At 46.0% G+C, this 71362-nt stretch overlaps 3 protein-coding genes across 9 annotated transcripts; 1 reads left to right on the top strand and 2 right to left on the bottom strand.

Moving 5' to 3' along the window:
- Window positions 1-16955: 16955 nt before the first annotated feature.
- Window positions 16956-20348, top strand: marcksa (myristoylated alanine-rich protein kinase C substrate a). The gene is made up of 2 exons (XM_029001985.1): window positions 16956-17361; window positions 18386-20348. The coding sequence occupies exons 1-2, from the start codon at window positions 17266-17268 to the stop codon at window positions 19106-19108; spliced, it is 819 nt and encodes a 272-aa protein (XP_028857818.1). The 5' UTR covers window positions 16956-17265; the 3' UTR covers window positions 19109-20348.
- LOC114802856 (histone deacetylase 2) lies at window positions 20223-28568 on the bottom strand. 5 transcript variants are annotated; one of them, XR_003751802.1, is made up of 15 exons: window positions 28407-28568; window positions 27465-27577; window positions 26956-27073; window positions 26692-26766; window positions 26415-26553; window positions 25557-25698; window positions 25384-25476; window positions 25177-25285; window positions 24943-25083; window positions 24090-24198; window positions 22772-22902; window positions 22514-22669; window positions 22266-22323; window positions 21452-21553; window positions 20223-20999 (listed from the first exon to the last, which is right to left on the bottom strand). XR_003751802.1 is itself a non-coding variant. In XM_029001980.1 (14 exons), the coding sequence occupies exons 1-14, from the start codon at window positions 28459-28461 to the stop codon at window positions 21544-21546; spliced, it is 1449 nt and encodes a 482-aa protein (XP_028857813.1). In that variant the 5' UTR covers window positions 28462-28568; the 3' UTR covers window positions 21176-21543. The 5 variants fall into 5 exon arrangements, 2 of the variants coding, with proteins under 2 accessions (XP_028857813.1, XP_028857814.1); XR_003751801.1 differs by lacking the exon at window positions 20223-20999 and adding an exon at window positions 21176-21363; XR_003751803.1 differs by lacking the exon at window positions 20223-20999 and adding an exon at window positions 21176-21363 and having other exon boundaries at window positions 21452-21550.
- Window positions 28569-29408: 840 nt separating this feature from the next.
- LOC114802857 (heparan sulfate glucosamine 3-O-sulfotransferase 5) lies at window positions 29409-69777 on the bottom strand. 3 transcript variants are annotated; one of them, XM_029001982.1, is made up of 3 exons: window positions 69582-69777; window positions 32191-32332; window positions 29409-31276 (listed from the first exon to the last, which is right to left on the bottom strand). In XM_029001982.1, the coding sequence occupies exons 2-3, from the start codon at window positions 32295-32297 to the stop codon at window positions 30343-30345; spliced, it is 1041 nt and encodes a 346-aa protein (XP_028857815.1). In that variant the 5' UTR covers window positions 32298-32332; window positions 69582-69777; the 3' UTR covers window positions 29409-30342. The 3 variants fall into 3 exon arrangements, with proteins under 3 accessions (XP_028857815.1, XP_028857817.1, XP_028857816.1); XM_029001984.1 differs by lacking the exon at window positions 69582-69777 and adding an exon at window positions 32422-38775; XM_029001983.1 differs by lacking the exon at window positions 69582-69777 and having other exon boundaries at window positions 32191-38775.
- Window positions 69778-71362: the final 1585 nt, after the last annotated feature.

Genomic DNA, 71362 nt, shown 5'->3' with positions numbered 1-71362 from the left:
GAGGACCCCCATTGTCATGGTAAATTCGGCCCACGGGGGTGGGGCTAATTGAGTGACTTCTCCCACTGCAGGCAGTTGAAGAGTCAACATGGTTAATAACGCAGAACAGCGTGGCCCGGTTTATTAGCAGCAGGCTGAAGAGCCATTGTTTGTCACCGCATGGTGACATGGCATTTCTCAAGGGCAATTATGGTGCCAGATGAACTTTCTCTCGTGGCATACAACAGAGTCGCGAACAAATTCTCTTCCGCATGATGGGAAATTGAAGGACTGAGAAGGGAAAGTGGCGTCTGGATAGACGGTTCCCCTTCCAGTTCACTTGTAAATTCAGAAGAGGAACAGCAGAGAAAATATCCCCTGCCCACTGACACCCATTAAATAAAAAATCTGATAAAACAGCCAAATCGCAGACACGCTTTGGTCCCTCGCGATGCAAATGCCACTGTCTAATTTGACTGGACATGCAAATGAACCGCACAAACAAGCTCGATGGGGTGGGCCGTCTGTGATGAGATCAATCAGCTCAGTGTCTCATCCAGTAGAGTTCCACTTCACCGCAGGCAAATAAATAAAACTCCTGTTGGCTGAGTGCGGAACATGGTTATTATGTAAGAAAATTAAAATGAGTCAAAATGATGCCAAGTGCATCATGGCCAGACACCTCGTACTGTCATTGTCACCGCTCTGACGCACTGAGATAAGTAATACCCTCAATTACAAAGGTTAATTGTCGCCTTAAAACTCATTACCATTTGGGATATGTACTAACACAGTGGTCAGTGTTTTAAAAACGTAAAAAAAAGAAGGAAATGAACGACGCAACTTACGATGTGCCCTACAAAATGCAAGAAACGAAGGGATTTACATAAGCACAGCTTCGGTTGCCCAAAATATCTTCACCATGGAAACTCATTGTCCTGTTCCGGGAGGAGAGAAAGGGAATCAGGATGGCTGTTATTATGTGTAATGTCTGGTGATGTACTTAAGTTGCTTAGTAACCGTCAGTGCAGCTTCTTAAGGCCGACGGAGCAGAGCATCTTGGTGGAGCTGTACTTCGTAATGAAACTTACGTGCTATGGACCTGGGACTGTTCTCTTCCTGGTCCAGTTACCGCTCCCTCACGAGCCTGTTCAGCTTGGCCATTCCTCACATTGAGAAGACAACAAAGAGGATGCTATCAAGTGAAGGCCTCATAACATCATCGCACACAGAGGCTCACAGTCAATACCACCACGCCTGCAATGACATCAGAGGAAACTGCCACCCAAGACCGTTTTCTTGCAAACTTGATAGCTTTTTTTTTCTGGGTAGTTAAGAGTTAGAGCCTTCAGAACAACAGCAGGATGGTATCAGTTCCTGTCGGTTGCCTGGGTTCTTGTGCCTTCAGTGTCAGAGAGACGCCTGTTAAACCTCCACACTGCCACTTTAATATTTATTTTTTTCTCTCCAAAGTCCTTGCTGACGCACAAGCGAGAGCCTTTTGGTGGCTCTGCCAACGGTGTTGTCACTAGTGGCAGAATCCCGTGCACAAAAGGATAATTGTGCGAGCGGTGAGGTTTGCTATCACTGGAGAACACCTGTCGACCTTTTTCTTTTTTTTTTTTTATTCCGTGCAAGCGGAGAACGTCGCCACAATACTCCCTCAGAGAAAACACTGTATCCCCTGACACACAAGATGATTATCAATCACGGTGCAGAGCGCAGAACCACGTTTTACTCTGGAAATGGCGGAAGCATGTGAACTACTCGGATTTTTTTTTTTTTATTATAAGAAGCACGCCAGGCAATTTCATTTGTAAGCGGAACATCTGCACACCAAAGGCTCTGTCATAAATCCAGCGTTCACCAGCAGAGGCCACTTGAAAACTTGCCATTTTCTCGAAGAGGGACAGGCCTCTTGTAATTCCATCCTGACAAACAGGATAATCTCCCCCCTCGTCTGAAATAATACTCTCGAATGGAGACTCCTGCACAGATTCCTCCATTGTGCTTCACTTACCCCATATGACACTGTTTCCATGTCGACTGAAGTCTTTATTCCGAGTGCATTTTGGACGAGTCCTAGCCTTGGCCGAGGCGTTCTATTCACTGCGGCTCAACCTAGGCAATTAGTTGGCTGTCAGAGACAATATGGAGGGGTCTTGGGAACACTACATTCACATGCCTCGAGAGGCCTTTCAAAAGTGCCGAACAATGCCCATCTAACATTCCAGGGCAGGCATATGTACATGTGCCCTATGGCAAAATTGGAAGAGTGGTGGGGGGCGCCCGCATTCCACTTTGTCTAGCAAACTGCACAAGTGATCCTCTGAAGGTCCAACCAGGGCCTTGACAATCAGGCGTCTGAAGGGTGCTGTCCTGGGAAACATGGTTTAATGTCCAGCAGCCGCTTAATCCCAGTCCACTGGCTCCAAGTTGAGGACCAGGTCGGTCTCCACAGATCTCCAGAGAGGGAATGTGCCTTCTACGAGGCTTTATGCCTCAAGAAACTAAACTGTGTATTTCCATGCATCATATCAATACCTCTGTAAAATGGCTTGAAAAGGTCAAGTGATAAAAGGTCACGCTGAGCTATCCTGCCAAAGGCTGACAGAAGCACAGTTGACTGGATGAGAAGCCTATTAGCATGGTACACGGACAAGGAGTCATGTCCTTATTTGACTGGATGGTAGCAGCCTGCTTCACACATCTCTCACTAATGATTGATGATTGATGCTTGATGCGGTGCCTTTAATTGACACTGTGTCAGTTATTCACATCCCAGGAGTGGCCAGCCACCCAACTAGATGTTTAATTGTGCAGAGCTGCTAATAGAAGCGTATGGAATGTGGGGCACGTGTGTGTTTGTTATGCGGAAATATGGCCGGTGACATGAGCTGCCAAGTCCTAGTCACCATCAAGAAAAGCAGACTGGAACCAGCAATCTCGCCAGCATCTTCTGTTCGACTGTGGCAAGCATGGATTAACGGTCCACATGAGGCAGGGGTGAAACCTCAATTTTCCCAGCATGCCCAGCAAGTCCAGCCCTTTTACAGGTGAGCCGTTTGTGTGCCTGGAAACATCTACGCCGACATGGGGAGCCATGTCCGGCCGAAATTAGAGCCCATCTTGTGAAGGGGGGATGATTTGCATTGCTATAGTGCAAGAGGGGTTCGAGCTGCCAGCAGCAGCTGAATTATGCATCAGATGACCAGCAGCAATATTGTGTGTATGTTTGTTTTCACTAATCTCATAAAGAAGGCAACAGACACTGATCTATACGAAGAGCGTAGTATTCTGTCAGGTAAACAGATTTATATTTAAAATATACACCTCATTTCTACACATCTGTTTGAATGAACGTGTTTATACCGCCATAACATTAAAACCGGTTACAGTGGCGTGGGAGGTTTTAATGTTGACTGGTGTTCAGGGGCCCAAACTCCACAGCCTCATAAAAAAAAAGTCGGTCCTCGTCTGAAAGTTCAAGGTAATTGAAACAAATGGGCCTGCCGCTGGCCAGCGTCGCCCATCTCAAATTCGCGATCATCTGCTGCTAAGGAAGCACGTCCCTGTCATGTGGCGTGTCGAGCGAAAGCAACTAGAGTGATATTTCATGTTTGAATGCTACTTCTGGCACATGAGAGGTGCCCCTGGTGGTTACTCTTCATTGTGCTTCTAACATTCATATAATATGCACACAAAAGCTTTTACCTAACTTTAGCTGATACGTAGCTTGGCGACAGTAGCTTGAATTATTGACTGGTGCAAGACTCATTGTATTGTGCTGTGTTTTATAGAGAACCATTTGATAAAAGTCAGTCATGTTTCAAGCTGCGCCTGACATGGGCTGGTCATCACAGAATTTTCATGGTTCATTGTTACAGACGTGCAGAATTACTTTCAGTGAGAACCAGCGGATCTCCTCCACACAGCAGTGGAAACAGCCGTAATTCATCCCGCATACCAGAACACTGAGCCTTTTTTCCATGCAGCGCCAGATGACAGTGCTGGGGACCAGTTGTCTGTAATGGATGCTCGAACATAGCCCCCTCTTTCACTAGTTAACGACTCAGCAGAAAAATCACTGTTAGTCTGACGTGGCTTTTAAAAATCACCCTTAGCACACCGGGTGCCCAGAGGAAAGTGAATGGTCAGAGCCAACCGTACCTCTCTATAAAAAATATTTTCATATTCTGGTGTGAGGTGATTGCTTGAGGAAGGGGGGTGGGCAGTAAGTGATTTCCCTTCTATGTGCAGAAGGGGTCGAGTGTTAGCAGTGCAATCGCAGCAAATTATTCGGTTATGGCGACTAGGTAGAACCCCAGACCTTTCTGCTCGGAAGATATAATTCAGAGGTGACATTTAGGGCTAATGACTATTTCAGGCCTGGGCCCTTCCTTCCAGCGGAATAAGAATGGGGTTCTTTAATGCTACTGTGGCATTCAGGACCCTCTACTGGAGGATTAATAGGGCTAAGGTTCTTTTAAGGTTTGTCTGTGGAACAGTTTTATACCCGCCAGTGCCAGCTGTGATTTGAAATTCTGTTTAATCATTGCTTTTTTTTTTAAGAATTAATTATTTATGTTATCTACACGCTTGCAGCATGGGTCTGCAAAGCCAGTTGCTGCATTTGACTCATGGTGCCATGGTTTAAGGACACTTTTTTTTAAATTGAAATGTATTTATCAGAGCGACTTACAATCAGTAGTTACAGGCACTGTTCATTTAGGGGTTTATAATAATCTGACAAGTTATGATTTGTGTAGTTCGTGCTCAAAGGTGATCGGTAATCAACACTGATATAAATCCAACTTAAAGGCCCTGATTGAAGTTCTACCCAATGATTGAAGTGTCTCGTAATTCCGATCTTCATTGAGTAACAGTCTCTTCCCATTGCGGCTGTGTGGGATCATGCCTCAATAGGGCATAACTACAAGTCTGAGAATCAATACGGCAATATATCACGACACTTTCTTTGGTGGTACATAATTGATGCACTGGTGTCTGGAATCAATGTATTGAAGTGTAAGTAGAATACTAAAACCTGTGTGGAGGCCTGTCTGTTCTTGTATGGAGGAACTGAAGGCAATGATCACAAGACAGCAGTGATGTTAAGACACTCACACAACACAGTTTTTCAAATAATCCAGAAATGTGTGCTCCAATTCAGATTTATGATTTATGAATTGTAGATTGAAGGATATTTTCATGTTCAGTTATACAATTATCACGGTCGTATTGTATGAACATCAGTTCATTGGCTATAAAGTGTTGGTCTTGTAGTGCAGAGTTAACCCAGTGGAGAACAGATGAGATAGAACAGATATTCAATACTACAGTTGTACCATACTGTAGCGTTTAAAAGAAAAACATACCAACCGCACATTCCTCACTCCATATTTTTACCTCATTTGCAACACAGTACAAAACAGTACTGCACAGGGAAAACGTGATTTTTTGGTTGTAGCGAAGGTCAAGTCCATTTCAATGCACATCTACACGGCAATGTGTATGGAAATGCAGCAGAGACGACAGACTATAAAACGATGGATGGGTAATTCTGGGTAAGATTTTATTCCTCCCATATACACAGTGAAACATGATCTTACAAACCAGGGGACAAATTGGGACACATATCATACGCAGATGTATATTTCATGGCTGACAGTGTTCCCAAAGCAGATTTATTTTCCCTCTGAAATCCAAAACCTCGCGGCATTAGACACGCCATTGAGAAGTTTAACCGCCTGAGCGGCGAAAGACGCAGTCAGAGTTAAGACCTTGGTGTCTGGCGCTCACAGTTTATTCTTCACACAAGGGAGTCGAGGCCTGTTCCACCAAACTTCCTAAACAGTTGCTACTGTGAAATAAACAACAGGTGCTGAGCCAAGGACCCTTCACCTCCCAAAAAAAAAAAAAAAAAAACGTCACCAGGGTTACCATCCAGCCTCGCCCTCTTCTCTGAAGTGGGTGGTTGTGCTGGCCACCCAGTGTCTCTCCCCTGATCCCAAAATCAACATAAGGGAGATGGTGGTATGATAAACAGTGACCCGGAGGGAGTTAGGGGTCACTGGCACCTTTTTTCTTTCGATTTTTTCACAATAAAAGTAAAAGCATGACTGGTAATTGGACATTTCAGTACATTGCACAAGAGGAGTTGCTAAGCGTGAGGAATGTTAAGTAAGAAGTGAAGTAAAACCGAAAACTAAATATATTTGACTCCACCATGATGTCATTGGTTCTGCATCACTGACATTTTGACAACAGGGTTTAAGTGGGAATAAACCCTGGATTGGGGTCTCAGAGCAGTCAGACTTGGCCATGCCAGGCTTAATATCAAGGATGACTGCACCCAGAGAACTAACGCCAGGAGGCAACAAATCCCATGATCCCAAGGGGCTCTGCGCAGCGCCTAATACCGCCACGCACTCTCGGTTTTCATGGCTATTTAGCTCTCGAGCAGCAACAGTGTGGCTCTTTTGTGTCGCCCACAAATTTACCTCTGCGTATATCACATTTGAAATGAACCCGTCCGAACGTGACTTAACTTATTTGTCTGCGTTCTGTACTAGTTGATAAATTGGATATTTGCCATTAGTTATCGGTGTATGAGTTGCACAAGGCACTTCCTGTTCAAGCTGGAAGTGCGACCTGCAGCCGTGCAGAACCATCTGTCTCTGCCAAAGGCGGGCAAAATAAACCGGCTCGGCACAGAAGAGGTAAATTCACACTTGAGTTTACACAGACGCCGGTGCGGCTGATAGGACGCCAGTCATAAATTACATCCGTTTGCCATCACTGCCACGGTGAGGATCTCCTGATCTGACTAACCACCTGTTACGCTCTCCGTCTCGGGGTATAATGAAGGTTATCGCGCTATCCATTGGATCTGCCATTGAATATACATGAATCCAAAGCCTGAAGTCTCTTAAAAAATGACATAAAATGTGTTTTTAAAAGAACTCTTATGGATGTCAAAGTTTTTTACCTCTGACCAAGGTTTATTACTAATCTATTTGATGAAGATGAGCACAAAGGACATGCACATGACACGTCTTCAGGAAGTACATGCAAAGCCATATTCGAAGTTATTAAAACAGGATGGCAAAAGCTGCCATGTTGGCTTTTTAGAGAACCAGCTAAAAAAAGAAAAAGAAATGAACTGAAAATAACAAAAATGTCATTAGTTTAAACCATGAATGAAAAAAAAATGGTGCAATTTGTATTGCAATCATCCTACAGGCCACTTCACAATTCTTGTTTCTTGCAGGAGGGCGCAAAAGAAATGGCGTCAAATCTCCATCATCCAGCCAGAGGGCATTCTGTGAAACTCTGAGACTTAATGAAAGAAGAGTGCAAATGGCCCAAAGAGATGAAAATTGTCATTTCGGCCTCAGTGCTATGATTGGAGAAAGCCTAATCTCACAGTCTCTTGGGAATATGGTACTGCGGGGCATGTAGCTGTGGCGTAACGTTGTAGTTAAGCTTTGGTGCCTCTGGGACTCAGAAGCTCATAAACGGAGGGCAAAGTACATGGAGCACGTAGCAAACGTACAGAAGCTCAGATCGTGTCAAAATTCTGCGGCACTCTGGCAAAAGTGGCGAATGTGAGACTCTGTGGCAACATGAAAATGGAACTGAATGTTGTTTCTGTGCACTACGTCAACCTATTGATGTTGTTTATTTTATTTCAACCTGTTTTAGGTAGAAATATTGTCTGATTTCAAGTGTGGAAGTCTCCAAACGTACCTCTTTGGGGTCAGGATCTGGGTGCAAGTAGCCTCCTTGCATTCATGTGAAACCCCAGATAAATCTGTATATTGTTTTGTTAACACTGAACACATTTACATTTAAGGCATTTGGCAGACGCCCTTATCCAGAGCAACTTACAACGTGCTTCCATGTTACCATCCATGAAGTGAGCAGTTCTGGTTCACTGGGACCCCCAACTATGAATACAATTTTCATTCACTCTTGTTGTAGTTTCTATACAGAAGTCAGACAATAAGAAGTTTACAAGTTCATCTAAATATTCTCTAAAGAGGAAGGTCTTGAGCTGTTGTTTGAAAATACTGTTCTGACCTCGAGGGGAAGTTCATTCCACCACCGAGGGGCCAAGATGGAGAATTGTCTAGATGAATGTCTTCCTTTTACCTTCAGAGATGGAGGGACCAGGCGAGCAGTACTGGAGGCTCGGAGTATACGAGGTGTAGTGCGAGGTGTAATAAGGGCTGTGAGGTAGGATGGTGCTACTCCATGTTTGGCTTTGTAGGCCAGCATCAGTATTTTGCGTGCAGCTACTGGGAGCCGGTGGAGGGAACGTAGCAGAGGGGCGGTGTGGGACAATTTGGGAAGGTTGAAGATCAGTCGTGCTGCTGCATTTTGTATTAGTTGTAGAGGTCGGATTGTACATAGAGGTAGACCAGCTCTGAACACCATTTGAGAAACAACAGGCACATTCAGGATGTTCTTACCTGCTCGGAACAGTGCACTGTTATGCATTAAATGTTGCAGCGCGCCTGTTAAAATACTGTCAACCATGCTGTGTAGAACTTGAGTAGGTTTTATGGGGATCTTTCACTTCTTTTTGTATACAGGCAGAAGAATAAATGCATATGACTCTCTTATTGGTCCCATTCGTCGAGGTGCAGGTGCCTAACGTCCAGTCAGGTAGATGAAAAATTATTTGCTCAAGCAACAACAGAAGAAATGGGGTGGAAAGCCACAGTCACGAGGTCAACTCATGAAACACAAGTGTGGTTTCGCTCCTTCGCACCTCGATTTCAGGATCCCGTTACGTGTCAGCGAATGTGTACACATTAGAATCCTGTCATGAAAAAACACGCAACCATTTCTAAGTAGAGGCGAAATGGAGATGCATTGCATGATGCGACTGAATAGACTCACTGCCCAGTGTAGTAGGTAGTTCTACAACCAGAAACGGACAGCTAGGCAGTGTTGCTACAGAGACGCCTTGTAGCGGATGAGTTGCACTTTGACCACTTTGTTCCTTTTGCTGCTCTCAGAAATTCAGCCCTAAACACCCCGAGTCCATAGCAGGCTTGTTTGCGGAGGTCAAGGGTCCCACATTCACACGTGTTTGCCATTAAAAGTGATGGCAGAAGTAGAGGGGATGCGCAGGGTCGTCCCTGGCCGTTTGCCGGAGGCGACTGACATGGAGGTCGTGCTGGGAACAAGGCCAGGCTTAAGCAGCAGGGTGTCAGAAGAAAGGAGAAAGCCCTAAAAGACAAGAAAAAAAAACGGGTTCTGGGTTTTTGATCTCAGTCTTTGAAGTGATCAGGCCAGGCCAGGACATTTTGGCCAAATTAATTTTGTGTTTAGAGGGGAGAAATCGATTCTTTGCTCCTGGTGTTCAAAGACAGACTCGGTCACTAATTTGTAGCTGATGATGCAAGACAGCGTCAGAAATTTACGATGATCATCTCACAGTGTGTGTGCTGCCACGCCCCATGTCTACTGACTAGTCAACACAAAAACCAAACAACATGGATGCAAAATAAAGGAACACGGATAATACATGTCATTAGCAAATTGATTAAATCCATGGGGCACAGTGTGATTTGTAACGATCTTATAAGGCTTCGGTAATCTTTACAAGACGTCTTGGACAGATTAGACTCTCCAGTCATTCCTGGACTGATGGGAAGGGCATGCTTATCTGCCAGAAACGTGGCCGTGTCCAGATGCAATTCTCACAGCCCTAATTTCATTACACGACCCTCCAGAAGCACACATGTCATGTCAGCACAGGATTCCTGCTGCCGAAGTGATGAATAAAAGCATTTCGGCAAATGTTTGGCTGCTGTGCCACAGGAAGGCCCATCCAGTGGCTTCTGTTGTGCCATCACTCTGGGCGGGTGGAGCTTGGCACAAGCCTTTCCGGCGGGACAAAACGATTACTCTGCGAGACACATGCCGGCTGTGTCCCCCCGCGCATCTGTCAGCCACCGGCATTCCTATGGCTTCGCCGCATGCTGAGGCAGCAGTTTCTGCAGGCAACAATAAAAAAAAAAGTCTTATCGTAGTGCAGAGTGGCGCTCCAACCACCAAAGGACCTGCTTTTAATCAATTCTTCTCTGGGTTAAAAGTTGCCTTGGTTATGGGAAAAAAAAACCATGTGGGCGATCGCGTTCCGGCTGCAAGTGATGATTTTCTGCTTCACTCTAAGCCCCTTTGGGTAATGGTCGTGGTTTTCTTATGAAAGTTAATTTCTGCAGCCTGAGAGAGAGCAAGAGAGTGAGTGAATGGTGGGCACTGGCACTTAGACACTTAACAAAAATGCTGTGCTCCCCATTTGCCCGCTAAGACTAAGACCAAGACCTCTCATCAGTTTCGGAATGTGTGACTATTACTTCCAGCTGCACAGAAACACATAACAGTGCCGTTAATGTCACTTCATCAGCGCTCCGATGATGGAATTCAGTGCTTCCATAGCCGTTTCCATATAAACCAGCTGTCCGTGTCCCTTTTGTGCCAACTCAGTGATTCATTTAGAAGATTCCAGAACGGTTAACGACAATATTTACCCTTCGGTGTATATTCCACAACATGAACCAAAAACTGCTGGTTGCCATTGCAGTTCCTGTAATTGTAATTGAACGCCGCCTCTCCTTCTCAGATGTGGGGAGACTGCGGCTGGCTGAATGGCTGGGTATTAATTAGGGCTCTCTGTGAGAGTGGAGATGCTCTGCGTTAAACCCAGAACGGTGACTCAGCTCTATAAAACATCACCTCTCTTGCCACATGGAGAGCCAGAATGGGACTTGATGGAGCGGGATGATTCGGTACAAATGGAACGCTCATGATGTCCTTCCTACTGGATCGATGCTTTATGAGCTCAGGTGCTAAGCTGTAGTCGGTAGACAGAATCCGACCCGACTGAACAAGCTACATGCGCTACATTAATCTGCAGGGAAATCGGCAGTTTCTAGCCTCCGTTTCACCTCTCTCGCGATCATTTAAACACATCACCAGACGATGGTGGTGAAAATTGCAAGTCAAGTTAACATTCTGTTTAATAAAACATTTAATAAAACATATTTACAACATGTGAGACACTTTTACCAATCACCGAAACACATTTACAAGCAGCAAATCACACAGAAAGGATAGGTACTATAGACCGGAAGTTTGTTTTTGCCGCGCGAGCTCTACCCGACCCAACTGAAATGATAGAAACTGAGCCTGAATGTGTCGGGCTCGGGTCAGATTTACAGCATTTGCGATTAGTTTGTCTACTTATTAGAGAGCATGGTGAGGCATAACGACAACTTCTGTAAAGATCCGCCCGTTATGCGTAGATAGAAAGCTATGCAGGGTGGTAGTAGCCTAGTGGGTAACACACTCGCCTATGAACCAGAAGACACGGGTTCGAATCCCACTTACTACCATCGTGTCCCTGAGCAAGACACTTAACCCTAAGTTTCTCCAGGGAGACTGTCCCTGTAAATACTGATTGTAAGTCGCTCTGGATAAGGGCGTCTGATAAATGCTGTAAATGTAAATGTAATGAAAGCACAAATTAAATCCATGGCTTCAGACTTTAATTTCTTAAAACAACATACACCAGCGCTGTAAGATATAGTTATAGAGATACAGATGTACAACAAGATACTGTGGAAACAGATTGCGGAACCATGAAATGACAAGGCTGGTGTGTCGAGGCGCACAATTTCACCCACACCGTCTGATCAGGTCACCGCAGTGTCTGACGCAGGGGCCTGATTCGCCATCTGTGTTAGCACAGAGGCACACCCAAAAAAACAGAAGGAGATATTCCCTCAGTGCTGGAGCAGTGGGCGGGGCTGAGTGCAGAGGAAGAGACAAAGCAAGCAGAAAAGGAACCCGGGCCCTACCGAGCAGGGGAGGGCTGGAGGGGGCCTGTAATTATTTAACAGAGCGGAAGCAGATTATTTATAACGAAGATTGTATTTCTCTATCTTTTGTCCGGGGGTCACTATTGGGTTTCTACACCATTTTGTTGGTGTAAGCATATGTACAGACGTCGGCATTGTCACTAAGCCAATGCAGTGAAGGAGCTGCCACCCAAACATTTACAGCCAGGGAAGATTGAGATTTTAAATGGGGGTGCACTCATCCCCCACCCAGTCTTAACACCATTCAGGCTGTCTATTCAGCCCCTCCCTGATGTTTTGTTCACTCTCCCCCCTGCCCCTCAGACACAAACACACCCCTCATCTGTGCTACGGTTCAGCGTGATCACAAAGCACTGACCCACAACAGATGCATTCTCGCGTTGGAAAACAGTTCATGTTTTGCATTTCATAAAAGCAAACGCAGAGATCAAGATAAGCGTCGCAGATCATTCAGCCAGGCAACCGCTACAAACCCAGCAGGTCGAGTTACACAAGTGAGACCTGAAAATCCAGAATTTTAAAAATTCCCCTTAATATCAGGCTGATTGCAAGTCTAAAGCAATTTGTTGAAGAAACCAGCGACAATGGGCCAAGCCCAAGGGGTCACATTACAAATGTCAAACATGAAATTCCAGAATAAAAAATCCCCCTTATTATCAGGATAAGTATAAAGCAATTTGTTGAAAAACAAAACAAACAAAAAAAAATTTCAAGATTGAATGTCTACAATTGGCCATACCCAAGGCGTCATGTTACACACGTCATACCTGAAAATCCAGAATAAAAAAAATTCCCCTTAATATCAGGCTAATTTCAAGGCGATGCACAATGCGTTGAAGAAAACGACCAAATTCAGAAGGCTATTCTGAGAATGGCACTGTGCCTGTACCACGTGTGAAAGTGGCGGCGCTCTGCGTGTAGACCTGTAAACATTGGCTTTTATTGGTGGTGTTCAAACAGCCCTCACCAAACAGCTATAGTCTTTACAACATGGCAGCAGCAAACACGTCTCTGCACTGCCACACGGGGCTGAGGTTTACTAGTCAACGGTGCGAATGCCAAAGTTCATAGAGGACATGCATTTTCCGTCTCGTTATCTCGGCGTTTCCTAGGTTGTTTTCTTGAGATTTTGAAAAAAGTTATTTATCCTCCAAACCACTACTTAATCCATGAGCTGCATTGATCTCTCAAGAAAATGTTTGCCGCAATCTTGGTGGCAACTTTGGTGGTAGTAGCCTAGTGGGGTAACACACTCGCCTATGAGCCAGAAGACCCAGGTTCAAATCCCACTACCATTGTGTCCCTGAGCAAGACACTTAACCCTGAGTGTCTCCTGGGGGAGACTGTCCCTGTAACTACTGATTGTAAGTCGCTCTGGATAAGGGCGTCTGGTAAATGCTGTAAATGTAAATGGTTATGTTGAGTTAACGAGAAAAAAAATTAACTGCGTATTCTCTATGGACTTCTGTTGCCTATATCTGACCCACACATCAATTTGTAGTAACACCTCACATCGACATTATCCTCCTGATCCTCCACATGGTGCAGCTACATCTCTGGAAATGTCTGCATCGCACGTTATCTGGTGACAGACTATTTTCTGTAACCCTAACCAGCCAGAAACTGAGAGGTGGTGGCATTTTCCCATGCGCCGAGCACAAACAGCGGCTTTGTTGTTCCAGATAAAGGGCTTAAAAGTGCTCCTTGTCTTCAACTATAATAGCTATTGGGGGTCCAGTGCAGGATTTACCTGCTCAGCTTGGCTCTGGAGGACCCAGACCCAGATCACACAGCGAATACAAAATTGCATTTTATGGTGGAATTACGATAAATGATCAATGAGATACTGCAATGGATTAATAGTTTAGTAGATTATTGCCATCTGACAGAAAAGGTACGATTATGTCCAGCATTTCCAGCAAAAGCAGCATGGGCATTTTGCTAATGTAGGTTGGTTCACAATACTGATGCACCAAAGAGCATTCTGCTTGGTGCCGCATTCACATAAATAAAAAAGACCTCACACAGATCTATGGCCTAAGTTCCTTTTTGCATCGGACCCTACGCCCATTGATCCCTGTGCATAAATTGCCCAGGGGGGTTTGTATAACGTAATCCCAGTGTTTTCACAGACCAGAAGTCGGCACAGTAGTGAGCATTCTCTCAGGCTTAACCACCGCTACTGTCGTGAAATTCTGCAATGATGAAAAGGAAACTGAAAGCCAGTGGTAAATGTTTTGCTCTATGCATGCACCAACCCCCCACTGGAAATTTCTAGAAATAAATTCCCAGAAGCACTTGTAATCTTGCAAAAAATAGAAGTAAATCCCCCAGCAATTGCATTTCTGAGCATAAACGTTTTTTTTTGTAAGATGCTTCTGTATTATTAATTTAATTCAATGCCTGCCAGCTGTGAAGATTCATATTTGCTTTCATATAGAACCTCTGTTCCTTTTTTTTTACATATGACCTGTTGCGAACAAAGAGCGTGCACTGATATCAAGCCCTGTTAGGAAAATCCTCTTCACGTCCTTGTGTCGTAGCCTTGAGTTTATTTTCTCTATCTGGGCAAAGCGCAGCCAACTCGACGCATATTTGCATTGCAAACTTTGTACTGGACACTTTGCCCTTTGAGGGCAATCAGGGGGTCACATCAAACCGAAAAACTGTGCAGCCAGTGTCCATTTATCCACCGCCCACCTTCCCTAACCTAGTTTACCTGGCTGGGTGGCATGGGACGTGTGGTGGTGGTAGTAGTCGCATGGTTAACACACTCTCCTATCAACCATAAGACTCAGGTTCAAATCCCACTTACTACCATTGTGTCCCTGAGCAGGACACTTAACCCTAAATTGCTCCGGGGGGGGGGGACTGTCCCTGTAACTACTGATTGTAAGTTGCTCTGGATAAGGGCGTCTGATAAATGCTGTAAATGTGTGGTAGTAGCCTAGTGGGTAACACACTCTCCTATGAACCGGAAGACCCAGGTTCAAATCTCACTTACTACCATTGTCTCCCTGAGCAAGACACTTAACCCCGAGTGTCTCCAGGGGGGGACTGTCCCTATAACTACTGATTGTAAGTCGCTCTGGATAAGGGCGTCTGGTAAATTGCCATAAATGTAAATTTAAAGGTGTGGCTGGGTGCATTTAATGTCTGTTGCAGGCCAGCAGAGCCCTTGGCTGTAGACAGGAGGCTGATGACCCTCACCCTGCTGTTTTCTTTACTTTACAAGCTTGACCTTAGAAAAGAAAGTTTTGTGAACTTGTGAGAATGTTGTGACCAGCATTTTGAAAATGTGGGCGCTCTGTGCCAAGTCATAAACAGCAACTGCCTGCAATTTCCTCTGGTGATTGATAATAATGAGGCAGTGGGCAGTGGTGGCCTAGCGGTTAAGGAAGCGACCCCGTAATCAGAAGGTTGCCGGTTCGAATCCAGATCCGCCAAGGTACCACTGAGGTGCCACTGAGCAAAGCACCGTCCCCACACACTGCTCCCCGGGCGCTGGTCATGGCTGCCCACTGCTCACTCAGGGTGATGGGTTAAATGCAGAGGACAAATTTCACTGTGTGCACCGTGTGCTGTGCTGCTGTGTATCACATGTGACAATCACTTCACTTTATTATTATTATTATTATTAATGAATATCAGAGTGGTATCACCACATCGCGAGAGAAAAGTTATCTCCTGAATCATTGAATGAATCTGCAGAACCCATGGAGATTGTCCTGAGAGAAACATGAAAATGTACCATGACAGTGACTGTCATGTTCCTGCAGGCAAATTATGAAACATCTTCAGACAGTTAAAGATGGGCATCTGTGTTACATTTTTCACATAATCTGGCACTCAGAAGGTGGGAATAGGCCTTTGGCGTGTTCGGATGTGGTAATCTTCTTTTTCCTACAATCACTTATTATCAAAACAGAGAAAAATGACCAAATGACCATGTACAAGAAATGAGAATTCCTAAGAAATCCTGACATAAACGTGAACATGCATGGAGCGTTTTCCAGAAGGTCTATATAAAGTGATGTCTGGTATATCGTTCTGTCTTCTTTCAGGCGGATAAACCAACTCCCCGCCATGATCGATTGTGCTCGTGTTCCTGCATAGTCTTCACCCACTCAAAATATTCCGACTCTCCTTTGTTAACCCCTTGACGCCTCTGCGCTAAGTGATGCGCCCTTTCCGGTCGGAGCGAGCGCACGCACGCACGCACGCACGCCTTTCTCTTCCTGTCCTCCCGCTTGACTTCGACCGGCGAGATCACCATGGAAACGACATTATTCCCAACGACTCGGCGGCCAGGCAGGGAATAGTACAGAGCCCCTCTTCCCCTTCGTGCTGAACGCGTCGCGGAGCGCCCAAATGGCGCCTTTGCCATTCGGCGTGGCATTTTATACGGGGTTTGATTTAAGCCCGTCGCCCCGCCCCCCTTCCCGTCTGCTCCGGCGCGCAATAACGGGCCACTTAAATATCGCCCGCTCGGGCAATTTATAACGCGTGCACGCGCTTTACGTTCGAGGCGAGGCGCCACACGTCACCGCCACCGCTGCACTGTACGTGCGTTATTTACCGTGAAAACCACCGGGCGGTGGGAGGACCCCACGTTGTCGATTCACGGAGAATCGTCACCAAGCAGTTTGCAAAGATATATAATATAACAGGACAGTACATTTTGGGCGAATTATACTGCAACAGGTTCAAAATTGCTGTGGGAGGAATTAGTGCGAATGGAATCCGTACGTTATGAATACGTGGACAGAACTGCATGTAACAAGTGTAGTTATTATAAGGCACACCGTCGGGGCATCCATAAACCCGGTGATTTGTGCAGCCATGATCCGATTTATAAAACGCATCATAAACGAATCCATTTTTTTTCATTGCTTCAAAACGGTCTCGTAAAATGTTACCGCGACGAGTAGAATTTTTTTTTCTCCCCCAGATTCGCTACAACCCGCTCCGCTCCATTGTTCGCTCGCAGTTCCGAGCCCCGCCCCCCGTCCGGAGCGGCGGCCCGCGATTGGCCGAGCTCGGAGCAGGATGCCGTCATCGCGCGGAATGCCCATTCATCTGTGCAGTTGGGCGTTGGACTCCGCATCTTATTAGCGGCGAGGGAGATTTCTCCATTTTCCACCCTGTCTACGGCGACACTGCCACAAATCTGGGAATTTTTTTTTAATTGCTCCTCTTCGCCGGCTAGATTATTTTTTTGTTGCTTCCATTTGAGCAATTACGTTCACCGGGGCTGGATTTCCACTTCTACCACGGCAAACTTTTGAACTGAAGGCGGCCGCAGCGAGGGCGCACATCGTAAAGAGGCTCGAGGTCTTTGTTCGTGGTTTTTGGATCGGTTGAGTCTCTTTGTTGGAGCGAAAGCATGGGAGCGCAATTCTCCAAGACGGGGGCGAAAGGCGAGACCGTGGCCGAAAAGCCCGGCGAGGCGGCTGCCTCTCCCACCAAAACAAATGGACAGGTAACCATTATCGGTACTTTTCGTAAAAAAAAAATCTTTTCAATTTTTCGAGCGACGGCTTCATGCGCTCGCCGGTTGGGCATCACACACCGGATTCAAACCGGTCCCGTCGTTTTTGGCGGTTTTCTCCCTTTCGGGTGGTTTGTATGGCAGGAGGGCTGCGGTTATAAGTTATTGCGAGTTTCGTGCGTTTTTTCGGGCAAGGACCCCCGTGCGCTTTACGCGCACCGACGCCGCTTTGCACGTGCGCTCGCGCCGGATTCGGATCCGAATCCTTTTGGTTTTTAAGTGTGTCGCGTGGACTCAAGTTGGTGGAACGCCCGCAACTGTTGCCACGCGGGGCGTGGGTCTGTTTTCTTTTACGTGTCCCTTTAGGAGCAACGTTGGCGTTCGTCCGCTTCCGATTGGGTTTTTTTTTTCAGCGGCCGAAATGCCTGCGCGGTGGCAACAATGGCCCGTGGCCGCGTCGCGCACCACGCCTTTTGTTAACGATGCGCGGTGCGTGGAGATGCTTGCCGTCGCGCAGAGGGGAGCGGACCGCCGATTCGCCGAATTTCTCGACGACCAGTTAGCGGACGTGGTGGGGACGTGTGGTTCTGGGCTCTTTGGGGGTTTGTTTTAAACTCTGCCCTGCGTGATCCGAGGTATTAATGAGCATCTGCTGTTTTAATGAGCATCTGCCTTGGTTTGGTGTACCAGCGGCTGGGAGTGTGTGCGCATCGCCCCCTGGCGGCGGACTGGTGATGTGTGCATATTTGCGCGCAATATTATCACCGTAATTAAAATGACATGGTGGTTTTTATTTTTAATGATTCGGATTGTACGCATCGTTTTTATTTTTTGGAAGGTTGTTGACTAGAGATGGTTAGCAGAGCTGGGTCTGCCGAATGCGTTTGGTGTTACTGTTTTATTAAAAGAGCGGTGTTTGGCGCCCCTGCTGGCGGCGACTCGAACTGCCATGTTCAGTTTCTGGGTTTACCTGTGTGGCATGGTGTTAATGGCATGGCCTCCCTGTTTTGTTTAGGAAAATGGCCACGTGAAAGTGAACGGGGACGCGTCTCCTGCTGCTGAGGAGGGGAAAGAGGAGGTCCAGGCCAACGGCAGTGCCACAGCTGAGGAGGTCGTTAAGGAGGACGGGGAGAAGGCAGAGGCTGTGCCGGCAGAGAAGGAGGTTGCTGAGGGCGAGAAGGACAACGCGGAGGGTGCGTCACCAGCCGCGGAGGCTGATGGCGCAGTCAAGGCAGAGGATGGTGCTGCAGCGTCCTCCAGCAACGAGACGCCCAAGAAGAAGAAGAAGCGCTTTTCCTTCAAGAAGTCCTTCAAACTCAGTGGCTTCTCCTTCAAGAAGACCAAGAAGGAGACTGGAGAGGGAGCCGAGAATGAGGAGGCCGCTGCCGCATCCCCGGACGAGGCCAAGGCCGACGGCGCTGAAGCCACAGAGGCAGCCGCAGGAGAGGAGGCCAAGCCTGCTCAGGACGAGGCCGCGCCCGCCGTGGCTGGAGAGGAGGCCAAAGAGGCATCCAGCCCAGCTGAGGCAAAGTCTGAGGAGACGGCAGAGAAGTCGGCTGAGGAGGCCAAGCCGGCCCCTGCTACCGAGGAGCCAAAGGCCGAGGAGAAGCCGGCCGAGCCCGCGGCCGAAGCCAAGTCTCCAGAGCAGGAGGTCCCCAAGGCTGAGGAGGCCGCGCCCGCGTCGCAGGAGGCCGCGTCCAGTCCAGAGGCTCCAGCTGCCACTGAGGCTGCCGAGTAAAGAGGAGGAAGAACACGATTCAAAGAGCAAGATGGAAGAAACAAACAAAGAAAAAGGAGGAAAAAAAGATAATCAAAGAACATTTCCCTGTTTGTACGCTGGAGTGGTGCCGGGTCCTGTCTTTGGAGAACTTGTCTACAAACGGGGATATTTTAAAGCTTTTTTTTTTTTTTTTTTTTCTCCTTACCCTCCCCCTCCACAAAACCCATCTCAGTCCACTGTTACCATTCCGGGCAGAGAGGTGGGTGGCTTAGAAAAATTTAAAAGAGAAAACGCATCCACTCTTGGCCATATATATATTTTTTTGCATCAGTATTAAATTTTTTTTTTTTTTTTTTTTGCATTTTTATACAAATTATAAACTTGTCAAAAAGGTATGGACATGCCCATGGGATGAAGGAGGAGGGGTGGCGCTAACATGTAAATGAAGGGGGTTGGGGGAGGTGGCACCTTTCAAGGAGGTGACAGACTTTTTCTTTTTTTTTTTTTTTTTTTACTTTTAATGACCAACATCTACGTACCGCGCGGTTTACAACACTAAAGTCATACTTACCATGGGGAAATTATTGTTATAATAAAAAAAATCTTTAAAAAAAATACAACGATCGAAAGCAGCAGCAGCAACGATGACAACAGATTCAACTCCGAGCTTTAGGGTTTTAGGCCTTCGTTTGAAATCATAGGAGCTTTTCACTTCTCTCATTAGCTGTACCAGTCAGTGATTCCGTAGAAATACAGTTGTATAGGCTTTATTGTTTATTGCTGGTTTTATGACCTTAATAAAGTGTAAGTATGTATAGGCGGGGTGTTTTTAACTGTGATTATTGTACAAATGAAATCTTGGATCTCAAGAAGCACATGAAGTTTGCAGCTTTTTTTTTTTTTTTCTCCACCCTGCTCATTTTTTGTAAGATAACAACAACAAAAAGTCATCCTGGAAGACCTTTTAAGCAAATTTTGAACTCAACCAAGCTGTGATAAGTGGAATGGTTACTGTTTATATACTGTGGTATGTTTTTTTTGATTGCAGCAGAAAATGCTTTTTCTTTTTTTCCAGTGGTCTTTGACAAATTACGGAATCTCTTATCAGATGCAATGTTTGTGTAGCATCTTGTCTCTCTTTCTCTCTCGCGCTTTTTTTTTTTCCCTTTTGTAAATACTGGAAGAAGCTTTGACCAATTTGACTTAGAGATGGAATGTAACTTTGCTTACAAAATTGCTATTAAACTCCTCTGCTTAAGGTGTTCTAATTTTCTGCGAGCACACTAAAAGCAAAAAAACAATAATAATAAATGTGAAAAAAAATTTGAGCAGGCCCATGTCTTATTCTCGGTCTTACTGTGGGACTCGACGTAGCTCGACTTGTGCCAAGTGTTCGGGCTGTGTTTAATCATCCTTAGCTTTACAATTGCAATGCTAATGCGTGCAGTCTGTTTAAATACTTACCTTATGAGATGTAAAAAAAACAAAACTATGTTCTTGCCAATGGGACAGATAAGTTGGGATTTACTTGTTTTTTTTTTTCTGGAGCGACGGGCGAAAGCCATAAAACGACGTTTAAAGGACGTCCAGTGGTGTCGGTCGCAATTTCCAGAGGCTAAGCCCTCACACCAGTTACAGTTAGCTCGAATGCTAACATCACTTCACGGTGAGAGAACGTTGGGAGGACCCGGAGAAGCGAGATGGTGAGCCTGCGTCCAAGGCTTCGGGGCCACTTTACGCCCCCTCGAGGACGGGACGTGGCCCCGCAACTCCGCCGGTTACAAACGGGCGTTGCCGTGTTCGGTACCAGGACTGCGCCGGTTTTGCCTCTGGCGAATCCCGCTCTTTTCGGCGTTGCGTTCTGGATGGACGCGGCGGAGCGGGCGACCGTGGCATGTGGCAGCGCCATCTGGTGACCAGGAGCGGGATAGAGGGCTTATGTTCGGTGGAAATTAGTACCACAAGTGGGAAAATTACAGTAAACGGGGGAAAATGTGCATGTTTAACAATTATGGAGCAAAAAAAAAAAAAAAACATGTCAACGATCCTCATTTCTGTATTTTGTGACAGTAAGAAATGCACACGTAGTATCAAAACAATTTAATATGCAAATGCAAAATAGCAAATTTGAGACAAACGAAGTAATTTGCACACTTAATGTCAATGAACAGCCACATTATTTTCTGGAAAACACAGGTACAAAACACACAGATGGTTTATTAAAAAAATATAACATTGTTTCGATGAGGAGACAGACTTCTCTGGACACACGGCTGTTAGAAGGCAAAATAAATTTCACAAATTTGGAACACAGAAGTCATATTTAAAAAAAAAAAAAAACACACACACACACATACACACCTATGGCATAATAAATACAAAACTGCTGATCCTGGTGGTGGGAGATGCCGTTGACCTGTGTGAACCAGCTGCAGTGCCCCCTCGTGGTCACATCAGGCACTGCTAGAATAAATTATATTTATATTTACATTTACATTTACATTTACGGCATTTATCAGACGCCCTTATCCAGAGCGACTTACAATCAGTAGTTACAGGGGACAGTCCCCCTGGAGCAACTTAGGGTTAAGTGTCTTGCTCAGGGACACAATGGTAGTAAGCGGGATTTGAACCTGGGTCTTCTGGTTCATAGGCGAGTGTGTTATCCACTAGGCTACTACCACCCCATTACATTGTACAGATTACCACAAAACTACCAGTATTGCATTTGATAAATATAATTGAAGTAATTATATTATTTTTAAAAACATGTAGAAATCCCAAACAGATTTAACCAAGGGTTTTGCTTTATGACTAGAACTGTTCTGGCAGCAAGTTTCAGACGGTCTTTGGTAATTTGAGAAGAATTGCCCTGGCAATGCATATTTGTTGATCAGATCTTTTCTGTCTCAGCAGTCATCTTAGCAGCAACGATCATAGCCACGTCAGGCACATTTTATAATAAGGGCGCAATAATCAGCAGAAAATTGAGCACAGCAAACATCACTAAACTAGCCTGAATCCAGACACTTGATCAGCCCTGCTATAAATCTTGCCCAGTCTCATCATTACTGAGCGTGCTGCATGCACATCGTGGCTTTGGCTAAGATTAAATGACAATTCATGACCTGAACATCAACCACCTCAGATGGTAACAGCATTCAGGGTGTTTTACCTTTTTGTGTCAGCCTTCTCTGAGCTGCTCTCCTTCGACTTCTCCTCTTCTTTTACTTCTGTGTTGAAGGAAAAAAAAAAAAAAAAAGTGGATATAAAACACTTAGGATATCAAACAGAACAGAACAAACCAATGAAAAATTCAGAACACAAGGTGAGAATAATATGAACCTTCAAGTTTCTGGGGATGTTCATTTAATTGTTTGCAAAAGATGGCAGCATTTTAATATCCACAAGCATTCAACTCACCAACTTTCTTCTCCTCTCCCTCCTTCTTATCCTCCTCCACTCGTGCACGTTTTATACCCTTCTTGTGATTGACCACGTTCCTCCTTCCACCCTCCCCCTCGTCCTCGGAGTCTGAGAACTCTTCATCGCATGCAATTCTCTTATCAGACGCGCGAACTGAAAACAATGGACAGATGCAGCAGTGAGTAACGCAGACCATGGTGACTATTATGATTATTATGTACACCACACCACACGCGAAGGGGAGAATGATCTTACTGGACATGCGTTTGTCAGGATCCTCCGTGTCCTCATCCACCGTGTCGTCGGGAACGCTGTCCTCGGGGATGGCCTGCATCTGCACGCCAGGGGCGTGAGGCAGCATCCTCAGGTTCTCAAACAGGCGCTGTCTAAAGAACAAGTCAAAGGGGAAATCCGAATTATCTCCAGCCCTTTATGGTTTCCTTTCAATATTTACTAAGTTGCTTTTATGATGAATCATGATAAAAAAACATATCCCACAAGGTAACCTTACTACTAGTGCTACACGATTAATCTAATCTGTGCGATTACATGAACGCAAAAAGCAGCGATTTAAATGATTAGTACATGGATTGGAACATATCACTCATTCTCTCAAAGTTCAGTCGAATGTGACGTGTTTGGTCACATGACTTTTGGTTCAGTTCAATGGAGACCTCAGATTCGTGACTCGCATAGACATATGGGTAGACGCTGCATGACGAGGTGCCTCGTATGTCAACGTCACCGCCATATTGCGCCACCGCCAGATAGGCTCTGCTATGGACTTGTGCATCTTGGGGCTGTACAAACCGCTGAACGCTCCAAACCAGATCCCGGGGGATTACATTTCATAGGTAAGGCTGGACAATTGTTTTGAATATATTTGGCCATTATAAAATCCCGTTTTATAAGTCTTAACCTTAGCTAAGATAGGCTAAGCTAGCGAAGATATGCATTCCTGTGTTCAAGTCAGCCTCCAAACAACGTTTTGGCTAAACGTAGGCATTAACTATTTAGACTGTTCTTAGCTGTTTAGTTAACTTCTATCAAACTTTGAAGGATTCCTAAAGAAATTCGCCTCAGTTTACAAATATTAACCTTAGCTAAGCTAGCAAAGCTATGCCTCCCTGTGTTCAAGTCAGCCTCCAAACAACGTTTTGGCTAAACGTAAGAACTATAATACAGGATTTTATAATGGCCAAATATAATCAAAACAGTTGTTTAGCCTTACCAGGGTTTGTCGTTCGACAGTAATGTAAAGAATTTTTTTGTGATTATTTAATTTAGTAGAATATTGTATTTTGAAAGCACTGGGCATTTCAAGTTGTTATAAGTAGTTTGTATGTTTCACTTTGAAATTAAACATTTCACTATTAGTAATTTGTATGCGACTTTTCATTGATATACAAGCAAGTGTCCTTTATCATATCGCAATACTGATCTCAATAATTGCAATGTCTTTTTCCCCCAAATCGTGCAGCCCTACTTAATACCACCATCAAAAAGATGCTGGAAAGTAATATCTTACTAAATCTGCCACATGTTTCAGTTTTAATACAAACGAAAGTCTTACTTTATCTTGTCCATGTACTCCAGAGTGTTCTGGTTGGTCATGTTGGACGGGCTGATGTGCAATTTAAAGTCAGGCCCAAAGTACTCAAAGTAATCGTTGTACGGCAGCTCTGCAGACGAAAAAGCACGAGGAACCAAAGTTAAAGTGACTCCAGATTTTAATTAAGACATGCATCATTAATCTGAACAAACAATTTTATTTTACTGTTGTGCTGGAACTTTACAGATTTCTACGATCGTATAGCGCGCCACTAAAAATAACCAAGGACAGCATTAACACTCGATGGCACTTTGAAAGCCGAACACATAGCCGGAGGCAGAGAGAGTGTGAGTTTGTGTGTGTGTGTGTGTGTCTGCACTCTCTCAACATGCAGCATTTCATGAGGAGAGCCAATGGTCGCTCTGACAGGCAGCGCTAATGTCCCTTCTCACACACACACATTATCACTCAGTGACACACGGCTTAGTCAGTAACCCTGCTCACTGGGGAGCATTCTGAAAAACGACACCACTAACTGGCTTCATGCGCCATCCTGCTAATGTAACACCACCTGCGTTATCTGAACAAGTCATTTACATTCACAGCATTTATGAGACGCCCTTATCCACAGCAACTTATAGGGACCGTCCTCCCCTGGAGACACTCAGGGTTAAGTGTCCTGCTCAGGGACACGGTGGCAGTAAGTGGGGTTTGAACCTGGGTCTTCTGGTTAATAGGTGAGTGTGTCACCCACTAGGCTATTTTTTGAACATCCTAGTTTTACAGAAAGTGGGATTTTTTTTTTATGCGCATTAGGCCAACTTCACATCTAGTCTAAAGGGACATGGTCTTGTGGAGAACCTTGTTTACGCACCATCAGGGATGTCAGTGTCCAGGGCGATGGCAGTCTCGTAGGTCCAGCAGCGAGCCACGTTGCGGATGGTATAGCCACCACCGCCCAGCATGAGCAGCGGCAGGTTGAAGGACTTTATGTACTCCACGCACTTGGCGTGACCTGGAAGCCACCAAACGTGTGTTCATTCATGTCACCTGACGCACAGAAACAGCAGAACCTGTTGTGATGCATGGTACATATTTCCCCGCTCACCTCGGATGGTGAGATTAAAACAGCCCAGCCGGTCGCCTGAGAGAGAGTCGGCGCCACACTGCAGCACCACGGCACTGGGCTGGTACATCTCCATCACCTTCGCCATCACCTGCAGTCACCGGGGGAAATATAAATAAATAAATCGATCTGGAATCTGGTACTGCGACCGGAGCGCTCGGACGCAATCGTGCCGCAACACACACTCACCGGTTTGAATATCTGCTCGTAAGACTCGTCGTCGATGCCATCCCTGAGAGGGAAGTTGACCGCATAATATTTACCTTTCCCGGCGCCGATATCCTGAGAAGAGAACCCATGGAGCACTCATCAAATATCACGGGAAGACTGTGCGAGGAATCTGCGTCCGAGGCGGCCCTTACCCTGAGGTCCCCAGTGCCGGGGAAGTACTCGCCATACTTGTGGAAGGACACGGTCATGACCCGGTCCGTGGTGTAAAACGCCTCTTCCACGCCGTCGCCGTGGTGGATGTCGATATCGATGTAGAGGACCCTCTGGTGGTATCTGGAATAATCCGGGGCAAAGTGATGAAGGGCTAAGGAAAACTTTGCTTATATACTTCACATAAGCTCTCAAAGTCCTTATAGTGGGACGACATAAATAAATGTTTTTCTGACTATTTTCTAGGTCAACTGAATTTTTATTTGAACTTATCCAACAGTAGGTCGCTGTGGTCCTAGGACTCAAAAGACTTATGGCAAAAAAAAATATTATATATTTATGTCATTTATCAGACACCCTTACAATCAGTAGTTACAGGGACTGTCCCCCCTCTGGAGACACAATGGTTGGGCGATTTGAGCCGGTGACTTGAAAGTGAAGTGATTGTCACATGTGATACACTGCAGCACAGCACACGGTGCACACAGTGAAATTTGTCCTCTGCATTTAACCCATCACCAATGGGCAGCCATGACAGGCACCCGGGGAGCAGTGTGTGGGGACAGTGCTTTGCTCAGTGGCACCTTGGCGGACCAGGATTCGAACCGGCAACCTTCCAATTACGGGGCCGCTTCTTTAACCTCTTGGCCACTACTGCCCTGACTTTGGGGTCTTCTGGTTCATAGGCGACCATAATCAACGAGAAATAAGTAAATATGTCCATTGTTAGAAAAATTTGAAATAAGAGTCCCTGGGTTCTTTTGGGCCATCAATTGTATAAAACAGAAGATACCAAGTGTTTTCCAATGTAACCCCAGACGGGCAGGTCAGGGACTCACTTGAGCAGCTCCAGGATGCCAAGGACAATGTCGTTAACGTAGCAGAACCCGGACGCCTCCGACTTTTTGGCATGGTGAAGCCCGCCGGCCCAGTTGACTGCGATGTCTGTCTGCTGCCTGTTGAGTTTCACTGATCCGGCTGCATTGGAGGGGAGATGCTGAGCATCACACACGATTCCTCAACTTATTTAACATGGGTTGAAATTTCAGCATATTTCTAAGAAAAAAAAAAAAAAACCCGGCAGTGTTTAAAAATGTCACGTTAATTTCCACTCACCAGCAGAGCCACCCGTTGACAGCTGGCAGAACTCGAACAATCCGTCAAACACGGGACAGTCCTCTCCAACGTTAACTGAGGGTACACACACACAAATATCCCCTTTCAAACCAGTCAAAAACAGCATTTATAAAATGGGTCCTATAGTTAAGCACTGTAAGAGACTTGAGAAAATAGCAACTTAATTGCTTTTGGGGCCGTGCACAATTAGGCCCAGCAAACTAGAAAACGATGGATACTTGACTATGTAAATGCGTTACGTACATCGCTGCATCTGCTTGCTGAACTCGGACATGTTGTCCGGCCGGATGGACCGTAGGAACTTGATGTAGTCATCGCTGTGGTACTTTGTCATTTCTTCAGCAGTGGCCTTGTGTGGCCTCTGCAGTGGCATAATAGTAAAAAACATCGTCGACAAGCCCTTCATTTAAATGGTTATTTATTTAATACATTTGGATTCCAAAGCACTTCATATTTTTGTTTTCAGCACAAACCAGGCTACAATAATATTGCAAGAGTCATCACACTTTTGAACAGTTTATGCTACAGTCAAAGAATTGACTGTTGCTACAAGCTGCAAAGTTTAATAGACATCTGGTCTTTTTTTATTTTTAGTTGGTATACACTTCAAGATAATGTAAGATAATGATGTTATATAAGAGCAGTTGCATGCTGGTGCAATAAGATGTACGTTGTGATCTGATTAGTCGACTAATCGGTGACTAGTTGACCAAAATAATCGTTTGTGGGAGCCCTAGTAGTGATACACTTACATATATTTCCATTTTCCGGTAAAGGCCATAGTTTAACAACAGGTTGTGGGTCATGCGAATTCTGTGGGGTTTCATGGGATGTCCTTGGCCATAATAATAATTCCCAATGTCACCTGAAAACAAGAGAGGTCTTTCAGTCAACATGAAACACAAAATTAGTTCTTAAGGGCAGGACAGGGACTTTTTACAAGCTCAGATACAACCTGCCATATTGTTAATCCAATGAACAACTGGTTGCGAGGTTGGGTGCTTTTGAAATCTACTCCATGGTTTTAAAAAAATATATAAAAATACGGACCGCTTTGGGATTTGTGCCATACAGTCCGCAGAATAAACTATGAGCGTGTATTATTATTATTACAATAAATGTTATTGCCGTAAGGGCCATTTGTCTGATTCGATTTCACAAATTAATTTAATTTAGTTAAATTCTGCTTAGTCAATAACAGTGAATATAACTGGTGTAAATGGACACCGGCCCAGGCGCTCCCACATGTGCGCATGCGCAATGGACGCACCGTTCGGTCCCATCAGTAATTTCGGGCCTGGGTGGCAAAGCAAAAAAAAGCCGAGATTTCAGTCGACCTCGTACTTTTTATTGTTTGCTTGTCTGTCGTCTGCACACAGGCTCGTCTGTCGACCTGCACACAGGCAGGAGGAGGGCTGCGAGTTGATTGTCGCGCAGCGGAACACAATGGCCGCTGCCTGGCTAACTGGTCCCTCATTGATTCTCAACTCGCTGCCCTTCACACAAGACGCAACACGTCGAGGAAAAACGCAACCAGCAAGGTAAAAAAAAAACCCCGGCGTTTTTGTTTCCACATCGGCGGACAGGCGAGATAATAAAATCCTCGCCGGAGGGAGAACCCGTTTGTTTGCTAGCAGGCTAACGCTAGCCAGCCGGAGTGAAGTGATGATGAGACGCCGCGCCGGGCTCCGTACCGTCGTAGTAGTAGCAGACCTTCTTCTTCGTGCCCCCCTGGACGGTGTAGGCCATGTCGCGTCGCGTCGCGTCGCTGCAGAGGCGGAGGTGTGGAGGACGGCAGCCGCGGTCGGTCGGTCGGTCGGCGTTGAGAAGAAAGAACCGGGGTAGGAAGGAGGGGGGTGGGGTGGGCGGAGTCTAGACAAGCACGAGTGGGCGGGGCCTTCAGCGCTGCCCGCCATCGCGGCTTGTTCTTACCTTTAATTACAAAATCAATTATAATGTTTTACCAAGCGTCTCATGTTTCAAGAGTTTCATCCATATCCATATACATGTTTTTATTAGCATCAATTATTAAAATATAATAAATAGTGGTCAGAACTATGAACAAGTTTGACATGTATCGCTCTAAAATATAGAAAACAATCCTGCTGGCTATTTGCAGTAATCTACGCTACATATCCAATGTCATTCAGATTGCAAACATGAATCTTTTATTCAGTGAAGTACCACCAGTTACAGTTCTCAGAAGCTTATGGCAAGCAAAATGCACCTTTAAATATTCTCTATACTCTACAGGGGTGCATTAATGTTGTGGGAGTTCAGAGAAAGCGAGCATGTCAACATCATTAACCGATACACATGGTCTTCCGATTATAGCAGGTTTCTTTATTTATTTGCTCTCTCCGCAAATGAGGGAGTCGAGATCATTCTCCAGGGCCACTGTACCCCACAAAGGAAGGCGGTCTGTATTTAATGGCTTGTATCCAGCATTTATAGGTGGTCTCGTTCCAGAGCAGAGTGCACCGTGCCATCACTCAGTAAGATTACGCTGTCTCCCGCGCTTCTCCTCCAGAGATGGGTCCAAGGCCCGGTGTGGGGCGCAGTGGAACAGACTGCGGTGCTTTAAAGAGAAAGTACAAGAGCAAACAACTGGCTTCACGAAACGGCAATGGGGTTTACAGAGAACCTCCAGCTCATGAAGGCCGCTGCCTGCAAACAAAATGACTTCAACAGAAGTAAAATGTTTAAAGTTGACTTTACTTCAATTATTCTTGTCACAGAATGACATTTATTATACAGAGTGGGTGGTATCAAGTATTTGTAGGATGAGCAAGCCTCACAAACAAAAACAGGAACTCCAACAGCAGGAACCGAGTTCTTGTGCTGCGATTGAAAAACGCAAAATGTGGCTTCTCCGATATTTCTCCGGCGACACAGCACCCGCCCGAGACCTTGGGAACCGCTCGGGCAAATCTCACACAGGGAACACTCACTTTGTGGCATCTGAAGGGACACGGCGGTGCATAGGTCAAACACATGCGCTGTAGAGAGGTAAGACACCAGAAATGAACCGTACATAAACGGAAGTCCGTACCGAATAACAAGTCTTCATGTACAGATTAACGATGAGCTTTTTATTATTCCCATTTGAAATATCTGACAATGCGGGCTCATCTGTATAAAATAAAACCCCGAAGAACAAAAGATTTACCACTGGTTTCCGATGGGTTGCTGCATCAGAACACACACACAAGTCCACTTTCCTTCTCTCCACCCTTTCAACGCTGCACAAACGTGAAGTGAACACCGCCAGCGAACCACACAGAAACTGTATTTTTTTTTGTTTTTTTAATGAAAGGATGAATTGCCCATGAGTTCCAAAACTGACTGGTGAACCACTAATATTTTCAAGTATTTTCTGCAGCTACGTCTCATGGAGGTGACGCGTGGAGGAGGTTGTTGGTGGATGCACGGGCGAGCCCATCGCTGTAAAAAATAATCTCCGCCGTACAGTTAAACGCTCACAAACAAAACCGACATGGACTTAGATTTGGTCACGTTTGATTTAAATTCGATAAAGGTGCTTCTTTTTTCGACTTTTTTTTTTTTTTTTTTTTTTCAAATGATTACGGTAAAAGTCTGGAAAGGAAGAGGTGGAAGCTGGAGGCCTCTTCAGGGCCAGCTGAATGTCCTGCCCGTGATCTGGTAGAACTTCTGGTTGAACGGGTGGAAGAACCGCCTCAGTTTGGCCACCACGGCCGGGTCCACCTCGGGGTGGGTGCGGCCTTTGCTGCCTGCCAGGCACTTGCTGAAGACAATGTTAAATCGCAGGCAGTAGAAGCCGCGGGTGGCGTTGAAGTACAGGTTGTACTGGCTGATCCGAGATGGGAGGTTGAGGAAACGTTCCACCAGCTGCAGCTCGGGGAGGGGGTCCGTGATCAGGCGGTCCCCGTCCACGATGTGGAACTGCTCCACGGGGAAGTACTTCAGCCAGCGCTCCAGGTGCTTGGTGTAGATGCTGGTCCGCACTGCCTTGTACTTGGTGTTGACCTCGCAGGTATTGGCATCGATGGCCAACTTCTCGAACTTGTGGTAGGTCTTGTTCTTGCGCTCCTTGCCTTCGAGAACCTGGGTGTAGTCAGACACCGCCCTGGTGATGGGCTCGCGCACTATGATCAGCAGCTTGATGGACGAGTTCATCTTGAAGATGCGCTCGGGCACCTCCTCGGTGATGAAGTACGCTGGGCTCTTCTCGATGGTGATCTGGTGCGGGTAGGAGAAGGGCATCTTCTCCCGATACCAGTCCATGCCGCGGGCGTAGTTCTGGCCGTTGTCGAAGAAGTGGATCTCCTGCGAGGCCTTGACCACCGCCGGGTGCAGGTTGAGCATCTCCAGCAGGGCACGGGTGCCTCCCTTGCGCACCCCGATGATGATGGCCCGGGGCAGCTGCTGGACCAGGTTGTGCAGGCGGACCTGCTCCCTGCTCGCATTGCCCTTCCGCAGTTCGTGGAGCAGGCCGCGCTTGTACTGCAGCGTCCTTAAGGGGATCTGGCCGGGGAGACCAGGGGGAGCCAGCCTGCTCTCGATGTGGCAAATAGGCTGCAGCCTGAGAACAAGACCAACGTCAAAGCAAAAAGACATTAACGAACGATTCGTTTTTAGAACAGAAAATTATCACCACAGAAATCAATGCAAAGAAACAAGAAGCGACAACTACCCACCCAGCACATTTTTATTGGTGTGTAATTATTTTTTATAACACACTTTAATTATTGACATGATGGGTGGTAGAAGCCTAGCGGGTAAGACACTCGCCTGTGAAACAGAAGACCCAGGTTCAAATCCCACTTACTGTCATCTTGTCATTGAGCAAGACACTTAACCCTGAGTGTCTCCAGGGGGGGACTGTCCCTGTAACTACTGATTGTAAGTCGCTCTGGGTAAGGGCGTCTGATAAATGCTGTAAATGTAAATTGACATGATTGACAGCTCTCACACACCCTACGTCCTCATTCTGGACGTAGGGTGTTCCAGGGTGGTAGTAGCCTAGTGGGTAACACACTCGCCTATGAACCAGAAGACCCAGGTTCAAATCCCGCTTACTACCATTGTGTCTCTGAGCAAGACACTTAACCCTAAGTTGCTCCAGGGGGACTGTCCCTGTAACTTCTGATTGTAAGTCGCTCTGGATAAGGGCGTCTGCCAAATGCCGTAAATGTAAATGTAAAATGTAAATGGACAATTTAAGCCCCCTTCTGTCAATACGTGACATGCCCAGGTGTAGTGCAGCATCCATCTCCTCCCTTTCTCCTCCATTTCCCTCCTTTCTCTACATTCCTAATACCCATTGTACACGAACGAGACCACGCCCACTACCGACACAAACATGCAGGTTATCAGCAATTACTAGTGAATGTATCTCAAATGTAATTTTCTTTAATTGATATTAAGGCTTCATAAGCTGATGGACCGAAATTCGGCATGAAACGCCTCCTGGAAAGGAATGTAAAGAGCACCAACCTGTCCAAGCTCCCCACCCTGGCCACCAGATAGAGGAGACTGCCAATAGCGAGGCTGCCCAGCACGAAGAGCTTCTGTCTAAGCAACGCCTGCTGTTTGAACAGCATGGCCCTCCATCAATCTTCAGGACTGCGTCTTCAGCCTGGGGGGAAGCAGAGCACATAAACCTCTAATCACCGCCGGCAAAGAGGCGGCCTAATGTTTATTAACGCGCACTCAATCAAGTCTTACAAGTGATTAAGCCGGCTGCAGTGCCGCCGCTTTACTCCTTCGCCATGGGTATTCGTGCATCCATCTCGCTTCTTATTTAGCCATTCGCTTGATAGCTCAGACGGAACCGCGCGGCGGGCCGCCATTCCCCTCACACTGCTGAGAGGAAGCAGCAGGGCGCGGCCGGCCACACTGCTAGTGTCACGGCCTCTCCGGTCGTCACCGGAATTCATGAGGCAACTCCGGTTCGAATCCCGATCCACCACTGAGGTGCCACTGAGCAAAGCACCGTCCCCACACACTGCTCCCCGGGCACCTCTCATGGCTGCCCACTGCTCACTCAGGGTGATGGGTTAAATGCAGAGGACAAATTTCACTGTGTATCACATGTGACAATCACTTCACTTTCACAACAGCGTCTCAGGGGTCCGCGGCGTGAAATACGGGGTTTGGCGAGGACGTGCTGAAACTGTTTACTTCGGAGAGCATCTAATTCCCAAAACGGGCCATTTAGGAAATGAGAAGTTAATGGAACAATTAGACTTTCGCAATATCGTTCCTCCACATCGGCTCATGATCTGCACAGTTGTACCCGACATGAAATGGCAACTGATGCGTGCCTACATGAACCAAGTAATAAAACAAATGGAAAAAATTAGCGGCAACTCTCTCAACCTTCTTCATTTCTCTCGTTTCATCACAATACCATTCAAATGGCCCGGCGTCGCTCTGGCGTTCACTGCGCCCTTGAGCTACTCCATAAAGCCCTCGCAGCAACTCCTCACCCCGACCCAGTGCCACAGCCAGCCCAATCATTACAAATGATCTTCTTCAGCACATCTGTCTCACGGTCATTTACATGCAGAGGAACATTAGCGCATTTTTTGTCACGCGAGCGACTCTTTTGACCTTCTGTGGCAAAAATCTGATGACGCCCAGCTGTGTTTTTGGCCAACAGGGGGCAGTGTTTCCTTATCAAAGGGCCACATCCCGCATTATTAAAGTGAACTGGAAATGAATTCATATATCCAGTGAGAATTCATAGAAATCCTATCCAGAATTCCTTCGTTCCGGTCTCCTAAATAATAAACAAATACCTCTGAAACAGCTGCAGATGAGAAAGACCAGAGGCTCCAGCCCCACTGTCTGTAATAGTTTTTTTATATTAACCAGACAAATCCATATAAAACCATTTACAATGGGCTGGGATAATATAGTTTCTCTGGGGTTGCTTTTTCTTTTTTTTTTTTAACTTGAAATTAAAAATAAGTAATATTGCCTCGACTCTGGGAGGCCGTCTAGGCGATCACAGCTTTATTAGCCTCGAGCAGCAACAATGCAGGCTGGAGGTCATCTCCCTTTTTTTTTTTTTTTGCAGATTCCCATTTTGGAAATGGAATGTTTTTCATTATAAGAAGCATCTGTGAAAGGGTGGGGCAGCGGGGAGGGAGGGGGTGATTTACGAATGTGGCGTAAGGCTTTCACTCTTGCAAAGAGGGACTCATGGGCAGGCAGTAAAACGCTTTATTTCCTCCTGCCCACAACAGTGTGACGACGCAGACCTCGTCTAAATCAGTGTGATATTATACAAAGAACAGACGATTCTTTCACTCTTTTTCTTGACTCCTTTGTCCAGAACCAAAATATCCCTGGTCAAGAGTGTGTGTGTGTGTGTGTGTGTGTGTGTGTGTATATATATATAACAGAACCTTTCCAAGAAATCAATACCAAAAAAAAGAGGCAGCCAATTAAAATTATTTCTAGCCACTCCTCACTCACTTTGTTCTTGTGACATTTTAAACGCCTCAAACGTGAACTTTTTACGGCGCTATAATAGTGTCGGTTCTTCACGTGTGTTCTGCTGACGAGAGAACAGAACGTCTTCCTCTGCCAGCGCGTCTGCTGCAGTCATTCTTTTCTCTTTTGGGGCCTATGAGACCATGAAATCAGCATGTGAAACAGGGTCGAATTTACTTGAAAAACCTTGTTTAAGTAAAAACCTCGTATATGTATATGAAGACCGCAGAAAGAATAGACATAAATGCCAGGGGAGTCTTATGTGAAGCTAATCTGACAGGTTCTTGTGCGGCTCCTACATCAAAATGCAGATATCCATAATAAACGCCAAAGGCTGTGAAGGTTTTTCAGAAATTCGTCTTATTGTTTTACATCTGGAGGACGTTCCACCTCTGAAAAATAATTCTGGAATTGAATTGAAGGAGTTCAGCACAACACCATAAAATCTGGGACAAAGAGATACAAGGTTCTAGAGTTTACATAACTCATAAAGGAGGCTTCATTATCCGGGACGGCCGCATAAAATACCCAGCTCATTCAGAATATCAAATTAGGCCAGGGTTTTCAAAGTCAAAGTCAACTTCACTGTCACCTCAGTCACATGCAAGTTTACAGAGAGAGGGACACAGCTAAACCCAGTACTTTTTGTGTGGGCTACCGTATTTCCAGCCCATACACAGTGAGAAAAGACTGCGCGACCCAGATCTCAGTGATAATGAAGGAGGCAATAACGGATATGGGGGGGAAAAAAATCCACGGAGCGGAAGATTATTTCAATTGTACGTGTTACACTGAAACGGGATTTGGATGTAATATTCATGTTTGCACGTGATGATTAGCTGCGTGCACCGAGGGCTGCTGTTTCTGGAAACCAAGCAGCTCCTCGCTGATGCTTTTCTCGCGCTGAATGTCACGTGGTGGTCACGTCCACTTTAGCGTCCCTGACTGCCCACATGCAGATCTGAGCCAGAAGTACTGGACTTCACAACAACATCTTGGGGACAAAGGCCAAATGTGGAATCTTTTGTGTGATGCAGCCAGAGTGAGCGTCCCCTTCTGGACAATTTGAGAGAAAAATAAGAATCTCGACCGACAACATCCAACTAACATGGCAACTATCACTCATTTTAAAGCCTGGTTGTGATTCGAGCAGCAGGGAGTAGCCTGATGAAGAGCAAGTCTGATCTACAGGGGCAAACAGGTAGATACGTTCACCCGGAGGCCAAATGTGTGATCCCAGACTCCCGCTCCATGTGTTGGCTGCTGTCCGCGGTGCTGACCACTACAGCAATTATTTATTTGACGTTACCAATTATCGAAGTGGACTGTGACTACCAAACTCAAGCCAGGTAGAGAGCTTCCAGCGGAGCCGGCCATCGTCCCTGTCCTCTCATCATGGCGGTTTGTCACTAAGATGGAGAACATTAACACAGAACATTAACACGACAACTGGTCCGACAAAAGTTTTATGGTCGTGTCGGACAGAGAGTCAGATGAAGGAATGAGAGAATGCAGCAGGAAGTTTATGAATAATTCACAGCGTTGCCATTTATCATTATTATTGATTCCTATTTCCTATTCACAAGGGACTTCCTTTTTTTTCCATTTTTGTGTCTAGCGATATTACACCCACGGTATTATTGTGCCTTAGCATTAGTGCCACATTCATGTCCACACACCCGACTTTCAAATTCAATCATTTCCAGCCCCCAGTGTCATGCTCACAGCATTCTCTCAAGGACAAAACGGGGACATTTTCTCACGTCTTGGCGGAGATAATAAGCAACGGAGATAATAAGCAGCGGCCCCCGTAATCAGAAGGTTGCCTGTTCAAATCCCGATCCGCCAAGATGCCACTGAGGTGCCGCTGAGCAAAACACCATCCCCACACACTGCTCCCCGGGCTCCTGTCATGGCTGCCCACTGCTCACTAACAGTGATGGGTTAAATGCGGACAAATTTCACTGTGTGCACCATGTGCTTTGTATCACAAGTGACAATCACTTCACTTCACAGAGGGACTATGTTCCACGTTGAGTGTGCAGATCTGAATCAGGTGGCACACAACACACCTTAGCTCAATACTTTATATCCAATGTCAATACAGAGACAACGCACAATTTTTGTCTCCCTGTAATGATTGTGTAGCAAATGTCGCATAAACGTGTAACTACCTAAGGAACAAGCTTACAAACAAGATTGATAGCAGTGTGGTGTCTAGACACAAAAGTATGAGGTAACATAAAATCTATCTATAACTATAACCTAACATAAATATAACACTTTCAATAGCGACTATCGAAGCTCATACCGGGACACCGGGGGCGAAGGCGGGGCCTTACCAAGGGCGGGGCGCCAGCCAACCAGAGGGCACACACACACCATTTACTCACACACTCACACCTATGGGTAATTCAGAGTCTCCAATCCACCTCGTCTGCATGCCTTTGGACGGCGGGAGGAAACTGGAGAACCTGAAGGAAACCGGCGCCAACACCAAGGTCCGAGCCGGGGTTCGAACTCTCAACCTTGGAGGTGTGAGGCCATGCCACCGTGGGGCTTATTGAAGTACTGAGCCAAGACCACAATATGAAAATAATTTGCCATTATACCCTTTACGGGGAATTTAGGTCCCTGTTGTCATGTGGACTCGGGGACATGGTGCACGCTCACCCTGGCAGGTGCCCTGCTGCCCGCCACACAAAGAGCTGACGCCCAGGGAAAGGAGGAACGTTCCGGATGCAATAATAAACACAGCCGCGCCAGACCCAGAAAGACAATATCAGCTTTACTGCTGACTACATGCCGACCTTCAGGCTACAAATAAGACGAGAACTGCAATGCAATAAACTCGCGGCCCTGAGAGGGACGGGCAGGAGGGAGGTGCCTGGAGGCGAACTCACTACCGGCTCCGTCTCCAGACGGCGGCCGGGCTCCAGCAGACCCCTGCGCCGTGACACGACCATCACCCGGGGCCAGTCACATGGCTCAGTCCACAGGAAGACATATGTCAGGGCAGTTATATAAGACACCGAAAGCCATGGGATCCTAACAAAGAATCCAGTGAAAGAATTCAGAGGTACGCTACATCATATGGAACATAATATGTGAATATTAGATTCGTTAAAGGTGCATTATGTCATGTAACATTACACATAATAAGGTTCAGTTCGTGGTCTGAATTTGGCTCCTCAAGGCTTTATTTACTGCGATCCGCAGGCGTGGCGGCAAACTTGCTATCTCCTTCGCGTGTCCCACAGCCAGAGACATTATGGGCGCTGACAGCCCCCACTGAACAAGTGTTTTAACTTCACACCGAGGTTCACACTAATGGGACTTGTGAGGGGTGGGGACACGTGACGTCGCTGCGCCTCTCGCATGGAGACCCGGCCTCTGAGGCAGCTGTGCGCTCCCCGTCCCAAGGGGCCGGTGTCTGCTGTCCTGACAGCTCTCTTTCTACATCCCTATAATATGGTTTATGGTCATTTATTTCCATGATGTTACCATATCTGGTCTGGCAATTTTTATTTAAAATTTTGGTTTCAGTGAAAGTGAGACACAAAGATGTTTTTATGAACAAATATGAACAAGGGGAGGAGCGTGTATGTATGATTGACAGCTCCTACACACCCAGCTTCCTCATTTTGAACTATGTAAACCCCCTCCTGTCATCTCCTGTCAACAGGGGTGGAAGTATCCTAGTGGGTAACACACTCGCCTATGAACCAGAAGACCCAGGTTCAAATCCCACTTACTACCATCGTGTCCCTGAGCAAGACACTTAACCCTGAGTGTCTACAGGGGGGGACTGTCCCTGTAACTACTGATTGTAAGTCGCTCTGGATAAGGGCAACATAAATGCTGTAAATGTCAACACGGCCAGGTGTAGAGCGGTGTCCACCTCCTCCCTTTCTTCGACCCCTCTTTCTCCCCTGTTCAAGACTTACATGAATGTGGGGCCTGAAGTGGGAAAATGACTTGCATGAAAAAAATGTATTAATAACTAAAACATACACTGAAAAAGTGATTATCACTTCAAATGTCATTCATCCAGTTTTGATGCATGACAACTTGGATCATGCACAGGCTGTTTGCACACTTGTAATGTCAGGCAATGCCATTAGCAATGCGTGGTGAGTGCTGTTAAAATGGTCCGGGGTGTTGTGGCCATCGTCCTCACGTCACATGGCTGGCTGATGACTGTAGCGAGCGCGTGTTGCACACAGCATTGCTACTTTTAGTAACCGCTTTGTTCCTCTGCGGCGTTTACTTTCCGCTGCCTCCAGGATTATTTAGTGAATCAGCAACTATTTCTCCCTTGCGGGCAAAAAAAAAAGAGGGCAGCAAAACATCTTGTGTTTCATTTAATGATCAGAGGAGAAATGCCAACAGGAAAACAAGATACCATGGGATTGTGCTAATGCAGGCATTTAGAGGACAAAATTTACATTGTCGTTCTTGGTAAGGAATGTCTGATAAAAATGACAAAATTGATTTTTCATTGTAAGAGGGATGAGATGGAATAATGCAATAAAACACTTTAAGCAGAGTGCGGCAGCTCAGACAGTCAGATCTAGAATTTTCCCCCTTATGACGTCATAAGGGGAAAGGTTACCTTTTGTTTCTCATGCTTTTTCCGCCCAGAGAATTTCCCACCCCCCTAAAACATTATCTCCACCGACCGTCATGGCTTGAAAATGGGCGAAGCATTGCAGTTGTTTGGTGATTGGGTGTAAAAATGAGCACAAATGTATTTTTTTTGTTACATCACACAAGATTCTGAAGAACCAGCAAATTTTTTTCTGTAAAAACGGCATCACGACTTCCTGTCTGCGGCAAACATTGTGGTTGGTGAATGGTGTTGATGACGTCATTTCAACTTCTATAGGCCGCTCTCCTCCTCGTCCCGCCTCTCTCCTTCTCATTAGCATTTAAATCTACAGACACCGAAACGGCGCATCCTGGGAAATCTCATTGTGGGACTGGATCAAAGTGGCTGTAATTCTGCATCAAGGCTGAATTTCGGAAAGAGACTTCAGATACAGAATTAGGGGACCAACAAGACAGAAATAAAAATGCAAAAAAAAAGCCTTTAAAAAAGCATAATCTATGAAGCCCCTATTTCCCAATAAGTGCGGTGTTTCTTATCTTATGCACACCAGAAAAAAACACACACACATTTTGTCATTCGAGTGATTTGTGACATTATTCCAAGGTGATCTGAAAAAAGCTTCTAATTGCACAGTTTTATGATAATCTGGTTTTAAAATGAACATTTAGTGTGTGAAAGAGGCACTAATTGTACCTTACCGATAATTGATTTACTCTGTGCAGAACTAGTCAGTATCTCTGTTTTAAAACAGCTCTTGGTTCTTCCGTCGTGCTGTTTACATGCCTCGAACGGCGCTCTGACGGAACAGCCTCGAGGAACACGACTAAGGAACCTCTGATCTGCAGCACAATCGAGACCAGTGATCTGGGGGCCATGCGGAGCTTGACTTCCGAAGACCCTTTGGGACTTGGCTGATGCGGTGGGCGGGGCCTTAGGTAAGCGCTGAGTAATGTGTCAATGATAAGAATCCGTACCATGGAAGCAGACAGGACCCGTCTGTCCGGATCAGCGCATCCTCCCAGAATGCACAGGGGCCCGAAAACCTACGTTTAAGGTTTTTATCATGCATAGAGGGGTGAAGTTGCAATGCTGAGTGTTATATGTCTAGGCTAGTATGTGTGAGTGTGTGTGTGTGTGAAGTGATCTAATGGTGCACAGAGGCCGATACGTCCCTCAGGTAAAGCAGCAGATTCCACCCATCCCCACAGCAAGAGACAACGAGCGCACCAACCTAATTAACCCCCAACCACACACTCACACACTCACACACACACACAATCACACACACAGTCCTCCCACCCCCCTCATGTGTATGCAGCTCCTTCCATGTTTGCCGTGATCAGGCTCGTCATGATTGTCAGTGACAGGTCTGGGGCTCTCCGTGGCGTAAAGGGTCCAGCGTGGGTGTTTAATATTTCATTCCACGGCCTCTCGCGCCGCTGTTGGCTGCCGAGGATTTCATCACTCTTTTAGGCTGTCGGCAAACAGCCCGCCTCAGCAGGATGCGACCTATTAGCGCTTAACCCGTCCTGTTTTCTTCCAGAGCACCAAAAAAAAAAGAAAGATCAAATCCTGTATGTGTATCTGTATCGCTGAATAGTATTCTACACTCAGACTATAATGAAATTACAGAAAATGTTGGCAGGTTCCGTTCAGCATTATCAATAGCATGATGCAGGGGTCTTCTGGAAATGATTATGGACAGGCAAGCCCCGTATACGTAGCCGAAAGTTTGGCAATAAGCTGTCCGGTCACACTGTGTCCTGTATTTTACACATCCTGTCACCCTCTGCTGTACATCATGTGACAGGTAAAGAATTGTGAGATCACAATTCGTTACTGTGAACGTTACTGTGTCTATTGTGTTTCCGTGAGACATATTTTTGTGGAATCAGCTGCCGTTCAGAACAGATGTTATGTCTGTTTTAAGAAAAGGTTCTCAAATGTTTCAAAATGGATTTTCCTTAGCCTGGTTAGTTTCAGCTTTGCCTTGTGATTGGCTGAGAGGTGAATCCATTACATAAACAACTGCTTAGCAACAGCAACTGTGGTAGACCAATCAGAAGTTTCTCCATAAGCGTTGTTCAGAAACGTTAAACGTTGCTTTCTATACTCTGTTGAATCGTTTAATCAAGATCCTTTAATGACATAAAAGGGAACGAAAGAGAAGAAGATTCCATATGACAACTACATAAAATATGCAATATCCATACACACTGTTGGGGTACAAATTGCGACTCATGTCAACACTCATATTTACGCTGGTTTGACACATGAAGCACTTATGAAAAGGGACACTGTTCACACATATATCATGTATGGAACGGCATTCTCTAAATTATTTGCATGAAAATAATAAAAAAAACACTTCCAGGTAACGATTAAACGGTAATAGGGATAAATGCTCATTCTAATTGGATCCTGGCCTTTATATGCACTTATAACTTGACACTTCACTCCAAAGATCACTATTCTAAAACAGAAAAGAAAAGGTGCATTTTTTTTTAGTTCTCTATTGAGTCGGCAGGAACGGACCACCCACTCATGGGTCCAACGTTCCCTTGCTGTCACGTGTCAAGCGGGATGCATGTTTCCAGTCACCAAGCTGATTGTCCGAGAGTGTGGCACTGCACCAGTTCCAGGCTGTGTCACACCCTGTCAGGTCACCGCTGTAACAGGGAGACATCGTGGGCCAACGGAAGAGCTTTTCATATGTGGGCCCCAAAATATTCACCTTTAGCAAAACTGTTTAAGGACTTTAACTTATAAAAAGTTCCCAGTTAATTTAAGGTCCTTGACAAAAATTGTTTTTGCTTTTATATCGGTCTGTAGTCTTCTTCTGAAATTCAGCCTTGGTGCAGAATTACAGCCACTTTTAGCCAGTCACACAATGAGATTTCCCCAGGACACGCCGTTTCGGTGTCTGTAGCTTTAAATGCTAATGAGGAAGAGAGAGGCGGGACGTCATCAACACCATTCACCAACCACAATTTTTGGTGCAGCCAAGAAGTCGTGTCTGTGTTTTTCCAGGAAAAAGTAAAATGAGCCCCCTCCAATCACCGAGGGACTGCAATGTTTCACATGTTTGGAAGCCATGATGGCAGAGATAATGTTTTACGGGAGGGGTGGGAAATTCTCTGGGTGGAAGAAGCATGAAAAACGGGAGGTAACCTCCCCGCTTATGACGTCACAAGTTCCAGCTCTGACCATCTGAGCTGCCGCTCTCTGAACAGTGAAGAAGAATGGCCAAAGCTCTCTTTACACCTATCGCCATTTCTAGCCACTGCAGGACCATAGACAGGCCGGGGGAACTCGTATTAATGTTAAATCATCTCACAAAGTCACAAAGGACCTTTACGTAAGAAATGAGAATCAAATAAAATGGGCATGAGATTTTACATTTATGAAATAGTTTATTTCAATGGAAATGTGAAATATTAGGGGTCTTTTTATACACGCAAATAATGATGTGTTTATGTTGTGGGATTTCTATCAACTCTTACTGTCAAAAAATAATTGGCTGAGTCAAATTCTTAAAAATCATAAAGCACAAGGTTTGTGAAACAAAATATGCCACTGGGGCTCCTGGGACGATATAAGCCATGTTTTTTGGGGTTTGAAATTTATCTTTTTCATTGACAGAAATCAGATGAGACCTGAACAGTTCAGGTGTGTATTCAACTTAGAAAAACTATGAGCAAGATCCTTTTGGGAAGATCCTTCTCTCATCTAATGGTATCAATCTTCTGATGGTTCCTCAAACAATGAACCTTTCATGTGCCTCGGCAGGGCCTACACACCGGTCCCCACTCAAAGTCCTAATGCATTAAACGCCGCCACGCTATGAATAAAATATACCAAATACACTTATATGTTCTTTTTTTCCCCTCCTCTTGGAGTACCACTCGCCAATCCATTAAACATTTATGCCAACATGTTAGCGCTCAGAGGGCTACTTTTCTGCTCCTTGCTTTCTTCTTCAAGGTTTTTATTTAAGGAGCTTGATAAACAGGCCAACTACGTGAACTCAGTGAACTCTATGGTTTTAAGTGCAGCCATTTTAAATGGTTCTAAAAGTGTACCGCACTCCTCGAGTGGAGTTAATTCGTCATCGGACAAAGTATTTTTTGTGATTAAATGGACTACAGCTGATCATCTGTCATGCAAGATGCAACCAAATTCACGTAGGTCCAGCCGGCGGAAAATCTTTTATTAAAAAACGTTTTTTGATAGATGAGGCACGACAGTGGGTCCCTATTCTTAAGTCGTCCGTCACCAAGAACGCAGCAAAGTGCTCTGCTGTGCTTTGTTAAATAAAGGCCTTTAAGCTCCAGATTTTGCAGAACAGATGAAGACGGCCTTCTTCTTGCTGGTCCAGACCGGAGCTTCTTTCATGAATTCCCATGTATCCAGGTCAGGGAAGTGAGGCAATCATTCTTCAGACACAGGGATCCATTAAAGACACTGAGAAGCAATATTGTCCAATCCCGCTACACGCTTTTGTAGGTGGTGGCCTGTCTTCTCCTATCTGAAGAGAACTGGTTTTGGTGGACCCCACCTGTACTGTAGTACCACCAGAAACACCCTGACTGCAGATGTCGTGTACATGTCGTGTTGGTGGTAGTAGTGTTGGTGGGTAACACACTCGCCTGTGAACCAGAAGACCCAGGTTCGAATCCCACTTACTACCATTGTGTCCCTGAACAAGACACTTAACCCTGAGTGTCTCCAGGGGGACTGTCCCTGCAACTACTGATTGTAAGTCGCTCTGGATAAGGGCATCTTGTAAAAGCTGTAAATATCAATGTAAATGTGCACAAGAGAACATATTTGAAAACACAGGCCACAACATAGGCAGACCAGATCTAGACCACCTTCCTTGGCCTCCTCGCCCATCACAGAGCAGCTAAAATATAAAGCCGGCACGCTGCACGCATTACAATTAATTATTGATGCGGCCACATTAGCCCGGCAAAACCCTGCGATTTTATTGGCAGGGGAGAAGTGGCGGCGAAGCAGAGGCAGATGGAGCCGCAAAGCCTCGTTACGCCAAGTGAAGGCAGCGCAGAGCACGCGGTCCATGAATAATGAATTTGGCGCGTTACCGGCGGCCGAGAAGCACCCGCTGCCCCGGCGCGTGATCCCGGGCCGCTTGCTGATCGACTTTAGTCCGCCGGCCTCCGAAGCGGCCGTCTTGCGACTCGCAGGCTGGCACACTGTGCGGTTACGGAGTCGTCTTCCACATGGCCCACACAGGCGATTCTTCAGCTAAATCAGTAACGCACATTAGTAACTATCACAACACACAGCTCTAAACGATCTTTATAAGCTACTACAGGGGGGTTGGACAAATTGAACTGGGTACTGAGTACTGATCGAACAAAGTTGTTACATTTTTCCGCTTTTTTTAATTTAGCCTTTAAAAGTCCTCACTTATTATTATAAGATGAGACGTTCCAGGTCCATGAATTATCATGTGTTAATTAAGACCCCCTTCTTTGTCTCTGGACTGTGGCCACCCACTGGCAAACAAGGACTGTCACCATGTGGCCAAAGCTGCCGGTGGTTCTTCTACCTGTGCGTCTGGGTTCTTCTGCTCTACTTTCCCCCTGCTTCACCAGGTGTATCCTCCCTCTCTGGAGCTTGGCCCCTTGCCCTTGCCCTTCAGGTTAATATATTCCAATTCAGTTTGGAAAATTCTAATTCAGTTCATATTCTAGTCAAATTCAGTTTCTACTGGCCTAATTCCTGTCATCTACCTTTACTTTTATGATCACACAGTCTTTTCCAAAGGTGTCACATCAAGCACTTTCCATTCCTCGGGCCATTTTGTTTTATCTGACTGGCCAGTGTGATGTCAGTAGTGTATTTGCTTCCCAGCTTTTCCAGTATAACCTCCTTGCTTGTGGGGCAGTGGTGGCCTAGCGGTTAAGGAAGCGGCCCGGTAATCAGAAGGTTGCCGGTTCCAATTTCGTTCTGCCAAGGTGCCACTGAGGTGCCACTGAGCAAAAGCACCGTCCCCACACACTGCTCCCCAGGCGCCTGTCATGGCTGCCCACTGCTCACCAAGGGTTACGGGTTAAATGCAGAGAGAAAATTTCACTGTGTGCACCGTGTGCTGTGCTGCTGTGTATCACATGTGACAATCACTTCACATTCGAATGTCTACATATATTGTGTCATATGCCTCTCTTGTTCATCAATTAACCCGCACGTAGGGATATGCATGGTATATACAGAAAAGACCCGGAGACCCATTTCCTGTCCGCCCTGCTGCACAACACTGTTCCAGGGTGCGTGTATTTTTGGAAATCCTGATTCAGATCACACCACAGCATTGCAGCGCGTGACTCAGGTCAGGCCGCTGACTCGGCCATTCTAAAATGCGCTGTCTTTTTGGTCCCTCTGTGTTTTTTTATTCATTCCTGACTTTTGGACCATTGACATGTTACGGGGCCCAGACATTTCTGAGATTTAAGGACCAACATAGTGCAACGTGACACTTCTTGGTTTTTTCCTTTAGTCATCATTTTTTTGGATATGATTTATTCATAGTTTAGGAGCCATTCGTGCAAAAAATCAGTTTTTGGTGAAAAGAAGAGTAAAAACACTCTAAACATAAATGTTTTAGCAGCATTTGCAAGAGTGAAGGTGAAGCATGACGAAAAAGGAAGCTCCACGAAACAAGGCTACTTAATCTTTCGCAGAGTAACCCATTAACGTTTACTGACTCCGTGAAAAAAAAAAAAAAAAGAGAGGTGTGCACTTTAAAACGCAGACGTGAGAATGGGCGCGTTTCAGCGGCTTCGCGGCCCACCTCCGCTCAGAATTTCAATTTCGTCCTTCAGGCTGCGCACGCACCCCTTCAGGAAAGTGATGGCCGCCACCTCTCAACCCGCAATGCAATTATGCCAACCCGCCGGAGGCGGGGAGCGGCTTGAAGGGCACGGGCCTTTATTTATCTGTTTTGCCACGGCGTGCCCGAGCGGCGGCAGTTTGTCACGCGCACGGGGAAGGTGAGTCGTGGCGGGTACCAGGTCCGGCGCGGCCAACGACCTCCTCCTTATTCCCCCGTGACTCACGCATCGCTCCCGTCTTTTAATATCAACTTCAATCACGGCCCATCGCCGGCGGGTTGCCTGGCGGCCGTGCGCAACGCCATAAAGCGACGGCGCCTGAGGCAATGGCCCTGGATATTGTCTGAACCCGGCTTTTATCGACGCTCTTTGAAAATTTATGATGTCGACGGAGCGTGGTAGGAAAAGAGGAAGGCGATTACGGCCTGATAATTGAGCGAGTGAATTCGGGCCAAATTGCTCGTTTTGAAGCGTCCGAGCGAGCGCGAGCCGAGTTCCCTTCTCTGCGCGGGGCTGTGAGTGAGAGAGATTCATTTTGCCTACTTGAAGAGTCTTTGTCACGTCCACGTTAACCGATTGTCTATGATGCTGAGTGGGGAGTGCAACTGTTCAGAAAATAAAAGCTTGATCTGAGAAACTATTGCGCTACACCCGGGCGTGTGATGAACCCAAGCCGTTTCAGCATTTATTAGACGCCCTTATCCAGAGCGACTTACAATCAGTAGTAAGTGGGATTTGAACCTGGGTCTTCTGGTTCATAGGCGAGTGTGTTACCCACTAGGCTACTACCATCCATTTGGGCTTGGGCCAAGCTTGTGTGGTTAATGAGCGGTCAGCACCAGTACAGCAATACTATGGTGCTGAAAGTGAAAGTGAAGTGATTGCACAGCACACGGTGACACAACGAAATATGTCCTCTGTATTTAACCATCACCCTTGGAGAGCAGTTTTGCTCAGTGGAACCTCAGTGGCACCTTGGTGGATTAGAACCGGCAACTTTCTGATTACAGGGCCGCTTCCTTAACTGCTAGGCCACCACTGCCACCACTGTATTGTTCTATAGTATAGAATGTCATCTATTAGTGGGTGGACAGCTACTGTTGTCAGGTCAAGTGTTTTAATTATCGCAAGAGAGATGCGAAAAAGGATGCTGAGGTGGTGAAATGGAGGCTAGCCTCTGGCGCTTATGCTTTAAACCTGCTCATTTTGCGCAAAGAAAGCCGGGCTTTTAAGAAGCTGTACATGTTGGGTCGGGTTGACTTTGATTCTCTCGGGCTTTTTAGCTCAAGTGTGTCATATTGGCAGGAGGGGGTTTAAATCATCCATAATGAGCAGGTAGGGTGTGTGAGAGCCGTCAATCATGCCTATAGGCCCCTCCCTTTTTCAAACCCATTAAACATCATTGAATTGAATCCTATGGGTGTCAGAAATAATCACACACCAACAAAAAAGGGCTGGGTGGGTAGTTAGTTCCTGTGTAGGTAGTCACCTGTGCGACTGCTTCTTTACGTCCAGAACACATAAATGCTGTGACATTAGTGAACAGAGTAATTCTTTGGTCCTCCAACCTTTAACCAGCCCTGTGTTATACACGGTGAAATGCACTTAATTACTGCGAGCCACGTTGTCCGTGCTCCACCTGCCCCACACCCAGAGCAGCTATTGATTTCGGCTTGTCTTCCGCCTCATTAGAGCATGGCAGAGCTCTGCCCTGCAAGCTAAAGGGAAATGTTGGTCGATCCATAAATAAGCCGGCCTAACAATACCTCGCATTGTGCCGGGGATGAAATACCGCGGGGCTCGGAGGTGAGTGCGGACCTCTAATTGAATTTCCAAACACTGAAAATAATTTAGTTGTTAAAATAAATCATTTGTTCATTCGTAAAAATAAATCACTACACAGCCACTGCTTTCAGTGTGAGTTGAAGACACTTTTGTCTAAATATTCCCGTCACATTAGCATGATATTGAAGGTTATAGTTCAGTTCCTTCTGTCATAATAAAAAAACAGGACGCATCAGCATCCTGACGGGTCATTTGTTTGTAGACAGTATTAATGAGATTAAGAAGATCTTAATTTTTGCGAGGTGGACGGAGCCAGGGGAAAGTGAGGAGGAGGTGGAACTTTTAATGATCAGCCACGATGGCCTTTCACCGCATGGCTCTGCCCTCTGGCCACCCGAGACGTCTGGATAAAGCGGTCTGCCCGTTCATTCCAGCCCACTCTATTCTGCCCAACTGGATCACAAACAGATCAGCTGTGGCAGTGCCATCATTATCCCATTGTCCTTTGGCCGGCGCTGCCCAAGTATCTGCTAATGAATGTGGAGAGGGCTTTAATGATGTCCATTTTCCTCAGCGCTATTAGGCCGAGCCCGTTCCTGTTCCGTTTCAGCCCCCACAATATCGCTTAGAACATTCTGTTACGATTAGAAGTTTTCTGACTGGATAGAATGTTCTACTGTTAATTCGGTTAGACTTCAAATAGACAGATTAAGGACAAGAACCATTGTAAAGCAGCACCATGAGGAGCCAGAATTGACTTTCTTTGACACTGGTAGAGGAGATTCTGTCTAAAATGTCGCTACAAAATCTGCAATAGAAGTTGATTTTGTGTATTTTGTGTACATTTCATTAACATAATTTTCCTGCTCATCAACCAATCGATGATGCTCAAATCCTGTGGATGGTGGCGTCGTCATAGTAGAAGACAGACATACACAAATAACAAACTCTTAGTATTGATCTATGTAGAGGTGAAAACCAAATTAAATCAAGACATATTTTTGAATGCTAAACAAGAAAAAAATGGACTACAAAAATGTCACGATCCGGTCCGAAAAGGGGTTACTCCGGTCCGGGATCCGGACTGAGGTTCACTGTTGTCCTGTGTAATGTTCCCTAATCGTTTTCACCTGTGTCAATTGTATAAAGCTGCCCTGTTTGTTTCTGTTTGCCGTCAGGTCTTTAACGTTATGCTCCGTGTTCACCAGTGTCAACATCTCGGATGTCTCCCCTGTCCTGTGATTCACCATTAAACCCCTGTTTCATGATGTCAGGTGATAGCGTCCTTCATTCCTCGTCTCCTCGTCACTCTTCGTCCTCCTCTCCGTGCACCCGCCTTGTCATCCCCGCATGGACGTGACAAAAAATAAGATTTCCTAACATCGTAATTCATAAAGTTTGACTGTCAATCATGCTTACAGGCTCCTCCCCTTTTTAAATGTTGATTATGAAAACATCATTAAAGTTAAGGATTTTTTTCTTCATTATGGTTCAAAAAGAAAAAAATTATGGTATACTCTTCCTATCTGCATACTTTTTGGCCGTATTACCAAAATGTCATAACTGGTAGAATGTATTGTAGATGCTTTATAACTATGATTAGGTTTTTATAATGGAAAAAAAGTCAGTAGCTAATAATACCACATACCATCTTAAATTTAGACTGAATTTAGGATGTTTCTGTAATCAATCATTCTAATCAAGCTAAGGAGTTGTGCAAAATATGCTGGTCCTCACCACCATTTGATTTATGGTGAACCATCCCATAATTTGAACAAATAGACTCTAAACCGTGCCAGCGGGAGTGTCTCTGCTCATTTATTCTTTCCGTTTCCATGCAGTATGAGGCAAAGCTTACATTAAACTACTCATCTGTCAGCGGAAAGGAAGTTTCGGAAAGGAAGTTAAATAATCCGACGAGTTTTAAAGAGCAGGAGACAGCATCTTCACCGCGGATGACAACCTTCGCAGCCCAGGAGAATCACTTGACTTGTAGATTTGAGAATTTAAACCCGTGCTCCGCTCCGACCTGACGGGGGGGGCAATTCACAACAGTCATTCGCTCCTCGGTGAGTAAGACGGAAGTTTATCTCCTGAACCCCTTCGCCCCGTTTCTGGCTCCGCGCATATCCAGGCAGCGTAGGCCGCACGGAAGCCGTGGCGCAGGAAGCTTCCCCGAGTTCTCATCAGGGATGCTGGGTACAGGATAAGGCTCCGGCAGGAATTTTTTTTTTTTTTTTACCCTTCAAAGCCCCTCAGTTCCTTCCAGTTGCAGATTGCATCCTGTTCTCCGACTTCCAACGGCTGCCTGCAACATGACGGAGCCTCCGAGAAAAATACATCTCGCCAGACAAGGAGCGATGCACGCAATGCGAGAATGGGGTCAAACTTCTCCAATACCAGGACGCATGCAAATGTTTCTTCAATGCGGTGGAGACTTGAGAAAAATGGCTGCGTGAGCATCGTCGTCCAATAAAGCGTTATTGGACATCCCGGCGAACGAGGCCTAACTTCCCTCTTATTTATGACATTGATTACGTTTTGTAGTTATTTACACGCACCCTCCGTCTTAATTTGGTTATATTTTAGCGCGGCGCTGTCACCGGCGCTTTTGAGACGGGCCCATAAAGCAGGCAGCATGCTGACACATCAGCAGAGATATGAGAGGTGGGATTAATCACGGCGCGGCGGAATTGTGTAAACAGGGACGTTTCTCAGCCGCGGCGGACCGGGCCGAGGAGGTGTGACACGCCACAGACTGATGGATGAGCAGAGGGGAAGATTTAACGCGCCACCTCCCACCCCCGACCCCCCTCGAACAGAGCCGGCGCCCCCGATTCGAGCGCGGTGCCAGCGCGGGGCGGCACAGGTCACGGAGAGATTTCCTTTCACAGCCAAAGCTGTTGACAGGTGAGACAGACAAAGTCACCGCCAAGGGCGTGCACCGGGGAGCACGACCGGCCGGATGAAGGGTGACTGCGGGCCGGTGCGAAAGGGCAACTATTCCTGCTCTGGCCCACTGGATGCCATGGCGATGACCACAACCCTAATCCTGCATACTCCCCTCACCTCACCGAAAGCGGTACACAACGCCATTTGGTTCATCTATTACGGCCATGCAGAAATGTAGCTGTTGTGGCTTTTTTTCAGCATGTCAGTAAAAAAATATTTCTGATGTGTGTACTGCCAGGTTATGCGGATTGAGATCGGAAGTTGTCGGATCAATTGCTTGGCAAGATGAATTACAGAGAATCCCATTCAGAAATGAACAATGGTACAACAAGATGATGTACATGGCGATACGGTCCAGCAAAAAAAAAAAAAAAAAAAAAAATCTGGTTTAGTGAAAAGGTTTTGACTCAGATTTTGAGTTATTGAGTTATTATTTCTTCCCAATCAAATATTCGTATTGGTATCCTAACCAGATTCCACCCGTACTGTACACAGAGTGTTGTGGCACAAATTGGCACGTCAAAAGCACAGGTGAGTAAACTTCAGTAGTTGTCTTGCATAAAGAGTAAACTGAAAGACAATTACAGAAAACTTGGCCTCACACCTCCAAGGTTGTGAGTTCGAATCCCAACTCAGACCTTGTGTGTGCAGAGTTTGCATGGTTCTCCGGTTTCCTATCACCATCCAAAGGCATGTACACTCGATGGATTGGCAAGGTAGATTTTGTGTGTGTGTGTGTGTGTGTGTGCACCCTGTTCCCGGGTAAGTCCCCACCTGCGCCCAGTGTCCCAGGATGGGCACTGGCAGCTGCGACCCTGAGTAGGACGAGGCATTTATGGAAAGTGAGTGAGAGAGAAGAACGGAACACTGCTAACCAGTGTTTATTTCAGAGTCCCTGGATCAGATGTGCTATGCAACACCAATACTATGGCCTTCTTTCCCACAATGAATTGCTCATATGACAGAATTCATGCTCAGTTTTGTCAGACACATAAGCTGCTCCAGTCAAACAGGATTTATTGGATTATTCCGCACCTGATTAGCATAAAAGGAGCAGGGAATCTTCGGCAGCTTTCGCCTAAATAATTTGCTCCATTTTGAGAAAGGAAGACAAAGCGCTCATCATGTCTTGTGGGTCCATCCCTTCATGTTGCAACATAAAGTTTAAAAATGTGGCACAAGCACCAGCCAATCAAATCGATTTATGCTAATTTTCCTGCAAATGACACACAACATGGGCTTGTCAGAATATGCTACACAAAACTATTTTATTTTGATGTTATCTACAGGTTTGTATAAATTATACTTATATATTATGCTTGTTTTATACTGAAAGCCACACAGAACAGAAAAGCAAATTATTTATATGATACATTTTTTCTTCTAGGGAAGATCATGCTGCAGTATGCTCTGGCATCTGCCATGCTTTTGGAACACACCACAGAAGGTCGATATGTTAAATATAACATGCTGAACAAATAGTCTTTTTTTATTATTTATAACATGCTGAACAAATGGTCTTTTTTTATTATTTTATTTATTATATCTCTCAAAGATATTGAGAATCCATGAGACACCAGACCTCCCTCAGCTCTCTGCTTCCCTGGCATTTATGTGAATTTTTTACGGCGCCGCCAGGGTCGTGCATAAGGAAGAAAACGCAAGAAAACAGGCTGGTGCTGCAGACGGACGATAACAATTCATTCCTGTCTCCTCCAGCCTACCGAGTCTCTCAGTTCAGATGAAGCTGTAGCTGAACTGCCTCAGAGACGGTTATCTGCCGGGCCACTAGGGCAACATTTGTGGAGCGGCGCCATTAAGAGCGCCACAGACGATTTCTCCCGCCTTCTACGGACTCGCTTTCCCCAATGCATTCCTGATAGCATTCGGCTGAAAAACGACCCTCGCTTGCTGCTAATGCAAGAGAAACCAAGTAATTACTTATGTTAAAACCTTAACTCACAGCCATTAGCTCCAGCAGCATGACTGAGATTAATTTGTGGGTCCCTCCGACCGCCGACACTGCTGAAGTGGTGTCTAATGGCCTTTGCTATCAGATGAAGATGACAGACAAGCCTTCTTGCAGAAAGAAAACTTCACACTTCACACTGCACACGTGTCAGACAGAGCATTATATATGATGCTGCGCCTGCACTACTGTTGTCCACTAACTTGAGCAAACACGTGCACCAGAGACAATTCTCCCGGCAATCCCCTGCCGCTGCCCGCTGGCCGTCTAATTCCGTTAATTAATGCATTCGCTCGCAGTTCTGCCGCTTTGACAGACAAATAATTGGGAACAACAAGCAGCATTAGCCGGCGGCACTCAATCCTTATCCAGCATCCACAGCTGTTGGCGGGGCCTCTGGCTGCTCACGCTGACGTCGTGGGGGGAAAAACGGCAGCGCAAAAGCGAATCTGCTAAATTTTAAAGCGCTCTGGCGCCGGGCCGAGTCGGCACTGTGGCGGGTTGGGTTGAAAAACTGCAGTGTCACAGCGCAAGTCCAATTTTCAACCCCCTCGCACCAAGTAACCATATTTATGGGATGCTATTGGCCCCTTGATCATCATAGACTAATTATTCATTGCTGAGAAGTTCTTTGTGGTGCTAAGCATGAAGCGGTGTTGCATGGTTATGCCCAATTGACACATTAACATTTCAAAATATTGATCAGCGTTGCCACCAACTAATAGACTACGACGCGCCTGGGAAGCCGCTAGAATAAATTGCAATAACCTTTCAAAAACTAGCTGCTTTTAAAAGTATTAATTTCTACTCCACGTAATTGGAAAGGACACCTACGTGGCCGGGCAATATTTTTTATGGGATTGCCCTGTCAAGAGTGTAGATTGTCTTTCGAGGCAGACGAATCGTTGAGTCTGGAGGGACGGTGAATCTTGGAAATGGGTCTCTTCAGAACATTATTTGCCATAAATTACCCAACTGAGCTCCCCTGAAGGTCAGCTGTAAAAGTGACAGGCATCACACTGGTCAAAGTAAGGTCTTTCCCATTGGGCAAAACATGGCAACAACGTCCCACAGGCAACGGGTGTCAGTTCGAAGCCAAAGCTTAATAACCCGTGTACAGTTATTTTTTGCACCAAAGCCAATACTGCAGTCAATTGTAAACCCACTGCGATTTCCAGGTCTCATAATGAGAACATATCCAGGGAAAAGAGGACATCTGGTCACCCTAAATGGGACTTAACACTCTTCTTCGTGCTGACCATTACTGATGAAAATAGTACGAAAGTGACAGCATTGTTGAAAAAATACTGCCACCAGCAAGTGTTTGTAACTTTACATGATGGATTTTTGGGTAATTTTTTTGGGGCATTTTTTTTGCTATTTGCAGAATGCACAGTTGAAAAATTGTGGTTTTGATTGGAAATCAATTTACTGAGCGAGCCTAACCATGATGTACCAGTGTACATCACTGTTATATCTCTGCTTTTTACCATGTCTCTCTGATGCAGGCCTCCTTGCCATCAAGAAACATTCCACGAAATTCGAGTGACATGTGCACTCCACAGACTCGTCCCCTCTTATTTTCTCATTGGGCCCCAGAGATTACTTCTAGTGGGCATTGGGCACACAATAACAGTCCTGTCACAGGCCCTGACACCAGCGGGACCCAGAGATTGGTCTCTAGCTGTCCAGGAACGTGACGTGTTAACACTGAGTTCTCGCAGGCACTCATTTATGGCCCTCACCTCAAAGGGCCACTATCTGCTGGGTGCAGACAGCCCCTATCTGTGGTGCCGTCGTCGGCTGATTTTCAGGCCCTACTGTCCCTGCTTTAAAAATTTGTCACATTAAACGGCAGGCAACTTGTGATTCACACCAATGATGCTGTTGTTTGTAGAATTATGCTAATAGATGTCTTGTATTTTGTTGATTTCCTCTTGCATTTTAATTAAATTAAATTAGTGAGACGTTATAAACAACGTCTTTCCGATTAGAATTACTTATGCATTTGCCGCTTTGCAGGTTTCAGGTGTCTATGTACACTTAACCCATGGTACAAATTGAGCTGATCAATTGGAAGAGTTTTAAAAGATCCGAGCCCGCAGGGCACGGATCAAGCCGTTAGATTTCCCCATGGATTCAAAAGGTGAGATGAATGAAGACACAGCCAGAGGGATCGATGCTTGTGTGAGATGTGACGGATAAGAGCTCTGGGCCGAGTGCTTAGTGTCACTGCACTAATTACTCTTGGATGGAGCCGACCTCTGTGATCAGAGAAGTCCACTTTTTTTTTGTGGCATCGCACTGAGACGGCTGCAGCTCTGGCCTTTAATGAAAGTGAAGTGATTGTGATTGTGATACACTGCAGCACAGCACACGGTGACGCAATAAAATGTGTCCTCTGCTTTTAACCATCACCCTCGGTGAGCAGTGTGCAGCCATGACAGGCGCCCGGGGAGCAGTGTGTGGGGATGGTACCTTCATCAAGGGGACCTCAGTGGCACCTTTGTGGATCAGGATTCGCCAACCATCTGATTCCGGGGCCACTTCCTTACACGCTAGGCTGCTAATGACTGCTGTGGATGGGTCCAACACAAGGTCACAGCTCCAAAAATTTAAGAGACTCAACAGGCTTTAAGAATCTGGAAAAGTGCTACTTTACGATGCAATAGAAGGATTCCAGAGATTTTTTTAAAATCAGAACAAAAACAAAAGAAGAGCTACAGTGACTTTTTTTAATTTCACCTAGGGACTTTGAACTCCACTTAATGGCATAGTACTTTTTTATATTATGTCCATTTTTTATATTACAGGGTAGGCTGCTGTTAGCTGGTCAAAATGCTGTTTTCAGTTAATATCTCTGCAACACAAGAAAAATAACTGTTATTTGTTATAAAAAAAAATTTACTTGTAAAAACACATTTCCAAATAATCATCTTAAAGTTCAGGAATTTCATTACGGGTAAAAATGCTGCATTGTTTTCGGTGCATGACAAATAAAACCATTGGGCCATGAAGAAAGAACGGAGAAACACTGATGTAGATAACACACCCAGTTTGCTCCAACCTACAATGCGATCCCTCTCCTGGAACCCCCCCACCAATCTCCCGTTGGATTGTCAGGCTGCACCTTGGCATTAGAATAAATATGCAGTGGGCAAGCAGCACTTTTCACTTAGAATAACAGTGGTGGATTTACACCTCTGTTCCCACCTGACAAAGCAACTCCATAAATCATCTCTTTGGAAACAACAGACCAGACAGTAAATAACTTGCTTGCTGTGTGTCGTGCAGATGTTTAAGCAGCCATGAAAGCCTTTAAAGAACAGTGTGTTCATTTTAAATCCGATCGCATTCGCCACACACCTATTACCGCCTGTTCACGAGACTTGGGAGTGACTCAGGGAGTGAAAAACAGCTAATAAAGAATTCAGCAAACTTAAAAAGGGGGGATTTTCAACAGCCCCTCAATAATGGTGAAACGCAGAGTTACCCAGGCTGGATGAGGCTGGTGAACCTCCAGAAAAACAAAACTAAAATGAATTTAACTGACCCACTATATATCACATGAAGAATAAATGTCACATCAAGTGTTATTTTTTTTTCAGGTATTCACAGAAATGAACATGAATGTACTCCTAGTTGATTCTTATCTGCATGTTGGAGATGAGGAATTAACAACCCGCCCAGCCCTTTTTACGTTGGTGTCTAATTATTTCTGAGGCCCAGAAGATGAACTTTTAAAAGGGGAGGAGCCTGTAGGCATGATTGACAGCTCTCACACACCCTGCTTCCTCATTCTGGACAATTGAATCCCTCTCTTGCCAATACGTGACACGCCCCAAGTGCAGCATATCTCTATTCTCTACACTCCTAATACCACTTTTGTGTGATGTGACATTAATGAATTAACGCACTTCCTATGTTTTATATAACGAATAACTGAATAAACATCATTTGGATCCTACTGGCCATCTTTTATGAATTTCTACGAATGTAACACTCCACCCTTTGCTGCCACTGAACAATTTCAAGAATAAGTTCAAAACGAGGCCATTCAGAGCCTGAACTATAAATGATAAATCTCTTCGGCTATGTGGAGAGATAATGCATTGACCATATCAGGCACTAAATCCCTTCTGTCTCGAATTGTGCAGACAGAAGTGTGTCAGAAGAATGTACTGGCTCGTGCCGGCTGTGTGGCTGCTACCCGTGACTCAATTTCCTTGGAGGATTTTTACAGTTGTGCAAATATCGGGCAGCTGACACCGATGTAAAAGGCCAATAAATGGTCATTAGGCTTTGCTGCAGCTGCATGCTGGGAGGTTTTCTCTCAAGGAACACTTGCTAACAAGAATCTACGAATCTGGCATCTTTCTTAAGAAATCGTTTTTTTTGGAAAGCTCATTTATTTTCCATGAAAAAAAAAAGAGAGAAAGGCACAGAGTTTTTTTTTTGCTGGCTGTGCCATTTTTTACAGCTGGGTTGTCAAAAATAAAAAATAAGCATGTTTAGTGGCCTGAACAAGAAAATATGCTGGTAAAAAGCAAACTATATGTATCTATCAAGACATATCTGTCTCTAATTGAGGATCTAAGCATGCAGAGATGGAACCATATTATTATTTTTTAAAGCAAAAAAATAATAATTTGTCCACCAGGCAAGTGGTGGTGCTATAGCACCATACATTTTGATTTTGGCTAATATGCCAAGAACCATGAGTCATAGAAGCAAAATTATTTTCCTTGGCCCATGCCAAACACAATTAATACAATGTTCTGCCTACTTGGATTTTGGGCTTATTTGCATAGTGCATAAAATCCACCATTTTTCGAACCCGTCTCAGGCCATTGACGCGACTCTCAGCAAATTTGGCATGCAGCATTTTGAGATGATCAGACAAATTATAAGGTTTACTACTGAACGAAAGTTATACTACATCATCAGCTCTCATCGACCTCACATCTCTTTCCAACCAAATCCACAAAGATTTAACGAGGAGCAAAGTGACATCCACTAACGTTGTAAAGGCACGTATTTTCGTCATAGGTGCAATGTGTTTTATTCAGCGTTGCTTTTGGGCATGTTGCTTTTGGACGTGCATTTTCAGCCTGCCGGTTCCATTTTCTATTTTTTGCCATTGCGGGAGACAGACTCGGTGAACAGATGAAGCCACGGGCGATTCTGCTGGGAGGTGGCAGTCGGTCTAGACGCTGCCAGGAGTAAAGCAGCAGACACAAACTTGCACTCGTTTGGCACTGGCTGGCGCCGGCGCCAGGAAATGAACACGGACAAGGCGATGTCCCTCGTCCCAGGAATATTCTGGGTTACACTGGATCTGACAGCAGTGCGGTCGGTGAGCCTGGGAGGGAGGAAACGGTGGAACACCTTGATCTACAGTGACGTGGAGAGGTTCACGGGCCCATGGTCCTGGCAGGCTGCTGGTCCATTTGGCACAACCTGAGCCCCTGGCATGGCGGTGATAAGTATGCGCCGCTGGAACTGTCTGATGGGAGTCTGTCTAAGTGGACATGATGGTTGAATACACAATGACGAGGGAGGCAACGGCAAGCCTGATTGACACGACTCGCGCGGCTTAGCATTGCAAACAATGCCCTCCGAAATGCTCACGGCACACAGCACACACTCACTAATGCAGGGTTGGGGCTTCTTTAGACAATAAATCGGAAAAAATATCAGGCTCTCTGCACGCTCTTGCCGATCGTTGCAAACAAACTGTGCCACAACCCGTGTGGTATTCAGATGGCTGTGTCTTATTGAACCGAGGTCGTCTCCTTTCAACGTTTCCATTCCTCGTGGGAGTTTTCACACAAAAAAAGGCAAAGGAACTTTCCCCAAATCCCTGAGGAAAGGGTTTTGACAGTGGGTTTAATAATCCATGAAGATGCCATTAATAAATAATGCTCTGCCGTATTGACAAATGTTGAGGTGGGCGTCAGATGTGGCCCAGAGTAAATCAAATCCTGCGCTCAGGAACCCAGAGACAACATGTCTCCCAGGAAAACATCCCTTGATAATAATAATCATATTAATGCGGGCAACACCTGCTGCAAGTTCTGCAAGTTCACATCTTTCTTCATGTAGATGCATGTAGATGAACTTCTACGTGAAGTTCACAGTGTTTTCCCAGGTTTTCTACAATCTGGCAACTTCAGTTGGCCTCAGATGGATACCGTTCCCACTGCTTTATTGTACATCAAATATACGTTTATTATATTACTATCATGCCTTGTTTGAATTTAGACTCATTTTTTACATTTTGTTTATGCGGGATAAGCACATTTTACACAAATACATTTCTGTTCCAAAAGCAACAATCTTTAAATTATAGCTTCCAGCCTTAATTATCAAAGCTCAACATACCAACATGAAATATTTGAATGCCCTGAAGGTTTAAATAAGTACCGTACCGCCTCAGTGTCAGGCCAAGGTCTCTGTAAAGGTGCATTAATTAATAATTAATACTGCTGTTATTATATTTAGAAATAAGCTCAGCACCATCTGCATGTTTACCATTCTGCAAATTAACCTAACTGACGAACAGAGAGGTTTAATTTGTGTTAACATTTTTAAATAGTCAATGAGCAAATGAGAGTAAATGGATTCCAAATTAAATTCCAACCAGACCATTACCAGCCTGGATAAAACCCACCAGCTGATTCATAGAAGGTGAGAGGGATACGGAGGAAGAATCCACCGGGTCACCTTACAGGGCATCTTCACCGCATCATGTAACTTTACTGCAGACTGTACTCCTTCGCTGCCAAAGTCAAGGCATTCACTGCTCAAGCCGTGTCCATAAAATCTTCCCAGGAGACTTTATAGAGCGAGAGGCTGGAGACGTATAATGATAAAATTCTCCGGCACGACTCCCATTTAATAAGGTTTCGCCACTGCGTCCGGCCCAAGCTGTGAACCTTGGATGCAACATTGAAAGAGCTGGACCTGCCATAGCAAACGAGAGTTCCCCAATCAAGCCGCTGCTTTATTTACAGCAGAGTATAAAAATGCGTTCCGAGTGCTCATATAAAAGCACAGTTTATGACACATTGGGCCATAATAACCACTCCTGCCAAATAAACCCCAAAAAACAAACCCGTATTTAGGGCCACACGGGTGACGTTGGACTTTCGGCAGTGAAAACACATTCACCACTCGCCAATATGGTCACCATCCATCCTCTTCAGCGCAGGACACTTTCCCGCCTCACCGAGGGCGCGGCCACCAGGCCTTTATGTCCACGGGCCGGATATCAATAATCTCCCGTTTCATGCAAATGTGCTGGTAGTGGCTGCGAGCCGGGGCCATTTGGACGGCGAGGCACGTCTCGCCCGGATGTAATTCCGCGCGAACAAATAGCATGGCGCCGCGGCGTTCCTCCAATATGACATTCCTGCGCGGGGATAAAAAAAAACGAGCAAAACAAACAGATCCGTTTGGCCGTTCGGCTAATGAGCCGCTCACAGCTGCCGACGGAAACGTTTGGCTGCGGCGAACCTGACGCACGTCTCGGTGAGAAATTGCGGGGGAATTAAATTACGACTATTGGCACTTGCCGCAACGCTGCCATCAAACGAGAGTTGGGTGGCGTTGGGTGCGTCCCATCGAAAATCCAACGGCAGCACACGGTGACAGGCGTCACAAGAACAAACCACGATTCTCACTTCAGACTTTTTAAAGTGCTGGATGGGTTGTTAATCATAATCCTAATTATATGGCATTCTGGGCCACATTTACCCAGTGCTATATGAGATGTACCACATGGGGCTTGTTTGCTAACATCAAATTCACTAGCATGTAGGTAGTGGGCGTGGTCGCGTTTGCGTGCAAGGGGTATTGATCGAGGACAAAGGACAGCTACACCTGCGTGTGTGACGTTTTGACAGGAGGGGGCTTAAATTGTCCACAATGAGGAAGTGAGAATGTGTGAGAGCTGTCAGTCATGTTCCCAGGCTCCTCCCCTTTTAAAACTTCTGGGTTTCGATACGCTTAGTTTTGTAAATGCAGAAGACATAAATATTCTGACACTAGCGAACACAGCCCATGTGCTACATCTAAAATATACTATTTTTGGTAATACTTCTATCCCATGTGGAATCAGACGTAAGCAAGTGAGGAGTTAGGTTCATTCGGCGGAGCATGAAAATACAATACAAATACAAACATACAATCTAGACAGAGTCTAAAATCTAAAAAAAAATACTTTTTTTTTGCTTTTGATGTCGTCTTATTCTCCAGCTGCTCCTGGGAATTTACATAAGTGAGAGAAGATCCTCGCTCCCAACTCGCACCTCCGTGCCGTGGGTGGAGCTATTGCGTCTATTACAAACCACGCGGATTCCGAGCTTCATGATGTCGGTGTTTCCCAGTTTAGTTCCCGGTGGACCCCCTGCCAGAAGGTTTTCATGCCAGTCTCAATCTGACGACTGAGAGGTGGAAACTGATTCTAGCTCCATAGTGCTGTTGCATCAGTACAGAGGTCACGGTTCATATTCATTCGTTAAGCTCTTATCCAGTGTGACCTTACTAACGCGAATTAGGACTGAATTGAATTTCTCCATACCCAATACTGGAACTGTACTATAGTACGATTATAAAACATATATGCAAAATGTTCTGTAAAAATGTTTAAAAATGCAACATTATTCATGGTAGTCCTATATTTGCCCAAGAAAATGGCAAAGCTGAAAAAAGTGAACAAACTTATGTGATTTCAGACGGTCATTCATTTAGAACCGGAAAGTGAAGAATTTGTCGATGGTAATTACTAGTAATTTTTTGCAGTTGTGCATGGTGAAATGAACACGTGGAACCCAGCCCCCCTCCGTGGCCCCTTCAGCACTAATAACCGAGACCCACGTTAAATACATTCTTCTAAACACGACAGGGTTCTAGAACCGCCGAGCTGGAAGCCGGAGCTGCCAGAGAAATCGCTCTTTTCCATCGCCAAGCCTCCAGCTCAAAGAGAACAGGTACATTTAGGTTAGCTCCCTCCGGAGGCGCCTCCGCGCCGAGGCCCAGTTCCACACCGTTTAATCCGCGTGTCTCAGCCGCAGATTTTGATGTAGCGATCTGGGCCGCCGAGGCCGGAAACGGTGTGCCAGTCTTGTCATAACCCACCGCAGGCCCACGTCTGAGACCTGCTGAGTCAGAGGAGGCTCCAAAGCGGATTGGGGCGCCGAACCGTGGGCTAATCAGCACGGAGCTCGCCTGGCAGTGATACCGCGGTGCCTCGAAACATTTGTCCGAGCCACATTCGCTTTGAGGATATATTTTAATGTTAATCCAAGGGCTGACACATTGCCAGAGCTGCACATCAAGTTCGTTTCAAGTGCACTTCTTATCATGGCTTGGGCATGAGGGCATTTTTTTCGCCTCCACTTTCATCACTCAAACATCTGATCATTTATCAAGGCAGTTCGCTGCCACTTTATTGGTGACAAATTAAAGCCTAAATGAAATGGTCTTATATTCATGCACAAAAAGAATGTCCCTTCCAAAGCTCCGTGTCATTTACAGGGCAAACGACCTTCCAGCAACAACAAGCACAGCCAATGTTGAGCGTGTTGGAGGCAATTCTTCTGTTTTTTGTATTTCCCTCGAACTATTCTGCTTTCTGAACACAGATGACACAGCTGCTCGATTTAGCCTATAACAATAATCATGTGTATTTTAAATGATCAATTGATATGATTTAATATTATTAATCACTGACCTTCTTTATTGTACTTTAAACATTTAGAATTTTAACAGTCCTTTAAATACATTGTCACAACTAAAAGTGAATAAAATGCTAATTTATAATGCAAAACAGAATTCAGTGAAATAATAGGCTTTATTCCATAATCTCTTTTGTAATCGTTGGAAGCCAAAATTGTAATCAAAATAAAATTAGAAACTAGGGTTGCAGGGATTAACCGGTTTGACGATTAATGTTGCATGTTATCCACCGTCAAGAAAAAAATCCGCTGGAACCTGAGACATTGAATAGCACGACCCGCACACACAAAACACTCCAAGCGGATCACGGCAGAAGGACAACGAGAGACGGCCAATAACGGGCCTCCTCCACCTAGGAAGATCTTGACGTCTCCTGTGTGGGAATATACCACAACTTTCTTCAAAGTTGAAGAAAATCCGTATTTTTACAATAAAACGTTGTAAAACGATTGTGCAGAGAGTGTTCAGCAGTTCGAGGCTGAGCCCACAAAATGTGAACAAGCTCACCTTTTACCTTTTTACAACTGTTATTTTGTTTATTATATAACCTCACATGTTATTTCATAGCCCTGATTCTTCAGTTGTGCCCTATAAGCCATAAATAACTAGCTGCGTCCAACCTTTTGACTAGTACTGTAAATGAGAATTAGAAAGTGAGGGTGATAGTGATACACAGCACACGGTGTCACAACGAAATGTGTCCTCTGCTTTTAACCATCACCCTTGGTGAGCAGTGGGCGGCCAGGACAGGCGCCTGGGGAGCAGTGTGTGGGGACGGTGCTTTGCTCAGTGGCACCTCGGCGGATCTGGATTTGAACCGGCAACCTTCTGATTACAGGGCCGCTTCCTTCACCGCTAGGCCACCACTGCCCCAATTAGGAGAGAATAGGTGTGACTTCACTGCCAATTAATTACACAAGAATGAAACTGCTTTTGTGGGTGATTCCAAATTCCACAAATGATCAAATTGGAGAGTATTATTTCCATCCCTTCAGCAGAGTAACAGATTATGGAAAATCTGGACCACAGAAGCTATTTTAGTGACTCCTGGTGACCCAGCAGCATCTAAAGACTCTTTGTGTTGTATGTTATAACTTGTTCTGCATGGACATTTAGCCTAATTGCTTTCAGCGTGAGCTAAAATAAACCTTTCATTTCAGACCTCTTTAGGCTAAGTGTACGATATGAATCCATAAGGTTCCCCACGCAGCCCCTGCCAAGCTGCAGGGAGAGGCGTGGCCCTCAGAAGTCACCAGTGAAGAACTTCAAAGCTCTCTCTCCACTCTTACAGGGCTCCAGGCTAGGCATGTAACCAAGAATATTAAATCAAGAGCGACTAAAAGAGTGACGAGCACAATGCTAATGACCTCCTCTGCAGTAGCACCGTCCATAGTCTGTCATCGCCTGTCTTAACATAATCGACGGGTCAGACTAACTGCCAGCACAACTGGGACATGCACTGATGTGCGGGTAACAGTGGCACCAACTGCTGTAGCTGCAACACCCACGGGTGCAACCAATGACAAGACAATATAGGGTGGTAGTAGCCTATAGAGTAACACACTCGCCTAAGGACCAGAAGACCCAGGTTCAAATCCCACTTACTACCATCGTGTCCCTGAGCAAGACACTTAACCCTGAGTGTCTCCAGGGGGGGACTGTCCCTGTAACTACTGATTGTAAGTTGCTCTGGATAAGGGCGTCTGATAAATGCCATAAATGTAAATGGTAAACACTAATTTTGGATCTGAGCTAAACTAAACTAGAAATATAACAATGCAATAATGTGTTTCAATACTGTAATAAGTACCAGACTCTCTACATTGAATGTGCAAAGCACATTCAATTATATTTATGTGCTTATAGCTTTTCTATAGATGTGATGAAACAGCTCAATGCAATTAAAGATCATAAAATACGTCACTTTTAGATGAATGAATTTGTTTAAATGAATATTTGTTTACATATAAAACACCAGCCATTAAAATGAGCAATTTCGATGAGGGTTGTTCAAATGGAGCTTTTTGCCAACCAAACCCACTCATTTCCTTAAATTACATGGTGGAAAAGAAACGCAAAAACAGGAACGAGTTGAGAATTGAAGGACCCTGCTCCGGCTTGAGGAAAATTACTAAAGCCTTCCACTTGGCAGCGAGTAAAAGGCCATGTTTTTTGGTATGCAACGGGGATTTGGGCAGGACCATTTGGCTGTAATTAACCTCCCACAACAGGGTCGAGTTGAACAAACCATTCTGGACAGACTGTGTGCTGCATTTCCATACCGAAACCAACATGGCAAACCAGTCCATCGCGCTCTTTTTATCTGGTTATTAACCATGGTGGAGCCGAGCCGCTAACAAAAGGTGAATTTCCAACCGTCTGATCTACAGAGAGGGTGTGGCTGATGGTAGACACTGTGCAAAGCGTTTCCATGCTCATCTGCTCGCCATGTAAATTATTCAGCCCTGCCATTAAAGCCAGTTGTCCGCCAGCACCACATCTGAGAAGCTCTCCACCGACCGCCCTGCCCGGTCTCCTCCCATACGATCAGGCCGCCGCTCCGCCGGGACCTAAAATAATATCGCAGTGATCACAGAGTGACTACAATAAAAGCGTTGCATGGCTTACGAGGCGATAAAGGGGCCAAACGGTCAAGCCGAGCACTGCCTGTCGAATCTCGGCCATTCAGCAGCTCTTAGGCTGGTAATTACCCGGCACCGTCTCCCCAGGCCTCATCACGATTAAATTATTAATGAAAATAAAATCCTTAGTATGACCGGCAGGCCCAGAGCAGCTCAGCAAAAATTCGGGGAGGCAGGGAGCTAAAGTCAACACGGAGAAATGCCAGCGACGTAAATAAAAAAAAATTTAAAAAAGAGGGTGAAAAATGTGCCCCTTCGCGCTATTAATTTCTATAAATGATTATCCTGTCACTTTCACAACAGTATTTTATTCCAGCGGCTTCAAAAACACATCCGTCTATTTGATTGAGGGAGAAAAAGCCTTTTTTTAGCCCCTATTTTCCCGGTCTAGACGCTCAGCAGAAGGGAGTAGCTGGTCCAGGTAATTGGGTCGGGCTTTTTGTGTTCTCCAGTGGTAAACGCATCTACTTAAACCTTAATTGCCAGGGTCCGCCTCCAGGAGAAAGGGGAGGTAATTGAATACAGTGTGGCTCGTCCCATTTAATAGTATGACTCATCACTAACGCGCCACCGCCGAGATCAATACGGAAAAAGAAAAAAGAGCAAGAAGAAAACATAACTGGCAACTAAGTGCCCAGGCGGGCAAATGGAAGCTATAACTCACATATGGCGCCGTGGGACAGGGTGGTGGACCCCAGTTTACGTGGGACACTTCTGTGCCTCCCCCTTTCCCTTCCTTGGAGAGGAGTCATCCAATGAGTTGTCGGTTTTTGGTCTGTATTTGATTTGAAAGCTGATGATGCATGTTGACCAGTTTAAATCTTACGGCATTTATCGGACCCCCTTATCCAGAGTGACTTATAATCGGTAGTTACAGGGACAGTCCCCCCCTGAAGATACTCAGGGTTAAGTGTCTTGCTCAGGGACACAATGGTAGTAGATGGGATCTGAACCTGGGTCTTCTGGTTCATAGATGAGCTTGAAAAACAAATGCAAAGGAACAAACACGAGCTTTGGCATGATTAGTGACTCTTCACAAATGGGGCAGTGGTGGCTTAGTGGTTAAAGGAAGAGGCCCCATAATCAGAAGGTTGCCAGTTCGAATCCCGATCCGTCCAAGGTGCCACTGAGCAAAGCACCGTCCCCACACACTGCTCCCCAGGCGCCTGTCATGGCTGCCCACTACTCACCAAGGGTGATGGGTTAAATACAGAGGACACATTTCACTGTGTGCACCGTGTGCTGTGCTGCTGTGTATCACAATGACACTTCACTTTATCAATAGTGCAGATCGTTAAGGCATCTTGCTGCATCAATTCCTAACGGCAGTGTCTGACGTATCGCGTTTTCCGGACCTTTAACACGGCCGCTACAGTGCAATTAAACTTGCTGCACTCACCTTACACACCTGCGGGGAATGCAGGGTGCTGGTGCTGGTTGCCATGGCAACGCTCGCCGCACCTCCTTAAAGGCCGCTAATTGGTAGCAGTGAAAACGCAGCACCGTCGCGTATTGAACGCCCACAAATTGAATAGATGAGTCCCCAGATGACATTGTGAAACTGATCCAGTGTCATCGGGGAGACAAATCTAGAGCGCCAGGAACTAATTTCTTTCTTATTTTAGCAAAATTGCACTTGTGGCCACTGGGTAGAGGGTACGAATGGCCTTTGACTTGATATTTAAAGGTCATCCAGCTCACTGCTGAAGGCAACGAGGAGAAAACCAAGTCTGTGGGTCCCATGAAGTTCCCCATCGCTCCATTCCAGAATCTGCGGCTGAATGAACTTAAGTAAATCAGCTCTCGTCTGAAAATATAATTAGAAGTGATTTCTGTGTCCGGTGGCGCGACAATCGCATCGGCGCTCGTCAATAATGCCTTGGCATTTTGTCAATTTTATGGCTGAAATCGCTCCGCCTTGTCCTCTCTTCATATGGACGGACCGTCTTCCCTGATTAGTTTATTGGATGACAAACAGCAGATTAGCCTAAACCGGCATCATAATTAGCATTAAAAGAATTACGGAGTGAATTGCAGGTCATGCTCCAATCCAGACCCCCGCGTGCCGCCGTCGAATGCCACCATTGATCTACCGACTGCCAACAGAGCAGCTCCATTATCTCCGAGAATGTCCTCTGAGAGCACCTTATACTCCCCTGAAACAACTTGCACCCGAACGTCATTCCACGACTGCAAGTCGCAGTGGATAAAAGGGTCGGCTACACCGCAATGGCGCAATTTAAGGAGCTAACTGACCGTTAATATTCCAGTCAACAGACCCCTTACGTTCCAAAACGCTCTTTGATGTTCGTTCATAACTCCTGCCGGTCATTGTCCTCCATGCCTTTCTGGCAAATCTGGCCCATTTGATGCATGCCGTAACGTACCTAACAACACGGAACAGAACTCGAACTGGAAAGACAAAATGGCGACGGCCGGTTTTCGGTACACGTCAGCCGTGTAGCTACCGCCGTAGTTCAACAGGTTCCCTACTTACGTGCGTCACTGCAACTATTCCTCTGACGGGTACCGTCTGCGTAGAGTTAAACTTCATTAAATCTGACCGGCATCAGCTGTACTGGCCACACGTTGATTCCCTGGCCATGTCTGGGCTCCACAGAGGTCAGGGGTCAGCAGCGAATCGATCCCACATAATATCAAGCAGTCTACAAGGGCCTCAGGTCACGATTTTTTTGGCCGTCTAGGTACAAAGAGAGCCATTTTTAGACAAGCTGATGAAAACTATAATGTTTGTTTCCTCAGGACTGAGCTTCAGACGTATCCCAGTATTACAAAATGGTCCAAAACGTGGCCGCCCGCCACATCTTCAACCAGCCAAAACACACCCACGTCACGCCTCTTCTCACCTCTCTCCACTGGCTCCCGGTCGCTGCTCGCATTGAGTTCAAATCACTGATGCTCACCTACAGGGCTGTAAATGGAAGTGCACCCTCTTACACCACCACACTACTAGCTACACTCCTGCACGCCCTCTCAGATCTGCACACGAAACGAGACTGAAAATCCCCTCTTCGCGGGGTCTCCGATCCCAATCGACTCGGTTCTCCTTCGTTGTCCCTGGCTGGTGGAACAAGTTGCCCGGCTCCATTCGACTAGCCGAGACTACCACCACACACGCACATGCGTACACACTGCACAAAATTTGAAAGATTTCCCCATCTAGCACTTCGTTTCCGAGCATGTTGTTTTTCTGACAAGTTCGGCCTTATCTGGGCTCTTAACAAGAACTGCTGGTTAAAAGCGTCTGCAAAGTAAAGTGAAGTAAAGTTTTACAGAAGCACATTTGAAATCATTGGGTCAACATTGCGTGGTGTTTGCGTCCCTGCAAATTCCAATAGCCGTCATCATTGCAAACCTGGGAAAGGTCACAGACGCGCCAGACGTCCAGGAGACCTTCTCGGAAGCCATATCAGAGGCGGGACTTCGCCCCTTCCTGCCCTTCGCAAGACCACCGCGACCAGAGAGCCTTATTGAACGGAGCTCTGGGAATAACGATCGCAGTCACCTCGGCCGTACGTCAGCAGTCGCGGCCAGACGGTCAGCTGAGCGCGCCGAACTTCCGCCGTGACGTTCGCAAAGTCAGCCCCCCCCGCCAATGAGCACGTCCACGTCCACCCCTCCCTCCTGCCAGAGCGGGGCAATTAATCCCTGCGAATTCACCCGTTGCGGGGAAGCCGCGGCGGGAAGATTGATCGCGGCGCTTCGTTTGGCTCTGCCACTGAGACCCGCCCGGGAGCTTCTTCCTTTTCTTCTCGCACGTCTTACACGACCGAATCAGGGGGCGTGTCGAGCACCAGGCGCGCTGCGATGGAAGTACGTTCTGGAAAAGCAGGTCACAGGAACAGGAAAAAGCAGCAAAAGGAAATGCGCGAGATGCCGATAAGAAGTGTGACAAACACAGACATGTGAGCGCATCCCAAAAAAGAACGATTTGAATACGACGAAAAAAGGTCACGTTTTTTGTAGTTTTAGCCACACTAAGCGTATGAACAAAAACGCTATTACAACATTATAACACTGTTATAACACAATGAATATAGCATACATGGCAGTTTTAGATGGAACGATGAACACATTTTAAGATGTATTTGTAGTTTGGAGTCATTTACAAAATAAAAATTCGATTTATGCGACGTGCTGGATCAGGGGTGTAATGTGTTCTTTCCATCCCTCCTTTTTATTTTCATCTTTTCAGCCATCCACTGGTCTCATCCATTATCTCGGAACAGTGAGACTCTCTGAAGGTCGACAGGGACCAGAGACAGATTCCCGCGCGTCCTCAGAAGCCGCCACACGCTGCAGGGACAGAGTTGGGGGGTCTTGTTGCCGGGGGACCCTGCAGCCGCGTGATGGGGGTTCCGTTTTTACTTATTTAGTGTTTTCGGCGGGAGCGGACAGAGGTGGCTGCTGAGGTCTGGTGGTGGCACGTGGAGGCATCTCCACCTCCGTCAGATCTGCCCTGTGCTCATGCTCAGCTGCCGTCATTAACCGTCAAAATTTATTTAAAACCCCATAAGACAGTAAACGCAGAGACAGTACTGAGGGTAGAATCGTCATACTTTCTGCACGAGAAGTAGAACCTGCACCTTCAAAGACGGAGAAGCCCAGGACAAACTGGGGAGAAACAAGCTTCTGAGGGAGCACGCCTGACCTTGGCGCCCCACTCGACGGGTTTCCAGCTCGGCACGGACACGGCTCCAACCCGCGGAAAGTTGAGTCTGATGGAGGAACCTCCACAGCTTCTACAGAGGTTCCACGGTCCATGTTGGCTGCTCCGCAGCAGGACCGGACGGCGGGAGACTCACCTGCACGACATTCCTCCACCGGACGCTGCTATCCTTCGTGCGGCGAAGTGCTCAGCCCCGGCAGGAAGGCGGTGGAGGTCTGTCTCTTCTTCTCCAAAAAATTCAACCAGGAGACACAGAGACTGGCGGCAGGACAGGGCGTGCAGGAGAGAGAGAGAGAGGGAGGGAGGGAGGGAGAGTGATACACACAGAGAGAGAGAGGGAGGGAGAGGGGGAGAGAACGATACAGAGAGAGAGAGAGGGAGGGAGAGGGGGAGAGCGATACAGAGAGAGAGAGAGGGAGGGAGAGGGGGAGAGCGATACAGAGAGAGGGAGAGAGAGCGATACATAGAGAGAAGGAGAGGGCGAAAGAGGGAGGGACAGCGATACAGAGAGAGAGAGAGGGAGAGAGAGAGAGAGAGGATTGAGAGACACAGAAAGGGGGGAATACAGAGAGAGAACAGGGGGGGGTACAGAGAGAGAGAGAAAGAGAGAGAGAGAACGATACACAGTGAGAGAGAAAAACGGGGAGGGGGTACAGAGAGAGAGAGAGAGAGCCATACACAGAGAGAAACAGAGAGTGAGAGACAGAGAAACAGAGAAATAGAGATTCAGAAAGAGTGAGAAATACAGAGAGAGAAACAAAGAGAGCGAGAAAGAGTGAGAGAGACAGAGAGAGAAAGAGAGAGACAGAAAGAGAGAGAGAGAGAGAGTGCCGTTTCCCCCAACTGTTCGGGAAAAACCTCTCTTCTTTCTCCGGTCGGCCAGGTGAGGTCACATGACGGCGCGGTCAGCTCGCGACAGTCACCGCCACCGGGACCCGGAGGCTTTTGAGTCCCGGAGACCCGGAGGGGAGTGGCGGGTTGCTGCCGCCGCGCCCACCGCTGCGCTCCGCCTGGCCACTCACGTGCAGAGGGAACATGTCGTGCATGTCGCCAACTGTCCACCGTACTTTTTATTTGCACGAAATATACATTCCCTGTCGTGCATTTTGACGTCCTGTACTGTGCAAATGTTAAACTAAACATCTGAGTGGGATTACGTGGTTTTATTTTTAAGACGTTTATTGTCATTGTACAGTTACCTGGATAATGGAATTAGCTGGTAAGACCATAAAGATGCAAGAAAACAAGATAAAAAATATAGGTACAAGTATACAAATATATAGGTACAAGAGACATGGGGGGGTATATGCAAGAGCATCATAAATATGATACATAAGGGGGGAAGGGCTTTGGTCAGTAGAGATAAGTGAAACTGTTGGGTAAATTAGTAATTGCACATTGCCAGGATATTGCACAGGCCCATAGTCAATAGCAGCAGTGAGCTGTGAGATGAAGTTTCTTTCAGTGTCGCAGGTAACGCTTACAAGCAGGGGTGTGGGTGCAGAAAAAGCAGAGAGGTCTGTACTCAAGCATGCTCACAAGGCGTAGTAGTTTAACGTGCAAATTAGCGTCACTTAATGTCAGCTTTTAGATTTATGGCATTTCACAGGCACCCTTACCCAGAGCGACTTGCACTCAGCAGCTACATGGACAGTGCTCAATGGTAGTAGGTGCGGTTTGAACCTGGGACTTTGTGGTCTTCTGGTGCCTACTAGGCTACTGGCACCCATATATTTGCACTTGGAATTTGCAATGAGCAAATGGCACTACGCTGAAATAAAAATAGAAAGCCTGTCCCTTCCAGCAGCGACATTCTTCTGCCTGTCCATAGATTAGTTAAAGCTCCATTAGAGGTGTGCGTGGTCGTATGCATTGTTGTAGCGACAAATCTGAAACACGTAACAACCCGCCACCCAC

This window comes from Denticeps clupeoides, chromosome 14 (genome assembly GCF_900700375.1).
Source record: "Denticeps clupeoides chromosome 14, fDenClu1.1, whole genome shotgun sequence".
Classification (NCBI taxonomy): domain Eukaryota; kingdom Metazoa; phylum Chordata; class Actinopteri; order Clupeiformes; family Denticipitidae; genus Denticeps; species Denticeps clupeoides.
Note: the sequence above shows the minus strand (reverse complement) of the source record. Positions and strands in the feature narration are given on the sequence as shown.

Bases quoted from the DNA above. Each gene is read 5' to 3' on its own strand.
- LOC114802856 (XM_029001980.1), bottom strand. From the start codon at position 28,461: ATGGCCTACACCGTCCAGGGGGGCACGAAGAAGAAGGTCTGCTACTAC. The intron at 25,477-25,556 runs GTAAGGGCCGCC...TTCTCTTCTCAG, and splicing joins CCGGCACTGGGGACCTCAGG to GATATCGGCGCCGGGAAAGG. The intron at 25,084-25,176 runs GTGAGCGGGGAA...GGTGGCTTCCAG, and splicing joins TTTTAATCTCACCATCCGAG to GTCACGCCAAGTGCGTGGAG.
- marcksa (XM_029001985.1), top strand. From the start codon at position 17,266: ATGGGAGCGCAATTCTCCAAGACGGGGGCGAAAGGCGAGACCGTGGCC. The intron at 17,362-18,385 runs GTAACCATTATC...TGTTTTGTTTAG, and splicing joins CCACCAAAACAAATGGACAG to GAAAATGGCCACGTGAAAGT.
- LOC114802857 (XM_029001982.1), bottom strand. From the start codon at position 32,297: ATGCTGTTCAAACAGCAGGCGTTGCTTAGACAGAAGCTCTTCGTGCTG. The intron at 31,277-32,190 runs GTTGGTGCTCTT...TCTTGTTCTCAG, and splicing joins AGGGTGGGGAGCTTGGACAG to GCTGCAGCCTATTTGCCACA.